Below are 53,340 nucleotides of genomic sequence, written 5' to 3' on the forward strand. Positions count from 1 at the left end.
GCTAAATATAAACCTGGAGGGAATTATCTAATTATTTGGATGGTCCCTTATCACAGACAATCCAGGGTTGATTGCCTTTCACTTTTTCCATATAAGAGAACAAAATGGTTAATGAATACCACGAGTAACAATTTTTTCTTTTGAAGAGTAATAATTTTAAATAGTAACTTAAACCCTCTTTTCTTCCCCAAATCTCATCATGTATATTATAGTATCTGATTTTCACAACTGCGTGCATTCTTTTTGGGGACCGTCCAGTCTCATTTTGACTTGTAGGTCAGAGAGCATTGAACTGGGAAGACCAGGACTTGCTTATGGAGTCACTGTGCAAATTTGGTCAACTTTCTCAGTCACTTTGTTCCTTCCACTCTGCTGAGCTAGAGTTGGAAGGGACGACTCTGCTCCTTTTCAGTCTCAATTTAATTTACAGGCTAGCAGCTGCTTTTTTTTAGGTTGGACCAACACCAAGTAAGGACTTGGAAATGTGAAGAAAGACAAATGTGGTGTCACTTGAGGCACAGTAGCCATTAAGTTCACGGATATATTGCAAATCGCATGCAAATATTATGAAAACTTGGCATTAATTTGTAGAAACTTACTTTGGAGCTTGCAAGCAGCGTTGAGATCCTATGAGGATTCAAAACTAATGTTTTTAGGTTAAACCAAAAGTAAGGCTTTTTGAAGTTATTGGTTTCTCCATACTTGCCAGGACTCAACTGCTGAAAGTTTGACACTCCTCCCTGCCCCCCATAATGATTTCACTACGGCTTGATTCCATTTTACACCCGGTCCCGCCCCCGCTTAGCCTGACGTCACGTGATATTGTATTTGCATACTACCTGGGACTGGGTGTAACGCTCCCCTTTTCTGCGTCTTCTCATTGGCGGCGCCGGAAAACCAGCCCTCTTCCGGACGGACCAATCAGCGGACCCTCGGACGTGGGACAGCAGGCAGGGGTGGGGTGGAGGTGGGGTCTTAGGTTGGATCGCTAGGCATATCGACCAATCGTCCTCTGGTGTGGGAAGATCAAGCCGAGGATTGGTTGGGAGGAGGGGTCTGGGGATCCGTAGGCCAATGAGGGCTCTGGGCTGAGGGGGGCCGGTCTCCACCTCCTAGGGCAGATAAGCAGCAGCAGCGGGGGTTGGGGGGCTGTGTGGGGCTCACTGTGGGGCCGAGGCAGGCCGGCAGTCAGGCGGGCGGGCGATGGCGGGGGCCGCAGTGGGCGGCAGAGGCGGAGGTGCCTGGGGGCCGGGGCGCGGAGGGGCAGGGGGGCTCCGGCGGGGCTGCTCTCCCCCAGCCCCCGCCGGCTCCCCCCGGGCTGGGCTGCAGCCGCTCAGGGCCACCGTCCCCTTCCAGCTGCAGCAGCCGCACCAGCGCCGGGACGGGGGTGGCCGCGCAGGTGAGTCGGGCCTGGAGTGGGTGCGGGGGGGTGAGGGGAGCCGTTGGGGGAGGGGGGGCGCGTGACTGGGGGGAGGGGTATGGGGAGAAGTGTGAGGGGGAAGTGGATGGGGCGAAGGAAGAGCAAGGGGGTCGCGCAAAGTCTGCGAGGACGGAAGGAGCAAAAGCAAGGAGTCGTGAACGCGGAGTGCACCGCCGGGACAGAGTGTGCAAGGAGTCGGGGCCGAGAGGTGAGGGAAGGAACCTGGCAGATGGAGGCTGGCTTTGGGGGCGTAACCGAAAAGTGGGCAGAGGTGTCGTGTGGGGGTGAGTGGAAGATGCAGGGGTGGCAGCGAGGTGTGAGGAAGGAGTGAGTTGCGCGTGATGGGGGCGCCCTGTGTAGGGTTTGAGCTGGAGCGAGGAGCCGGTGGGCGCTGGATGTCTGCACGGGAAGGGGGAGGGGCATGGAGGAGAGCCCCGTGGAGCTATGTGTTAGTTCTCCAACTTGAGTTTGGCACCAGCATCCCGTTCTGCAGCTCTAGAGTTCCTTTTCCCACCACTTCACGTGGGCTTCCCTTTCTGCCACCTCCTGGAGCTGATTTCTTCTGAGCCGTTGGAATAACTTAGTTTAACGGCTTTTACTACCGTACAAACGCTCCGCTCCTATTCCCTACATTCCTTTTGGTTGGCCCAGAAGTTGTATGTTCCCAGATCACTGACCTGCTTAATATGGCTTCCAACCATTGCGTGTGTGTGTGTGTGTGTGTGTGTGTGTGTGTGTGTGTGTGTGTGTGTGTGTGTGTGTGTGTGTGTGTGTGTAGAACCTGAGTAGTTTGCCCCCTGCCTTTCCCTCCTCCCCCCATCAAGGCTGTTTTGTCCTGGGCATGTCAGTCAACGTGGCAGTGGGGTGAGGGCTACATTCAAGTACATTGTGGCAAATACCCACACTTTCTGAACAGCACCAGAAAGATGTCTTGATAGCAGCTTAATAATGTGGTCGATATGGGGAAACTAGGGGAGAGCAAGCTTAATCTTGCTTTCACACTCAAAGTTGTAATGGATCCCCTGCAAATGCAGGCAGTTAGGAATGGGAAAAGGAACCTACTTGCATGAGGAGGTTGGCAAGAAGTTGAAAGTGAGACTTGCATTTGATTCACACCAAATGTGAAAAGATCACTGCACACTTCCAAAGCCTCAGGGTCTACCAAACGCACAAAAGTCATGGTCCCTGCCATCTGATGGTTAATGACATTCTCTAAAGCAGAGTTTCTTGAGCTTTTTGTGATTACTAAACTTAGTTTCAGCACACCCCCTCCTGAAAGTATAGCTGCTACGGTGCCTTCCTAGGTAGGAATGGGATTAAGAGGGTCTCTGAAGTAGAAAATCCAAGTCTGTCTGGACTTCATTGTAAATGTTAGCATTGCATCTTGGAACGCAGAAACTTGGTCAAATCTGGTAGCAAGATGGTAACCAACTAGTAAAAGTATACCTAGAATCTGTAGAGCAGGGCAATGCCCAGATAAACTCATGCCTTTCATGAACTGCTGTAAAGCAAACCAGAAGACTACAAACCTGTTGGTTTTGTTTGAGCTTCCTTGGAGTCCAGGGAAGTTAGTAGAACAGCAAGCACCTGAACCTTAGTTGCTTTTAGTAGAAATCAACAGAAAGCCTGCCTGTGTATTAGTTGGAAATCTATTAGCGGTCATATTTTAACAGCAGTTATTTTGTGTCTACTATAGAACTAATATTTAAAGGACAAACACTGGTGGACACTGTGGAAAGAAGAGTGTAGCTTTGGATGACTGGGTTCTTCACATGGCCTGTTCCTTTTTTAGGGCCAGGGAACCCAAGATACTGGTAAAAACATAGGAAGCTAGAGCTCTGCACAATTTGTTGGGTGATTTAAGGCAGATTGGGTGATCTCTTGCTTATGGATTGGGCTGATGGATTGTTTCTCCACTTATTAGTATCCCAGAGACCCTAATAAGGCACTTACCTGGTCTGTAGTGGGATTATCTATAGTTCTCAGTGAGGCAGGAGAGAGGAAAGACAGGAGGAGGAAAGAGTGGCCTGAGCCTGTGGAGTTCTTTGTGGCCAGACATTAAGGAGATGTTCCTGGCCTTTGGTTTGGGAGCACATCAGGTCTTCTGAATGTTAACTTTTACCTTTATGTGTGTTCAGATTGTTTCCATTCCTCGGCCTTGAGAAGTGGCAGAAGTGGTTTCCTTTGGGCCCATAGGATATATGTGATAGAAGTAAAAGCCTTGCAGTCATAAACCCTTAAGAGAATGGCTTTGCGTGCCAGTTACCTGGGTGTCGAATCCTTTTCCTAGCTGTGTGGCTTGGAGGAAGTTAAGTAACTTCTGTGCCTCAGTATTCTCATCTGTAAAGTGTGAATAATAATATCTACATCATAAGAATCAAATGAGTCAGTAACTATAAAGTGCTTAGAACAGTGCCTGGCAAGTAGAAGGTACTCTGAAGTGTTTGCTACTGCTTATATTGTTGTTATTCTCTCCACCCAGCCAAGGTGAGAGCACTGTTGGCCAGAGCCCATTGCCTTTTCAGGCTTCAAAGAGCAAACCCATATTGGTCTGAAACCAGTACTGCAGGTTTCAGAATTTCAGGGCCTCCCCTTGCACTTTTATTTGCTCATCTTTTAAAATGAGCTTTCTAAACAGGGCTGTGAAACCCAACTGTTTAAAAAAGCATGTGAGCTGAGACGGAGTTTTAGGAACAATTAAGTGTCGTCACTTTCTGTTTCCCATCTCAAAGTGACGTAGTGCTCAGGGCTGTGCAGTTATCTCTCCACCACACACCCTGTTGTGTTCTTGACTAGATATATTAGATGTTGTTTTAAAAAAAAAGAGTTATGATGTAAAGAGCAGGATTTACCTTCTGTGGCCATTTATCTGTAAGGGATGTCTTCATAAAGTGAGGAATGGCTTCATTTTTACAAGCCTGGGCGAGGGGTGTGGAAGGTAGAAGAGAGTGGAGAGAAAAATGAAGGTCAACTCTAAGATGCTAAGAGCTACTAGTGGGTAACAGAAATCCAGGATAAATTTCTTACTTCAATTTCCCCTTTAATTAAATTCTCGTTTATGTCTTTAGTCACTTGGAGGCTGCTGACTTTTATATTCTTCCAGGACCACTGATGATGGACAAAACGGGGCTAGGAGGTGAATTGTTCTGGGTTTCAGTCTTACCTATTCTGTTCAGTGTCTCCATATCCATGTCCAGAAGCTAATGTTCAATACAGCTTTGCAAGTTCTTCTCTAGTGGACCAGCCCCGCTGGCCAGCTGGGTGCTGGGGGAGTCCAGTGCCTCCTCTGCCCACCAGACTCTTCTTAAACCGGGGTTTGGCACTATGGCCTGCAGACCAAATCCAAGCCTCTGCCTGTTTTCGTAAATAAAGGTTTATTGGAACGCATGGAGCCCTGCTCCTTCATTTAGGTATTGACTGTGGCTGCTTTTGCACACTGACAGAATTTGAGTAGTTGCGCACAATGACAGAGTTGAGTAGTTGTGATAGAGACGGAATAGCCCACAAAACCTAAAATACTTACTACATGACACTTTTCAGAAAAAAATTGGCCTACTCGTTGTCTTCAACGATGTTCCTGACCAATACTCCTATTAAAAAGATGAGTTTCAAATGTGTGTAGTTACACCTCTGCAGAAAATCCTAAGGGGGTAAAGAAAACTAAGAAGCCTGTATCCCCACTCATATTTTAGGGAAAAAGAAAGGGGGATCATCAGCTTCCAGTCAGTTCTCAATCTTTATAGAAGATCAGCACATGTGAATCCATGCTGCCCACCCCCACCCTTGTCAGGTGACATGTGTTCGGTAGATATAAACTAGTTTAGATTTACATAAAAGCTTAACTGTTAGGCAAATTTGCATCTCCTCCCCTCTTACCCTCCTTCCAAATCTAACAACCCACAACTGCAGTGAACATATTTCAAAATCAGTTGGAAATTACTTTAGGCTTATCTCCTGTTTTGGATTTTTCTCCTTACCTTTTATTTTTCTGAACAGATCATTGAGAGCTGGTGGTAGTCATGGCTGCCCTCAAGTACTGACTTCCTCACAGGGACATAGGAAGGGTTTATTTCAAATGTCCATTAGGTTCTCCAGGATGGTTGTCTCAATGAATGTAAGGCAGCATTGTTATTAAATGCTATTCGTAATTATTAAACTCCTTTCCTTGCAGTGCTCTTGTAAACTTAGTCCTTAGGGGATGGGTGTTTAGAGAGGTATGGAACCACATAAAGGAGGTTGCTTATTCGAAGCTCTGAGACGAAGCCCTCATCAAACCATGGTCCTTGGTTTGAAACAGCCTGGAGATTAGAATAGAGTGTAATTTTTCTATGCCACGGAGCCATCTTGCTATAATGAAGCTTGGGCTGCAGTTAAAATCCTTTAAGAGCTACAATTGTGCTTTGAAAACCTGTGATTGAGGCAGCTTCTGTTTGGGAGGCATCAAACACCAGGCACTTCCCAGCCTGACACTGCTAGCTTGCTTTTGACAGCTTTGCTAGCACTAGGCACATGGTCAGCAAAATGCCCTGCTGAAATATCTGACTCTTAAATGTTATCACCAATGATGGCATCTTGAAACTGGGGGCTAAGGTGCCTAACTACTTTATCTTTTTGGTACCCAAAGGAGAGTGCGTCCATGTGTTCTTCAGTATTTTGGACAGTAAGGGATTATACATACGGAAGCTCTCCACAGGTCACATAGAGCGAGGATTTTTTAAACCATTTGAGGTCAAATGGAGAAGGGCTGAGAACAACAGTGGGGTGTGGCTGTAAGAGGGCATTGTTCTCTCTGGTTCTAGATATAGATTGTCCTCTAGAAAATTTGAGGCGGGATTGATTGCAAAATTTTCATAGTTGTGGTGGCAATATGAGCGTTGCCAAAGTGGTTGGTGGGCTTTAATAGCCAGAGAACACTTTACCTTCATTTTCTGCTAGTTTATAATGAATGACGTGATGGGCACCAAGGCCACACTATTCCTTGGCTCTTTTTTTTTTTTTAATCTATTTATTTTATTTGTTTTAGTTTTGGCTGTGTTGGGTCTTCGTTGCTGCGCACAGGCTTTTCTCTAGTTGTGGCGAGCTACTCTTGGTTGCAGTGCGTGGGCTTTTCATTGCGGTGGCTTCTCGTTGTGGAGCATGGGCTCTAAGCATACGGGCTTCAGTAGTTGTGGCACACGGGCTCAGTAGTTGTGGCTCATGAGCTCTAGAGCACAGGCTCAGTAGTTGTGGCACACGGGCTTAGTTGCTCCGTGGCATGTGGATCTTCCCGGGCCAGGGCTCGAACCCGTGTCCCCTGCATTGGCAGGTGGATTCTTAACCACTGCGCCACCAGGGAATCTTAATGGAGCATCATCCTCTGGATTCTTACCGCTCTCACATAGAGCCTTGGTGCCAAAGGATTCAGACTTTAGGGTGTGACATATTCTGGGGGCAGGCCTGGTTTTTGAGTTCTTATTGACACTATCATATATATCAAATGCTATATGACAGTAGGTCAAATGCTTTACTAGACTTACCTGGGCTTACTCTTATTCCACAGGCAGCTTGGAGCCCTTTGAAAAGGCTGGAAGGGAAAACCTTGTGTTTCCTTCCCGTTTCAGAGTGAAGGTGGGTGACCACCAGCAAGTTAGTTTAGTGAGACTGGACTGTCTCTTCATGAGTTAGTAAGTTTTATCCCCCTCTGAGATGGATAGAAGAGGGAGCAGGGAAGTGTGGAAGCAAAGCAAAGTTGAGTGGGGAATCTGGTCAACTTTCCACCTCTGCCTGAGTTGAGTCTTCACAGAGGGCTCCATTATTTGGTTTGCTGGTTTATGAATTAACCAAACATTAGCCAAATCTAGTCACATTGTTGGGTCCAAAACAAATCCTGATCTCAGAGAGAAAAGCGTTTTGGAATATATTTGAAGCTGTAAATTATCTGTTTCCAGTTCCTCTCCAGTTGTGTGGAGCTTGTGAAGGGGCTCTTGTTCTTGGGAACAGCTGTCTGGTGGGAAGCTCTGCACAGCTGGCTGCTCTCACCCAGGATTCAAGCTCATGGTCCTCAGTGAACCTCCTGGTTTTGAAAACTCTTCCTGGCACTTTGTTTTCTCCTCCACACTTTTCCTCAGGGTCGCTACAAAGCTGAATGCCCAGCTTGGAGTCATTTAAATGTTTATTCTTAGGCCCTGAGTACGCCTCAATCGAATTTTACTGTGTGGGAGCACCACAGCCAATCAAGGGTGGCTTCAACGAACTTAAAAGAATGCTATCAAAGTATTTCATAATAGAAAAACTTACAACTCCAGCCCCTGGGGAACCTGGAACTGAAGTCTGGACTGTGTGCAGACACTTAACCTGCCCTGCTCTTGAGCCCCAGACAGCTGACACCAGGGGTGGCGAGTGCCTTGGGCTCAGCTCTGCCTGCACATTCTAAAAGGGGGGAGGTTGGGGGAGGCCTGGGAAGACTCCTCCGGGGGCTTTGGTCGACCTGAAGCGGCAGGCTTCAGGGGTGAGGGAGTTTTCTCTCAGAGCCTGCCTGAATGTGGCTTCTTAGAGTTGGGCAGTATTTGGCAGGCAGAGTGATAAGTTTGGGGTGCCTCTTCTCTGACCCTGTACTCCCTATCTTGCAAATGGTGGGTGGCTTTTCCGGGGGGAGCTTTGTTAATGAGCGTAGGTCTAGATTACCACCTGCTCTGCCGCTTGCATCCCTCATCATCTGATCCTAAATGAAAACATGCAGGAGAGCATGGAGGTCTAACCTCCTCAAGAGGCAAAGGTAGGATTAAACATACAACTCTAAAAGCAAATTACTAACATGTGCACCAGTGAATAAAAGATAAATTCAAGCTGGAGGAGGTATAGAGTGAAGGAATATTCAGTGTTAGTTAGGGTTAATTAGACAATTACTGAGATGTCTCTAGTAGGCTTTTTTTTTTAATTGGCCAGTATATTATTCTCCCTACCATTAAATTAAATTTTTACTCTCTCCCTTCCCTTTTGAAAGTGGCACTGGTGTGTCCTTGTTTAGTCAGCTGTGTACTTTAACTTTCTCAGATCTCTTTAGTCCCTTCTGCCCCATGCTGGAAATTGTGTGCCTGCCTTTTTAAAAGGTAGGCACCTCATGTTTCAAGTTCAAGTGCAATGGAACTCACCCTGCAGCTTGAACAGATTTGAGTGTTTTTGCAGAGGGAGGGCCAGGGCAGATGGGGATTGTTGTGCTCAATAAATGCTTGTTGGATGGAGTTGCTGGAAAGGCAGCAGGGGTGGGGAGAGTGAACCACACTTCCCCAGGCTCATTTGAAATGGTTTTTTCCACTTCTGGCCCCCACACTCTGTGCCCCCTTTATAATACCCCTCTTTAGCTACTTACAAGGCCCCCCCACCCTGCCCGAAGTGTTACTGTTCTCTCTTCAAATCACTGGTCTCCCATTCATCCTGGTCATTGGGCTCGAAGCCCAGCTGGTGGCGAAGACGTGGCATTTCCATGGATGTCTTCGCTAGGCCTGTAGGTTCTGTTCGCCGCACACTTAAAGCCAGAGGGTGAGCTTGGGCCGTTAGTTACCAGGTTGATCCATGGAAACAGCCAATGTTTAGGATTTTGTTGTGATTTTGTAAAAGAGCCAGAAGACCTGGCTTTAGGCTTATATGTGGATATGGGTGAGAGGCCAAGGAGACAGATGAATGCGGGATGTTCTTTCACTCCAGGTAGATTTGCACCAAATTCCTAGTAGTGCTATAATGTATAGCAAAGGAAAGCAGGAAAACAAAATCTGAATTAGCAGCTTTTCTAGACCAGGGTGCAGAATTGCCTATTGGCTTTAGGGTGGTTTTAGAGGTATGATCAGGCAGGAAGCCCCCCTTCCCAAGGCAGGCACCATCCTTTATATGAAGCACTGCTGATTCCTCTTCTCTTTTCCCCACCAAATGGGGGAAATGCTGGCAAGAGATGCTCACTGTCATTCCCCAGGCCCTGATACCTACACTGTCATCCATGGAGCCTGTGTTCCCCTGCCAACCACGGGCCTGGTGGCTTAGTCAAAATGGTTTTATAAACCTGCTCAGTTGTGGGTAACTTTGAACAGAATGAAAATGTGATTGCAAGGAAAGAAAGACAGCTTCTCTTCCCTCCTCCCCCCTTCTCTCCCCAACCTGCCACACTGCCTTCCCTTTAAGAGTTTTCTGTGCTCTATGCGTGTTTGATCGCCCACACGGCTTTGAGAGAGCTGCGGCTGATAACACATGCGCTCCCTGCCCTACACCTGCAAGCTGGCTGAGAACCTGACGCCCAGCCCCTATTTGGGGATTGTCTTTGTAACTCATGCCCATCAGATATGACACACAAATTGGAGTTGAGGGTGGAGTGGATAGCATTTGGCATGACAGAGGGGATGCAACCAGAGAGCTTTCACAATATCATGTCGTCTGGATTTCGAAGTTGGGGAGAGGAGGCCCACGTGAGGCCATCCATGTGGTATGTGCACATCTTAATGCTGAAGGCAGCCCCTGGGCTCTTTCTCATTAGAACCGTAATCCTGGGGGGTTTTGTGTTCACAGGAGAAGTCTAAAGCAGCTGCTTCTGTGGAAAGGAAGAGTCTGTGGATCCCAACCCTGGAAGGCCCCAAAATTCATCTGCATTTTTCAGGGAAGCTGAGAGTGTGGATAGTGTTAGTTTTGACAACGCGTTCTGCGTGTTTAGCTCTTTGTTGCTCGCAGTCGGTACCCTGGAACGTTTCTCATTCAACCTTGCCACAGTCCTGCAGGTGCAGGTGGCATTTGCTTGTTTTTGCAGATAAGGAAACTGAGGCCCCGAGAGGAAGTGACTTGCCCAAGACCATGTGACTAATAACGCCCTTTTGCTCCTGATCCAGGGCTCTTCCCACATATGTGTGCAGAGTCTGTGGGGAATTTCTCCTCAGGCTGGCATCCTCTGCTGCCTGCCCAGCACACACCCGGCCTATTTCCCTTCTGCTTATATACCTGTATTCCAGGAGCAAAACTTCATTTGTTTAACTGACCAGAAGAGAATTGGAGAGGAAAATGGGCTGCAGAGAAGTCTGTTTGTTCCTTCAGCACCCCATAAGTAACTATCCACTTGGTTCAGCTGATTGGAGGGTGATGGTTATTACATTAGATGTGTGATGTGGTGACAGCTTTTGAGTGTTTCCAACTGGTTGTAGATATGCAATTTCCACGTGGAATGAGAAGCTAACCAGGGACAGCTAGGGCCCAGGAGGCAGGGTTTTCCTGCCTCGGTGGGGTCATGGTCATGGTTACTGAGCTTGGGGCCATGTCAGGGAGATACTCTTAAGATGGAGCTTACAGGAAAGGGTGTTTTTCTTCTGTGTGACTATGTGGAACCCCCCAAAAGCACTCAGGAGTAAATGTGGGTGGTGCATTTCTGTGGTGGGGGGGGCTAGGTGCAGGTGGCATTGTGTCATAGGTGACACTTTAGTCCTCCATGTAGCGGACGGCTGGTCCAGACCTCCCCCACCCCTGCCATACTCTGCCTGGGCGTGTCTCCCTCTCCTAGCTTTAGGTTAACTGGGAGTAGAGTCGTTGTGATACGTGATAGTGCCTTTATGAGACAAGTGTGTGCCCACTAAGGGGACCAGAAGGGACTTGAACTCAGGAGAAAGTTCCAACTAGGGACGTGGTGTCATGGAGAAGTGCCTGACCTGCTTCATAGAGAGGGTCATGGGCAGCTTTTACCTCCTTATTTCTCTTACAAAACCAGATTTCGTGTAGAATTCTTGAATATTCTAATAACCATATGCTTATGTGGAACCTTCCTTTCCCAGTTATTTCCCAACTGCATGAGGTAAAGCCCCATTATAACAAATATTATAAAAATGATTCTACATAATAAAGCTATTTCCATGCTTCATCTAAATGCTTTTATTGTTGTTTTTTGTGGTTTTTCTCGTTCAGAGGAAAAGAGTGACCAACTACCTTATGTAACAAGTACTTTTCCTGGTCCCTGTCCGTGTACTCGTTCATCTCTAAATCAGAACACTCGAGGGCTTGCTGTTTGCATTGGAGGCAGGGAGCAGGGAGCAGGGCTGTGGACCATCACCAAGTAGCGCGGCCCCCTTACTTTCTTTTCGCCTCGAACCTCCCACCCTCCTGTCCCTCCTGATCGTTTACAGACAGACCACCACACAAACCCCAACAAAGGACAGTGTGTGTATGTATCTGGATGTGAGCGTCTGTGTGTGTGTCTTGAGTGTGAATGTGTGGGTGCTGGGTGTGAATGTAGGGGAGAGCATGTGTATGAGTGTGTATGTGAGGAAAAGTGCATGTGAAAGAAAGCAAATGATAAAGCAAACGGGTCAAATGTTTAAGAATAGGCAAATCTGGGTAGAGGGCATATGGGTGTTCTGGGTACTGGTCTTATTCTTACATCTATATGTTTGAAATTATTTCCAAATAAAAAGTTTTAAAAAATGAATATATGCTAGACTAATTTGACTGTACCAGGAGTTCTTTAAAGTTTCTTCTATCATCCTTATAACATCTCTTATTCTCCCCATTTAACAGAAAGAACAACCGAAGCCCAGAGAAGTTAAGTGACTCGTCTTGAGTTCATGTAGCACACTGAGGCGGAGGCAGGATTTGGGCCCAGGTATTGACTGTTATAGTAGGAGACTGCAGCTTGTCCCTGCTGCTCGAGCTGGACAAGGTTGGCATCAGGTTCTGAGAACCATTGGGCACCTGTGGCCGTGTGTCTGAGCCCAGTCCGTGCCCCACATTGACCCAGCAGCGGGGTTAGCAGGGTTGCAGCAGGCTGCTGATCCACACTGAGCATGTTCAGGATGTCCAGGTACCTTCTAGGGAAACCTGCTTCCTCATTCTGAGAAAAACTCTCACTCTGCTCTTCACTCAACTCTCTTCATTTTCTTAAAATACATGAAATCGGAAGACTCTCATGTGCCAGAGCCATAGAGTAATACTACTTCGCATTTTTATGGTAGAGATCCAAGGGGAAAAGGAGTCGAGTTTTGTCTAGAAAGCAATGTCAGGTTATGGGCCAGGCCAGACAGCTTTTTTGCCTATGTACCAGTCGGTCTGTTGTGCCCACCGCCTTGTGAATGTACAGGAGCCTGCGGAGTTACAACTTCATACACAAAGGGAGGGCTTCACTCTTTGTCAATGAAAACTTTCCACTAACCGCAGGGCCCCAGAAGGGGTGGATCTGGTAATCACCGCTAAGCAGAGTTAGAGGTTCAGACACTACTGTTTGTTCCCAGCCCCTATTCTCTCCCTCCAAACCGCATGCTCTGCATCTATCTGTGCTCCTTGAAGGCACTAGAATTATTCGTGACATTTTTGCTTACTGACATTTCCCACCAGCTTCCAGGATTGGGGTAAGTGAATGAGTCTGACTCTACTCCTTAACATAGAAAAAACAGTTTTTGGAGAATCTTTACTCTGTGTCCTTTATCTAAAGTGCCTCCCTGCAGCCGCCCTAGAATGTGAGACTGTGGTTAAGTTAGCATCAAAGGATTTTTTCATGGATTCCAGCCAGTTCTGTGAAATAGACCCATGAGCATTTACTATATTATTACACCAGTTTATACAGTTAGATTGTTTGTCCTTAAGCAGTTATCAAGCTATATAGGCTGTCTCCAGTATGCTCTTGGCTCTGTCCCACTCCAAAATCAGCGCCCGGTGGATGGCATCCGGAATCCGGACAGGTTGCAGGAGGATGAGAAAAGGCTGCCCCCAAGTCTTACTGGGTTGTCTGCAGTGTAGAGGTCTGTGTTAGAGCTGCCGTGCAAATGGCCAGAGCTGTCTGTTTGGAGGGGACTGGGACCACTGCGCTTTCCCTTCCAGTTCTTAGAGGCATGGATGGGGTGTCTTGGTAATTAACACCCCAGACTGTTTCCCTGGATCATATTCTCCTCTTGCTTCAGGAGGATAAGCCTTTTCTTTACCTGACTTATAAAAGAAGGTGTCATTACTATTAAGCAGCTTTTGATTTAAGAGCAGATACAAAGCCCATTGTAAAAGGGGAAGATGGTGTAACTCACCATCCAGTGGTATGTGTTGCCATGTCCTCCTTTGTGCCTGGAAGTACATGTGGAGAGGTGACCTGACAAGCATCCTTCTGTTATGAAGTTATCATTGGTCTCAGGCAGACATTGAGGGTAGGAAAAATCTTCCCAAGGTCATACCTTTCAAGGCTCTTTCTAGAGGAACCATCTAATTTATGTTTCAGACAAGGTTTACCCTGGAGGCACTATATAGCCTTTGAGCCTCCCTTAGGAGATCTGAGCAACCAGCAAGACCAGGGCTTTAGAGCAGGGGCTGCCCTGGAATGTTGCCCAGCACACACTGGGGTTTTTCCACCAGGCCCAGCCTGGGAATTTGCCTGGGATTTGGGGTCAGGGTGGATCAGTTCCAGAATGCCAGGGGCCAGGTAGGGAATCACTAAGTGGGATGTAGTGGTCTCTCAGGTATTTCCTTTTTGAAACTGGGGACGCAGTAGAAGTTAAGAGATGGACATAACCAGAGAAGATTTTGCAAGTGGGACAAAATGATCCACGCAGGTTTTCAAAGCTTTGAGGGTTGTGCAGAGTTAACCCTAATAAGATTTTAGACCCTGAAGGCAAGGCAAGTTCTGTGACTATACGTTCATGGCTCTGAGGGACATAACTGTGTAACTGCTCCTTTAAGCCCCCCTCCCCACCCCCCAGCCCAGAGCAAAATGAACCAGAGCAGAGGTCCTGACAGACCTACTGAGGTGTAGCAAGTGAGCAAACCTGCCCTCTGAGCTCTGATGTCTACTCGGCAGTTACCACGTGACCAGCCCTTCTGCCTGTGGCGAGCCACAGGTAAATTGAGCACTATTTATACTCTCCTGCTTGGGTGAGGAAGTTTGAGAGATGGTCTGGGAGCGCACAACACAGCTGTCTGATCAGCCTAGGTAAGGCATATCTCCTTTTGACTTGGTGCCTTTTTTTCCCCCTTAACTAATTTTGCCCCGGGTAACAGCATGGGCTCTGGGGCTTTCAATTTAGCTGAATCGGTCAGTAGCCATCTCTTATTTACCTTTAATAGTTGGAGAATTCTAGAACTAGAGGAGGCTCAAACTCTCTAGGTACAACCTTCTGCCTTCTGGTGGGTGAATATTGAGACCTCTGGGGGCATGTAATGATCTCTCCCTGGAGCTGTTCAGGGGCAGACTCTACAATCTCCCTCATTCATTCTGATGAGCAGGAAGTTCTTCCTTTTATCTAGCTGGAATCTCTCCTATTCTAATTAAGTCTCTTCTGCCCTTCCTTTTTACACTCATGCAGAAGAAGACATAAATTCTAATTCACTTCATCTTCCTCTTGGGATCTAGCTACCTTCGCTTTAGCTATTTTTACCCATCTTCCCTGGGATCTCACTGGTTTCTACGTTCCTGTAATGAATGAGCAAATGGATGCCCAGGGTAACTTGGTGGGGCATATCTGAGGTTATATCCAACTCCAACTGTGTTTCTGGATCATAGGAACTCTTTAATTCTGTGCACAATCTGGGTCTTTCTCCTGGGATGACATACCACTTTTTTTTTTTCTTTTAATATTTTTGGCTGCATTGGGTCTTAGTTGCCGCGTGCAGCCTTTCTCTAGTTGTGCCGAGTGGGGGCTACTCTTCATTGCAGTGCGCGGGCATCTCATTGCAATGACCTATGTTGCTGCAGAGCCTGGGCTCTAGGTACGCAGGCTTCAGTAGTTGTGGCACGTGGGCTCAGTAGTTGTGGCTCACGGGCTCTAGAGCACAGGCTCAGTAGTTGTGGCGCACGGGCTTAGTTGCTCCGCGGCTTGTGGGATCTTTCTGGACCAGGGCTCGAACCCGTGACCCCTGCATTGGCAGGCAGATTCTTAACCACTGTGCCACCAGGGAAGCCCGACATGCCACTTCTTTTTCTTTTTTTTTTTTTTTTTGCCACTTCTTAATTTAAAGTCTCTTTCCCTTAGTATCTTTATTCTACCTTGTACTGATTTACATCCTTCAATTCCTTGCCTCCTAGTAAGCCTCATTGACTGTTTCATTTCTTCTTGCCCACCTTCTCTTTCCCCAAATTAGAAGACCAGAACAGTGAACCAATTGAATTTGACTAAAACCTGCCAAGATTGAACTGCTAAACAGCTTAGATCCTTGCTAAGGAGTAAAGTTAATTCTGTCTTCCCAAATTCCAAATTAAGCCAGTTCTTTTTTTTTTCCCTCACAGCTTTATCTTGGAAAGTTTTAAACCTGCAGAAAAGTTGTAAGCCCAGTACACATCCATTTATCTTTCACCTTAGACTCATTGATAACTTTTGGCCACAATTGTCTAATCTCTCTTCCCTTCTTGTGTGTATTATGTATATGTGTGTCTCGACATACACATATGTGCATCCATAGGCACTTTTTCTGGTGAACTGTTTGAAAACAAGTTGTGAATATCTTGACACTTTGCCCGTTACTTCAAGGGCATCTCCTGAGAATAAGACCATTCTTCTACATAATGATAATATCATTATTACACATAAGGAAACTATAATTCCATATTATCTAATATCCAGTTCATTTTCAGATTTCCTCTTTGTGGCTTTTTTGTTTTTATTTTTGATCCAGGGTCCAGTCAACGTTCTCATTTGGTTATGTCTTTAAAAAAATCTGTTTAAAATTCCCCTCCCATCCCTGTCTTTTTGTTTTCAGGTTTTTTGATTACTGACTTATTGAAAGTGTGGACAGCCTTCTAGCTGTCCCACATTCTGGAGTTTTGTGACTGTTCCCTTTCAATGGCACTTGACTTGTTCCTCCATCTCCTGTATTTCCTGCAAGTGGGAAGTTAAGTCTGGGGCCCAATTCGATTCAGGTAAAACATCTTGGGCATGAACATTTCGTGGGTGAAGCTGTGTACTTCATAATACATTGCTTCAGGAGGTACACAGTGTCAGAATGTCCATCACTAGTAATGCTAAGTTTGATCATTTGAGGTGGTGACAACCAGATTTCCCTTTGTAAAAGTACATTATTCTCTTATATGTGGTACATTATGTAAGTGTTCTGTTCCCCACAGTGTTTCTCCCAGTTGTTTTGGCATCCATTGCTGACTCCTCCTGACTGAGCTGTTACTTTGGGAGCTGCATAAAGCCAGTTCTAAACTAACACTGAAGGACATGAGTATTGATGTGAGTTCTAAAGAGGAGTAAAAAAATTTTCTTTGGGCTTTTAGAATCATTGGCGGGAAGGCAACAAAATGAGGCCATCAAATTCTGTCAAACTCTAGGTATTCACACATATGTTGCTGTCTGGCAGTTTACGTGAGGTCAGGGAGAAGGCAGGCTGGGTGAAGCTAAAAATAAGTCATGGTTTGTTCACAAAGCAGAAATTATTTTGACTATTTGAACATGATCTATAATTCTATTCTTATTTCCTTTTTTTCTTTCACTCGATTTCCACTGTCCTCACTAGAAAAGGGATCCCTCCTTTTTAATTGTCTTCCTCCACTTGCCCTACATGCCCAGTGGGTAAAACAGTGTCCCCGAGACCCAGGTCTGATTGTGCTGGTTCCCAGTAGGGAAAATAATAGAACTCTTCCAGTCCGTGGGGAAGTTCCTGAACCAAGGCAGCCAGACAGTCATGACAGTTGAGTCTGACAATGAAACACAAGGGGGGAAATGCACTTTGAAAGTCTTCTGTGGGGGAAGAAAGGCCTGTGTCTCAAGTTGCTCTGTGGCGTTGGAGAAATCAGTTCACCTGTCTACACGAGGGTGTTCCTGGGCTCCCACCCAGAGAATCCCTGAGAGTGTGTGGGGCGCACACATTCAGAACAAAAATCAGAGTAGGGTTTCAATCATAGTTGTCCTCTCACAGGATTTACTGTAGATGAACCTCCCCAATCTCTGGTTCTTCCTTCACCTCTTTTATCTTTAAAGAGCTAAGTGGACATCATGATTTCTCCTCTACTTGATAAGAATCAGATTGTCGTCTAAAGTGAAGATACTGAAGGGTTTATGCCTGTCCTCTGAGTTTATAGCCACCCAGAAATTCATCCCTCCCAGGTAGCCAGGCAGTGAGGATTGCTGTTAGATGGAGAAGGCTAGGCTATGGCTACTTATGCTGTTCTTAACAAAGGCCAAATAGATCCCAAAGGAAAGCATGCTCCAATCAGTGACTGCTAGTATCTTGTCCTGTTTTAAGAATGTTGAAATCCTTCAGAACTCCTCTTCATAGAATTCAGATAAAAGGTGAAAAGTTCACACCACTTCCTTTCTTTCGAACTGCAGCTTCTTGAGAATTGAACAAATGTCTAAGTAACTGCTGTCTACTCTTCATACGCGCGCACGCACACACACACACACACGTACGCTTTGGGATCACCCTTTCCCTCCTTGCTGATAAGAAGAGTTAGGGTGTTCCTCATTTTTTCCCCATAGTGACCCCTCCAAATGGGTTTCTCCTGACCCTTCTCTCCAGCTGCCCATGGATGTGGTCTGCATCCTGGGGAGTCAGACACACAGCAAGAAAAGGTTTCACCTGAGCTACACACTTAAATATGGAGACAGTATTAAATACAGAGTTAATATTAAATATGGAGTTAGTATTAAATATGGAGTTAGTATTAAATATGGAGTTAGTATTAAATATGGAGTTAGTATTAAATATGGAGTTAGTATTAAATATGGAGTTAGTATTAAGGTCCTGGCTGAGAAGTTTTTCATGTGTATACAAATATCACTTTTTTTTTTCTCTTTAGGTAAGCCTTCTTGGTAAGGGAAATGTGCTGTTACTCCTTTTTTCTTCCTTCTTTTTAATCTCACTTCTTTAGTTTCTTCTCCCTGTTATGATTGAAATGAGCTATTGCTTGGGTTTGAAAGAAGTGTTTAAAGCCCCAGGTTTAATTTTCCCAGCTGGGATGGATGGGGTCTCCTTGGGCTTTCCAAGGAGGGCTTCTAACTCTTGTACAGTCATATTGAGGATTTCGGTTTGACCACAGCTTCCCTCCAAAACCCACATGTCCCTGAGTTAAGCAGTTAAGCGGCGCAGGACCGCAAGCAGCTCAGAAGACTGCCTGCACTGTTTAATCCCAGCACACATACTGAAATGGAAAAGTAATCCCTGTGAAGCTGTGAGGAGGAACTTCCCCTACTTACTGCAAATCTGGTATTGGGGAATATTTAGAAATTCTGCATCCCTGTTTTACTTTGCTCCCCTCCAGGTTATCATTCCCCCCCGCCTCCCCCACCCCCAACAAAAGTGCTGCATCACAGCTAGGAGACGGGACAGGACAGGGCCTGCTCCCTCAGTGTCTAACCGTCTGCCCTGCCTCAGCCTCCTGGGTGGCCCTTTCCCTGCCTACTTCTCCTGAAGTGAAGATCAGTGGCTGAAAAAAGCATATTGTTAGAAAAACGTGTAATAAGATCTCATTTTATTAAAAATACATATGCACACATAGGTGCACAGGGAGAGATCAGGAAGGATGTGCAGAATGGTGATTTCTGAGTGGTGGCATGCATCGTTTTTATTTTTCAGTTTTTGCTAATCTGCATTTTTAAATTTTCCTTTAACTTCCTCCTGTCTATGTACAGCTTCTGTTATAATGAGAGTTATTTTAAAGAGGGAAGGCAAGAAGATTAGTGCTAATAATGGCTCAAAGCCCAGTGACATGAGAAAGTGACTGGTAACTTGTTTGCTGAGCCTGCCAGTTGCTGAGTTTTTGCCACCTGTGAAATCTCATTGGCTGTCTCTCTTCTTCCTTCTGTAGTCCTTCTTGGGTATTTTGTGGTCACTCAGCCTCAAGCTAATGGAGGATGGGTGGAGAGTAGCCTTGTCTGGTTTCCCAGGTTTCTCTCTACTGCATTGCCCCAAAGATAGTAAAGTAAGTGAAGTAGCCCCCCTAGATTCCCAGCCAGGACCCTCTGGTCAGCGGCTGGTCTCTCCTTGTAAGCTGCTAAGCCTCCACCCCACAGTCTATCTCTGGCCAAGTTGAGAAGGGCAGCCACAGATGCCTCACTTCCTGTGTCGTCTGCTGCCTTCCTCCTTTCCCTGACCCCTCCTAAGAGCTGTCGCCCTCCTCCTTCCCGGGTTCCCTCAGTGGGGGTTTGCTGGTGTGGTCAGGCCTGAGCTGATTTCCAGCCAGGAATATGAGGGAACAGCAGAGACCAAATGGTGGTCCTTCTGAAGAGTCAGTGGCTGGAGGAATCCCCTGGAGGTTGAGCTGGCAGCCTGGCCCTTGGGGCTCGTATCGGCCTGCCCCACTTCAGCTTGGTCAGCAGCTTCTTGTCCTGCTCCTCCTGTGTCTGCAGTGCCTATCACAGGGCTGGTTTGTGGTGGGCACCCAGAACCTGCTACTGAAGGAATCAGTCAGTCTACTGTGGTGTGCCAGGCCCCTCGTCAGCTGTTTGTGTGTTTCTGCCCTATTCACTGTCCCCCAAGGTGCAGCAGACACTTGACCGCTGGTCCACTCCACTCAGAGCCTGCTCTCCCCAAAGCCATACAAATGTAGCAATTGGGAGACAGGGCCAAGTGGCTCCGGAAGATAGCACCTAAGGCTTCTTATCTCTGGTGTGTGCTGTTTTGTTTTGTGTTTTCCATTTGCCGTTGCCCAAGAACCGAAGCATCCTCCACTGCTCAGCTGTATGGTGAAATGGCCTGGCCCTGTGCCAGGGAGCTTCGCCAGGTGGTTGGGCTGTGGAGGCTGCTGCATGCGATGGGCCGATAATACCCCACAGCGCTGTAAACAGGACACCCCACCCTCCCGCAGCCACCCAGCCAGGGCCCCGCAACTTGCTGCTTTGTCTTGGCCTGTCATGATAGGAGCGTCTCTTCTCAGACAGGGCAGCCAATTGTCCTGTTTCCCAAATCTGAGAGGGGTACTTTCCAGAAATGAAACCAGTTCATCTTCCGACCACAAGCAACCGTTGTGACTTCTCAACACTTCTCCTTTAACCATAATCACACAATTGCAGGGCAGAACCCCATCCCCAGATCTTTCCGGTGGGTGCACCCATGAGGGAGGGATAAGCGCAGGAGCCCCTATTTCAACTGCACTCACTTGTGGGATTTCTTAGAGGATGTTCCCGACTGAGGGAGGTCACGGTGCTGACAGCGCTGCTGATGCCCACGCCTCCCAGCGGCTCTCTTTCGCCTGCATCATTCACTCTGGGTGCTCTCCTGGCTGGGTTAGACCAACACTAGGAAAGGAAAGGGCTCTGACTGAAGCTGTGGGCCTTCCCAGGGGACAGTGGTGGCTGGAACTCACCCTGCATGTCTCCTCTTCCTTCCCCACCCACACCTTCAGTCCTAAAAGATTGTGGTGTGGGGAGGGGCTGACTGATTGGTAATTGGTAATTGGTTTGACATGATCTATCTAATGAAGACTTTAAAGCCTTTTTGCATCTCATCTTTCGTTGTTTACAGCGTCCCTGAGAGGTAACTGAGGCTGGGACTGTGCTCCTGCCTGCCCGATGGGAGAGCAGGCCTGGTGAGGGGGGAGGGCATGAGGTGTGGGCTGCAGTCACGCCACAGTGAGGGTAGAGCTGCAGTCAGAACCAGATCCCTCACACCTGAGCCCCTCCCAGATATTCGGGGGCCACACTGCTCCAGCCTGTGGCCCCTTCGAGAATGGCACAGAACATGTCAATGTCTGGCTTTGGCTTCAGTTTGTGTTGCGTTTGGAGGGAACCTTGGTTTCGCCCTTAATCAGTTCTGGTGCCCAAATTAGCAGGTCATCACCAAACCATTTGGGGTGGGGGTTTTTTTTTTTTTTTTTTTTTTTTGTGGTACGCGGGCCTCTCACTGTTGTGGCCTCTCCCGTTGTGGAGCACAGGCTCCGGACGCGCAGGCTCAGCGGCCATGGCTCATGGGCCCAGCCGCTCCGCAGCATGTGGGATCTTCCCGGACTGGGGCACGAACCTGTGTCCCCTGCATCAGCAGGCGGACTCTCAACCACTGCGCCACCAGGGAAGCCCAAAATCTCATCTTTTTGAAGTGCCCCCTCCCTTAGTTTCTGGGCGTGAAGGAAACATGCACTTTCATCACCTCAAAGGGTCTAAGAACGTGGGGGTTTGGGAGGGGAGCTGGGGCTTTGCTGAGCGCTTTGAGACAGAAGGGAATTCCGTCACCTTGCGGCTGGTCAGGAGCTGGGCTGGCACCCTGTGCTAGGATGTAGTCACTGTAGAAATAAGTCTGAGGCCCAGCGGTCTCATTTAAGGAAAAGAAACTGAGGCGAGTCCTCCAGTTTGTCTTAGATGCAGCAACATCCTTGCAGGCCTAGCAGAGAGGAGGGGGCTGGGTCAGAGGCAGCTGGTTCTCTATTGGGGTACTTGGTTTCTCCCCATTCGCCCTTCCTTCCCCTTTTTCTTTCTTTTTGTATTCGTGTTTTTGTTTTGTTTTGTTTTTGTATACGGAGGAGCAAGTCAGAACCGACAAAGCGCTCAGAGTCTTTATGAATAACTTAGGTCAGATTTGGATGTAGAGTTGATCAAAATGGGTGGTTGGATTCTTTTTTTTTTTTTTTTTTTTTTTTTTTGCGGTATGTGGGCCTCTCACTGTTGTGGCCTCTCCCATTGCGGAGCACAGGCTCCGGACGCGCAGGCTCAGCGGCCACGGCTCACTGGCCCAGCCGCTCCGCGGCATGTGGGATCTTCCCGGACCGGGGCACGAACCCGTGTCCCCTGCATCGGCAGGCAAACTCTCAACCACTGCGCCACCAGGGAAGCCCCGGTGGTTGGATTCTTATACCAAATTCCAGGATCCTGGGTCCTCCCCAACCCCGGGGGTGCTGGGGAGTAAAATGTCATCTCTGATTACTGCCCTTGAAATTGGACTCCTCCTGTAACTCGCGAATGAGGTGGGCTGTGAAGGGTATCGATGGGAAGATGTAAAATGGGCATATGGTTTACTAGAATCCTTCCCACTAGGCTTCAAAGGCTTCTCCAAAACACCAACCAACCAACACCCCAAACAAAAAATTGCTATGTGGTCTCCTTCCTTACTCCCTTCCCTGAAGGAGCTGCCAGGCATTTCTTCCTTCAGGTATGTAGGCAGGTGTCCTGCACCCTTGGAGGTGTTCCTGATGCAAAAGGGCCAAGAGCCCTGTGGACTGATGTAGGAAGAAGGAGGCTTGGATTTGGATGTAGGACTGCCTCCTGACTTTCTGGGCGACCAAGTCCAATCTGAGACTGGACTTCTCTGTGCCTTGGTCTCCTTATCAGTCTTTCTCGAGCCCCTTTAGGAGAACAAAAGACTGTACACACACAAGTACTTTGTGAGGAGGGGGCAAAACTTGAAAGTATTATACATACTTAGGGTGCAAGGCACACAAACTTAGAAGAGCATACGTAGGGCCTCAGGATGGAAACATTTCTAAAGGAGGTTTTTGCAGCAATTTCTGCTGAGGGGCTGAGAGAGGTGGCCCCAAGAAATCTTTCTCCCCAGTGCTTTCTTCTCAGCCCTGGAGTCCCAGCCCTCTTTCTTCCGACAGCAGTGAAGGAGCTGTTAGAATCATGGTGTTCTGGCCTCTCTGCCAGTCTCTGGCTCATCTGCTTCCCACCTGCCTCATTGCTTCTCTGTCATGTAATCTTGTAAACTTGCCTTCAAGGGCCCCTGCCTCAACAGCGGGCTCTTAGAGACAGTTTGGGAGAACCACAGGACAGCATTTTGGTGTCTGGCCAGGCTGCCGGCATGGGTCAGGATCTCCCCGAAGTATCCATATTGCCACCTTTTGATCTTAAGCCCACGATAGAAAAACGAGTGGTTGAAATGCCGGTGTAGGGGATGCAGTTGGGGCTTGAACCCAGCGTGCCTGTCACTAACTTTCTGGGTGACAGGTGCAGGGAGGGGAGGAAAGAGGTTGGGCCTCCCTGAGCCTCAGAGAGAGGAAAGGGGGCAAGCAGCTCAGGGGTATTTACTCACAGGGAGCAGGGTGAGCATGGATGTACAAGGCACACAAACTTAGAAACCAGGTGTAATTAGAGCAGGCTCTCCCTGATAGTAACAGGTTTTTGATTTTATGAGAATACTTAGGCATCTGCCAATCTCCAACCCTATGCTCTAGATGCTGTGTGGGGTTCAAAGATAAATTAGACAGGCCTTGGCCACAGGCTGTTTATTAGCTGGGATTTACAAATACTTGTAATCCAATAGAGACTGGGAAGTACTAGAAGAGTACAAAGTACTGGGGAAAATCAGAAAATCCTGAGACATTCCTTCCAGGGGACTCAGGAAGCTCCGTGGAGGTGGAGATGTTTAGGCTGGCCCTGATGGATGGATCACATTTCAGCCCTGAGCACATGTGCAAAACCTCAGAGGAGGGCAGGCCCAAGACATGGGTGGGAAATGGTGCATAGTGTAGTTTGTCCAGGACATAGAGATCTTGAAGAGGAGTGACGTGTAAAGGAAAGGTAAGTGGGACCAGAACACAAGGCCTATGAGTACTGTCTTTGAAAGAAAGCCTTTGAAGAGTTTAAAGAGTGTTAAGGTCATTTAAAAGGGTGTGTTGTAGGTCAGTATATATTGATTTGGAAAGGTGTTTATGATATAAGGTAAAAACTCATTGCAAAATAATATGTACAGTATAATCCCATTTTTCATTTTAAAGCATACACACACACGCACACACATACATGCACGTACATAGAAGGCAAGGCCCCCGAGGATATATATCTCATAGTATTATCCGTGATTATCTCTGGGTGTTGAGATTTGCAGTTTTTTCTGTTTGTTTGCATATTTCTTGAATTTTCCACAATTCACAGTACTTTTTTTTTGGCCACGACACATGGCTTGCAGGATCTTAGTTCCCTGACCAGGGATCAAAACTGGGCCCACAATAGTGAAAGTGAGGAGTCCTAACCACTGGACTGCCAGGGAATTCCCCACACTACTTTTTTTTTTTTTTTGCGCGGTACCCGTGTACCCATCTCACTGTTGTGGCCTCTCCCGTTGCGGAGCACAGGCTCCGGACGCGCAGGCTCAGCGGCCATGTCTCACGGACCCAGCCGCTCCGTGGCATGTGGGATCCTCCTGGACTGGGGCATGAACCTGCATACCCTGCATCGGCAGGCGGACTCTCAACCACTGCGCCACCAGGGAAGCCCCCCCCACTACTTTTATAAGTCATTTTTAATTTGTTTTTTTTTTATTTATTTATTTTTTAAAATTTATTTATTTTTTTAAATAAATTTATTTTTATTTATTTATTGACTGTGTTGGGTCTTCATTGTGCATGGGCTTTGTTGTGGCGAGCAGGGGCCACTCTTCATTGCAGTGCACAGGCTTCTCATTGCTGTGGCTTCTCGTTGCAGAGCACAGGCTCTAGGCGCGTGGGCTTCAGTAGTTGTGGTGCACGGGCTTAGTTGCTCTGCGGCATGTGGGATCTTCCCGGACCAGGGATCGAACCCGTGTCCCCTGCGTTGGCAGGAGGATTCTTAACCACTGCACCACCAGGGAAGTCCCTTTAGTTTGTTTTAAATGAGCACATACTATATGATGGCTGAGGAAAATGACCTAGAAATATGTAAGGAATTAGATAAAACCTGAGACTAAAAGTTATCCATGCAATAACATTTATGATATTCAAATTGGGGTGGGGGAAACCTCTCAAACCTCCAATAATATGGGAGGGGCTAAGCAAACTACTGTGTATCAACTTGGTGGAATATTATGTAGTCTTTAAAAATGACAGATATGTAGATTGTTGATACTTGGAAATGGGTAGAACAAAGCAGAATATCATGTAATACATTTCGTATTGATTATACTATGTCAAAATGTGTGTAAATATTTAAATGGATTTGGAGAAGATAGTATTATTAGTGTTTCTCTCCTTTTTTTTTATTGTGGTAAAACACACATAACATAAAATTTACCATTTAACCGTTATAAGTTTATGATTCTGTGACATTAAGTACACTTACAATGTTGTGTAACCATCACCACTGTCCATTTCCAGAATATTTTCATCACCCCAAGCAGAAACTCTGTGCCCATTAAATAATAATGCCCCATTCCCTTCTCCCCCTAAGCCCCTGGTAACCTCTGTTCTACTTTCTGTCCCTATGAATTTGCCTATTCTAGGTACCTCATATAAGTGGAATCATACAATATTTGTCCTTTTGTGTTGGTTTTATTTCATGTAGCATAATGTTTTGAAGTTTCATCCATGGTATAACATGTTTCAGAACTTCATCCCTTTTTGAGACTCCATTGTATGTATAGAACACATTTTGTTGATCCATTCATCTGTCAGTGAACACTTGGGTTGTTTCTACCTCTTGGCTATTGTGAATAGTGCTGCTATGAACATGGGTATACAGATATCTCTTTGAGACCCTCTTTTCAATTCTTTTGTATATATACCTAGAAGCGGAATTGCTGGATGGTATGGTAATTCTATATTTAACTTTTTGAGGAACCTGCCAACCTGTTAGTGTCTTTTTAATATAAAGCTCTTCAAGTTTATTTATATCTACAGTCCCCAGTTCTTTTGCTGTGCTTAATGCACACATGAATTATCAAGAGATTAGTACAGATGTGAAAGCATTTTGCTCTGCTTAAAGGAAAGAGCCTTACAGACCTTAAGATAGTAGTGTGTTTTGAATGTGGCTGCGGAAAACACGGTCAACCCAGATGACTGAAACTTACAGATGATTCCAGAATGCTTAGACTTTAGCAACAGTTTCAACTTTTACCTTCCCCCAGAAAGCTTTAATCAAGGTAAAAAGAAAAATAAGTGGATTTGTAACTGGTTTATTTTTGTTCTATTTAGCCAGAAGTCAGAGACAGAGGAGAGAACCAAAAGACTTGGATATTCTCCTGGATCCTGGATAGTTGAAAGTAGTTATGTCGTTCTCTTTGTCTCAGTCACCTAGGTTCCCTGGAGCTAATGGTCTTGAAGGAAATAGGAAGAGTCCTTCAGTTAACTGGGTTGAATTTGTACATAGGAGCCTTGCAATCAGTGCTGGAAGAAGGCAGGAGATAAAAGGAAATAAAAGGCAGGATAAAAGATGGAGGAAAACTTGGTTTTTGTCCACTTCCAGTTACTTCTTTAATGATGGGAAACAGTCCTGCTCTCAGGAAACTCAGTGCGGAGACCTGGGAGTTCACAGTCTGTAGTCCATTAGGAACAGGAGAAAGAAGACATGTGTAAAGTAACCCCTCGTCCAGTGTGAAATGGTGTAAATTGTTTCCAGTGACAAAGACCAGCTGGATAAGTCAGGAGAGCTTTCATCACGCTGTATGTGCTTTTATGGGCTGCTTCAAATTCTGTAGGAGGGAGGTAAATATAAGTGAAGATGCAGCAGTCTGGTGAGGCTTCCTAAAAGAGGGAAGGTTGGTTACTGTGTCTGCTGCCTCCATGCTGACGTCCAGGTGTGCGGGCTGTGCTCTCTTCCAGCCAGCATCCCGTGTTCCGTGGCCCCAGAAAAGCCAGTGTGTAGGCCTCAGCCACCCCAGGTCCGGCGTACGTTCTCCCTGGACACCATCCTCAGCTCCTACCTTCTGGGCCAGTGGCCACGAGATGCTGATGGGGCCTTCACCTGCTGTACCAATGACAAGGCCACCCAGGTAATGAAGCTCTCTGCTAATGGGATAAGGGATAAAGGTGGGGTGGTGGGCTGGCCGAGGAGGCCTTGGGTCGACTTACCAATACTCAGTCATTGATGTGACTTGTCCTGGGTTTTGGCTGTACATACGCACCATGTAGCTTTTCATCATCTCATGTTAACCAACTTGGTTCTCTTCGTAAATTTACCTGAAAATGAGTTTGCATTCCACCTGACTGGTGGGAGAGAGAAGGCAATCTGGGTTTATCAGTTTGGCTTTGAGTATTCATGTGTGGGTATACAAGAGTTGATTTTGGAATTTATCCTAGGTTTTAATAAATGAGATTTACGTTGCTAAAACAGACCAACATTCAACTGAGTATGCATTCCCCAGACAACTGGAAGAGGTGGCCCGAAAGTGTGTTGAGCCAGGATAGATCCCACTAGAGTAACAGGAGTGGAAAGTTCTCAGATAATGGAGAGTTGATCCCTAATCAGCAGCCCTCCTGGGATTTCGGTAGACCCATTTGAGTCTGATGGAGCCCAGGTCCCCTCTTCAGGGTTTTTCTCTTCATTAAGAATCCTAAACTTAGAAGGGATCTCTGTAATCATCCAGTCCATTGGTCAGCTTTTGAGTAAGGTAGTGTTAGCCTGAGCAAGAAGTCATCTCATGTGTGAAATTTTACAAAGATACCTCTTCATCTGACTTAGGACTTCAACATTTTCAGCAGTTAAGTTTTTAAGAGTCAGATCTTCTCCCTTTTGATGCAGTTTAAGCCCATTCCTGTTCAACTTCAGAACAAATGAGTTGTTCTCAGGGAAGAGGAAACAGGGTGGGGAGAACACAGGCTCAGAGGAGAGGCAGCCCATGTCCTGGGGGGTGCTGGGCCAGTCACTCTTCCTTTGCATGTCGCTGGAGTGTGCCCGCCCCACCTGATTGGAGGTGGGGTGCCGGCCAAATGGGAAAGGGTTTTGTGCGCTCGCTTCCCTTGTCCTCCTCTGCCGAGCACATCTCCCAGTCCCTTTTATTTATTTTTTAAATGAGATCCATTTTCAAATGTTATTAGTGAATGTTTGAATGCCCAGTACTGTTCTTGGCATGTCAGAGTGGAGAACAAGGAAATGAGAACAAGATTTGACCTTGGTGTGTCTGGATGCCAGTTCCATGAAGGCCAGTGAACAGGGAGCCAAAGGATGAGATGGGGCCAAATGTTTGGCACAGTTTACAGGAGGGGAATTCTCATAGGAATATGCCACCTTGGACCAACAAGAGTTGCTGCAGTTAAAATTAATGGCACTCTTTTTTTTAATTAATTAATTTACTTATTTATTTATTTATTTTTGGCTGCGTTGGGTCTTCTTTGCTCCGTGTGTGCTTTCTCTAGTTGCGGCGAGCGGGGGCTACTCTTCATTGCAGTGCATGGGCTTCTCATTGCGGTGGCTTCTCTTGTTGTGGAGCACAGGCTGTAGGTGTGTGGGTTTCAGTAGTTGTGGCACGTGGGCTCAGTAGTTGTGGCTCACAGGCTCTAGAGCACAGGCTCAGTAGTTGTGGCACACAGGTTTAGCTGCTCTGCGGCATGTGGGATCTTCCCTGACCAGGGCTCGAACCCGTGTCCCCTGCATTGGCAGGTGGATTCTTAACCACTGCGCCACCAGGGAAGTCCAATGGCATTCTTTAGATCTAGGAACAGACTGTGAAGGGAGAGTACGCTCCGGGTAGCACACCGACTTCCCAGAAGCCCCAGACACTGTTGTTCCCTGTGTCCCCTGAAAAGGGCAAGTAGGATAGGTTATACTTCCCCTTCATGTGCCTGAAGCACCACCCCTTTCTCTTTTGAGAGCGTGTTTAGTCCAAATAATGCGTCTAGTCATGGAGGGCTTCCTGGAGGAGCAGGACTTGAGGTTGCTTTGGTTGTGTAAGTTCATGATTACATCCCCCTTCGTCAGATGGCAGGCTTCCATGCAGCCCACCTACCTATCCCCATATCCCCGTCACTGTCATTTCCTGCTACCAGCCTTCTAGGAAGCCTCCATCCCACTCCTCAGATGGCGTTCTCTTTGTCAACTCAAGGCAGGGTTGGCCTCAGATGTTCCCTGGCCGGATTTAGAGGCATGGGCTCTAGGCTGTGTGTTTTGCTCAGGCTCCAGCTGCAGGCCAGATCTTTTATATAACAAGTCCGGGCTTCTTGCCACAGCAAGACAGAGGCCAGCGATGCGCCTCCGCGGGTCTGGCAAGGCCGAGCTGTGCAGCTTTCCTCTTTCCCTGGGCTGGGCTCCAGCCCTCGAGGAACCCTTAGCAACCTGTCAATATTGTGGCTGCAGTCAGGAGGTGGGAGAATTCTGATCAACGTGGGCATCCAAACCCCAGTATGTGCTCTGCCCATCTTTCATTCCTGGCCTTCTGGGAATTTTCTGCTTCTAGGTTTTGGGCTCCATTCAAATTCTTGCTTGAGCACCCTGGTCTGGCACAAGCTGCCTTCTTCAACATCTCCCAAAGAAATTGGTGCTCCTTCCCTACTGAGCATGGCTACGTCACCCAGAAGGGACTGGAGATGAGGGAGAGGTTTTATGGGGGAGACACAAGGGGGTGCAGAGAAGAGTGGAGGGAAGGTAGGAGGCAGGATCTACCAAAGTCCTTGAAAGCTGTTAAGTCACTAAAAATAGATGATGCCAGCACATTTCCTTAATTCCTTTGAGCTCGAGGGGGGCTGTTCCCACCCCTACCCCCACCTTCTGCGCTTTCTCTTCTAGCCACACCAGTGAAGTACCTCCACTGCACCTGGCAGGCCCTCACTTCTGCTCTCTTATCTGTGCCCCCGACCCAACCCCACACACACCCCAGCCAGCCGCCAGAGTGTGTGTTTGGAGACCTCATCAGCCTGGCACTCCCAGGGGCAGGACTTGCAGTAAGGACAGCAGCCATAGTCATGGTGTAGGCCGAGCAGCTCGGCTCCCCTCTCTGAACCCCCTAGAGCAGGCAAGAGCCCTGCACGTTTCATATCAGAACACCTGCCATTTAGATAGCCCAGCACACTGCGTCCTCAAGGCTTCTCCCAAGGCAGAAGATGGGTTAAAAGCTCTCGGTTCTCGAATTGCAGCAGGCTGCCAACAGTCCCAGTATTCCCTCCCTGGGCTTAGCTGTGTTTTAAGCCCTTAGGCAGGCGCAAAGGATAGCACGGGTGGTTCCCAAGCAACTTGCAGTCTGACATGGAGAGCGGGCTTACCCAAATATTTGGGGCAAGTGAGGAAGAGAGGTGGATGGATCTTATTTGGGAAATTGGTTCTCCTAAGGAGGTGTGAATGTGGTCATCGGGGAAGGAGGGCTTTGGAGCAGCTACATGTTCTGAGCCAGGATGGGTGATGGGAGCGGGATGACCAGGTCTCCCAGAGGTCAGCTTGGTGGGTGTAAGGAACAGCTTGGGTACAGTGGGTGCTGGGTGCAGAGGGGCCAGTCAGCGAGGACTAGGAAGGCTCTTGTGTGGTGTCACCATCATCTGGAGGTTTCTTTGTGTCTCGGAGGACTTTGTCAGGATCGTCCAGGTAAATCTGAACCTGTTTTCCCCTCTCCTGACTGCCCTCCCCCAGGTCAGCTGGTCACTCAGAGCTGGCCATCAAGTGCTGTGGGCTGGCCACTCCTGGCACTGGGCCCGGAGCCAGGACGGGAGACGGCAGCACATGCTGGTGGTTGCAGTTACCCCCTCCCTTCTTGCTGGGAGTCTTCTCGCACTCTTCTGGAGGGAGGAAGTGGTCTCACCACAGCTGGAATGACTGTTGGAGCCAAGTTCCCCCGCTGGTGTTCTCATCCTGGAGACAGATGGGACCCTGGGTGCCTGCTCCGCCTGGCCCCCCGTTCTGCTCATCCCCAGCCCCATTTCCTCTGCAGGCTCCAGGTGAGGTAGGGATGCCCTTATGAGAGACCTTTTTGTTTTAGGCCTGAGTTACCCTTTGGGGAAAAAAATTAGCTTAAGTCCTTGACAAACTTCATGGAGTGTCCTGAGGGGCAGAGGCAGAGGTGGCATGCTTTGTTTGGGAAGACTTCCCTTTCTGTGACTTTCCCTACCTGTGTGCTGTCCTCCTCTTTTTCCCAATCCAGTGCCTCAGCATTTGGTGGTGACACACGATTCAGTCTGCTTATGATGGGCCTTTCTTTGAGGGTGTGAGGGCCTGGGCACAGTGCCTATTTCCCAAACCGGTGAGCAGGACCAGTTGTTCAGTATATGGTTTGACATCAGCATAGAATATTTGAAAATGGGTCCATGATGGAAAGTCTGAGGGTTGCACAGTCACCGTAGGGCCACAGATGGTGGCCTTGGCCACCTGCTGCTAGAGTTCTCAGCACTGGCCGGCAGACCACCCTCAGAGCCTTTCCTGCCTCTTTTTCTGGCCAGAGTCCCAAGAGGCTGATTCCCTGCTGAATTTCAGTTCAGCAAGTAGTTACTGAGCATATATGTTAGGCCAGGCACCACGCTGCTCTACACATCCGCATAGGTACACTGGGTTATGTTCCCAGGGCCCAGCCAAGGTCACTGGAGACAGCAAGGACCAGGACTCTCCTGTCTCAGAATCTGGGTAGAGGCTTAGTTGAGTGGGGGGCAGAGAAAGGGGTTCCACTTTGGAGGGTTTGGGCTCCATCTCACTCCTGCCTTCTTGTTATAAAGCTGTCCTCGCCCTCACGCAGTTATCCCACATGTTGCTCTGGGACTTCAGAATCCCAGGCAAAGCTTCCATGGTCTAACCCACATCCAGTTTTGCATAATCCGAGCATCATCTGCATAGTTGGCTGACGCCACTATGGCCAGTAAGTAGCCCTGCTTCTCCCTTAGCTGCTCCCCCTGGGCCAGGGTGTTAAAAGAAATCTGTTCCAGTGTGTGAGTCCCTTTGACCAACATGACGGGCCTGCTGAGCTCAAGCTTTATCCTGCTTCCAGAGGACTGTCTGGAACAACTACATACGGTGCTGTCACAGCCTGGCTTGACCCCCATTGTGCCATGAAGGGTCACTCTTTGAAGGGTAACCTTCCTTAGCTGTGACTCTTCTGTGCTCCAAGGAGACCTTGGCCCAGATGTCTGTGGTGAGACCCAGGAGGGAAGGGCCTGTCCACCCAGGGGCACTGGAAATAAGGGGTGGGCATGGTCCCTTTCTTGATGCTCCTAGGTCACCTTGGAGGGGCCAAAGCCCATACCTGTGCATGTGCCTGCCTGAAGAATACTCAAGGCCAGCATGTAAACAGCTTCAAACACAGGATAACCTACTGTATTAGGTTCCTGAGGCTGATGTAACAAATTACCTCAAACTTAGTGGCTTAAAACAATGGAAAGTTATTCTCTCATAATTCTGGAGGCCAGAAGTCTGAATTCATTCCGCTCGCTAGGCCAAGATCAAGGTGTTGGCAGGGCTATACTCTCTCTGGAGGCTCTCTGAGAGACCCATTCCTTGCATCTTCCAGCTTCTGGTGGTTGCCAGCATTCCTTGGCTTGTGGCCACGTCACTCCAGTCTCTGCCTCCATGGTCACATTGCCTTACCTTCTTCTGTGAGTGTCTAATCTCCCTCTGTCTCTCTCTCATAAGGACACTTTTAATGGCATTAGGGCCCACCAGGATAATCTTTGCATCTCAAGATCCTTCACTTAATCACATCTGCAAAAACTTTACCATGTGAGGTAACGTTTACAGGTTCCAGAGACTAGGACCTGATTTCTTTGGGGGGCCATTTTCAACCTGTCACACCTACAGACCTCGTCTCCTCATCTCCTCACCCACTCTGCCCCAGCCACGCTGGCCTCCTTATCATTCCCAAAGCCACCAGACTGGCTCCTGCTTGGGGGCCTTGGCACTTCCTATGTCCTCCATCTGGGTCACTCTCACCTCTGATATCTGCATGTCTCACTCCTCATCTCCTTTATGTTTTCAGCAGATGTTCCCTTTTCACTGAGGACTTCCCTGACATTTAAAATCATGTTCCCCAGCCCAGCATTCCTATTCCCTTTCTTTGCTGTATTTCTCTCTTAGTACTTATCACTGTTTAAACTGTGCCTCCAGCTAGAACGTAAACTCAAAGCGGACAAGGATTTTTGTCATTTTGTGCCTTGTTATGTCCCCGGCAGCTGAAACAGCGCCTGACACACAGTTTGCATTCAGTAACTCTTTGTTGAGTACATGAGTGATGTGTACCCTGAACCCATCTGATCAGAGAAGCTGCAGAGTGAGGCAGCAGGCCTCATGAGGTGGACGGCTAGGAAGGGCTCAGGGAACGCTGGGAAGAGCTGGTACGGCGGGCCATCTTAGGTGGTTAGACCAGGCTTAGAGGTCAAGGGATAAGGAAAAAAAAGGAGGTGGAGCTACATTTGCCTGTGGGACAGAGAGCCCACGGATGGAGGGCAAGATGGTGATGTCTATGGCCAGGGTGGGTGTTGAGGCAAAGCGAAGGCCTTAGTAGCGCAGTTTACAGAGTAGGCAATAGTTGCTGGGAGATGCTGCCGAGCAGATTGAGGTGAGATGGACTGAGAGAGGAGACGATCCCAGCTGCCATGAGCTTTCACATGCATTCCAGCCTCCAGCGATAGCCTACACTTCTCCTTCCACCCCCTCACGTATCTCAGAAGAAAGAGGCAGTTGAAGAGTTTGCAAGAGATATTAGTAGAACCGGTGGCGACCTGAATGTGGCTGCTTTTACCTCCTTCTCACCACCCACCTGTGAGTTCAGTATCTTCCCGGAGGAAGAGAAACAGGCATCAACACCTTAGCCTTTGTCACCCTTCCTCTGTAGTCTCTGCCACCTTTCCAGGGACAACAAGCTTGTGTGGAACTCAGCTTTGATGAGCAGACCTAGTTATCTATAGGTTTGGCTTGGAGCCCTGGGAGGGGAGGAGTGTTCGTGCATCTGCTCCGTTCAGGGGGCTGTGGGCTTCTCCTCTCTTTTCAGTATCTGCAGCAGCCTTTTCTGAGGCTCTGTCTGCCAACACCCTGATAGGCATTTGGAAGTAGACCAGCTGCTTGGTTTCTACTGTCAGAGCCAGCTCCACCTTGAGGCTTTGGGGTATAGGCCTGAGGATATGCTCTCTGCCCTTTTTCTAAAGAAGAAATAGTGGGGCCGCATCTCTGGAGGGTCTCCCTTGCGGTGCTGGCCTCAGGGAAGGGAGTCCAGCAGTTGTCTCACCCTGACTGTGTCGCACGGCTGGGTAAAGGCCCTGATTGGTGGGCAGCTGGGAGAAGGAAGAGGCAGGAAGCCTCGGCACCCCCGTGGACCCTCTCCTCTGCAGCTGTTGTGCAGGGCAGCCTACTCCCACAGCCCCGCTCAGACTGCCATCACCGAGCTCTTCTTAACAGCTGTTGGGTGGTGAGTTGTTGGGCTTTTTCCCTCTTATCCTCCCCCTTTTCTGTTTGTAACAACCTCTCGGGGGAGGTCAGCGGATCTGTTGGAGGAGACAGTTCCCAGGCCCTCATGGTTTTGGCAGCTTGTGCAAAGAAGTTAGAGAGGAACTGGTTCCACCAGAGCCTTTCCCCTTGGGCCCCTCCCTTGGAATGGAAGTAGGGATGCTGGTGGGGGGGGGGACTGTGTCCTTCTCTGCCTCGTGCTTAGAGCCAACCACTTCCTCCCTCTGTTAGGGGCTCAGGAAGTGGGTCTACAACTCCCCCTGCCTCCATCATGGGTCCTCTGTCTTCTGTGCAGTGGGGGAGGGAGGATGGCGGACTGAGAGTCAAGTTCTCACAGGGGCAGAGCAGGGCCCAGGAGAAGGAGCTGTGATAAAGCCAAGAGGAGTCAGGAGTCAGGGCTGAGTTCAGAATTCTGGCTCCCTCCTTTGCGAAAATCTCCCCTCCCTATGTATTCAGGAGGACTTTGGGGACCCTAACCTTCTGTGGACCGGGAAAAATCACAGAACAAGCTTGAGGTACTGCACTGCACAGAAATCTTCTGCTTCGGTTCAGGATAGAACATGGGGCATCTCTGTTGAGCTTTTTCCTGTCTTACCAATTAATGATTCCTTAATGGAGTCCCGTCTGGTAACTTGTCTTCGTCAGGCTCCCAGGAACCTGGGCCCGTGCTGGGCACATAGATGGGGAGGGAATCGAGGATGCCAGTGCTGCCCTGAGCCTCCAAAATGTGCTCTTGGGAACTGGTTGGGAGAGGGAGGGGCCACTCTGGCCCTCACTGCTGGCGAGAAGCGCTTGGAGTAGCTGGGGCTATAATCCATGTGTAAAAGTCAGGAGAGAGTAAAGAGCAGGTTGGCCTTATTGGCTCATCAGGGAAGGTTTCCTGGAGGATGTGGACTGGGAAAGAGGCAGTGCAGGTGGAGAAGCCTGAAAGAATAAAAGGGGCTGGCAGGGTCCAGGAGGTTGATGAGCAGATGAGAGAAGACTTCAAAGAGCCAGCACCTCTGTCTGGGAAATGGTGTGTCTGTCTCCCCAGAGCCAGCCTGAGAAGCTGCTCTGTCTCGCTGGGTTTCTCTCCCTGCAGACCCCCCTGTCCTGGCAAGAGCTTGAAGGTGAGCGGGCCAGCTCGTGTACACACAAGCGCTCAGCGTCCTGGGGCAGCACAGACCACCGAAAAGAGGTAACTGCCCCCTTTGGCTCCCTGGCCCGGGAAGCTGCCTCTCGTCTACCCCCCAGCACCATGGACACATCCGCTTCAAAGTGGACCCACATTTCCAGTCTCATCTGCCTCGACGTAGCCTTTTCCTAATGAGATGGCGCCTTCATAGCTGCCTCCCAGCCTCCTGGTGGCCTGGCTTCATGAGCCCAGACCCTCCTGCAGGCAGGGGCTTGGCCCTCCAGCAGCCTAGCTCAGGGTGGGGGTGGCCATTGTTCTCACTTCACTTTGAGGTTGGATCCAGATAAGCGTTTCAGAGACTGGAGAAAGAGAGCGAGTTTCTGGGAGTTGGAAGCCCCCAACCTCATTTACTACTTAACTACTCATCCAGCCTTATTTTTAAAAGAAGAGATAAATAATGATGTGTCCTCAAACACTTCTTCCTGGCCCTCCCTCCCTCTCATGAGGGCCACAGGGGTTGAGGGTGAGAAGAGAAAGCCATAGACTGGATTCCAGGGCTCCCAACCCAGTTCCGCCTGGCATGCTGTGGGGAGCCCCCAGGAGGGCCAACTCACCAGGGGTCACCCTTTACAGGGCAGTAGCTTCTGCCCTCTCGGTTGTAAGAACAGAGAGAGAATATGAAGTATTTAAGGCTAGTGGGAAATACAAAGTATTTACAATTTGTAATTATCAGAGTATTTACACTAAGGACCAGTAGGTCCAGAATTACAAATGCGACTGGGACAATATTTAAAATTGTTGATGATACTCCATAATTGTTACAGGATGTGAAGTTGGGACAGAAGCTGATATTCCTTCTGGAGAGGCTGCTCCTTGCTCGGTGCAGTCTACTTTAAAATGGGGGGAAATCCTTCCATCCTTCTTGGTCCCAGGGCCTTTGAGATAGCTGTGAATGTATTTTGAGGAGTGAATTCAAAAACATCATTTTCCATTTCTATTAATAGAGTAGTATTCCATGCCTTTGGAATCTGTGAAAGACAAAAATGGTTTCAGTGTTGTATATTTTTAATTTTTCGGAACGTGAGCCATCTGTGGAATACATGGCAATTCAAAAAATTCGATAATCTGGTTACTATGGTGTCCAGCTTGCCTGATGAGCCTATCATCACAGTTTTGAACACCACTGAGGTATTTTGAGATGGAATACGTAAAAGGAAGATTAACTTCCATCTTCCTTTGACTTATTTTCACGGGCTGCTGGCAAGAGCCACGCCTGGGAGGGAGGACCCAGTGCACTTTTGCTTTGCTTCACCTGCCTGTCCTCTCCCCCTCTCCCTGCCGCCAGATTACCAAGTTGAAGCAACAGCTGCAGAGGACAAAGCTTAGCCGCAGTGGGAAAGAGAAGGAGCGGGGCTCCCCCCTCCAAGGGGACCATGCTGTGCGGGGAACACTGAGGGTACGTCTCTTCCCCAGCCTTCACCCCTCTGTCATCCTCTGTGGTGGGCCCCGTGGGGTGGGCGGGTCCTGTGAGCCCTCCTGCACTGCAGGGCCTAGCCTGTGGCCACGTGGGTGCCGGGTGAAGTTTTGGTGCAACTTTGGAAAGGGTTTCTTTCTGTGCTGCATGTCTCTGTCCTCCATCCCCACCCCCCGCACAATTGAGGCCATGATGCAGACTCTAAAAGCACACTCTGGACCCCTCAAAGCTCTGCCTTCTGGAGAAAACCCCACTGAATGGACCTATTGCAATTGGTAACTGTCCCTGAATTCTCCTCTACTCACTTGGTTCTGCTGTGTAGGCATGACTGTTACCCCCTGGTCAGAACTGATAACTGCACGGGGCTTGGTGGGGTTCAGTGATGGCTTCATTTACCTCCTCCTCAGGCGTCCCCTCCCAGCTTCCCCTCAGGGTCCGCTGTCCTGCGACTGAGCCCCTGCCTGCACCGGAGCCTGGAAGGGCTCAACCAAGAGCTGGAGGAGGTGTTTGTGAAAGAGCAGGGTGAGGAGGAGCTGCTGCGGGTGAGTGGGGGCCGCACCCGGATGCACACATAGGCAGCGTCTTGCTGACTCTGGACACAGGGAGTTGGGACTCGTGCTGTCTGGGGGCTCACAGGCTGTGCACATGTCAACAGAGAAACATGCCCAAACCACCCCATGGGAGGAACACAAATTGAGTTTATTAGACTCAGATGGACTTGACCACAAGAACAGCAGAGCCGGGTGGGTGAAGTTGGGGAAGACATTGGGGCATTGAATGGAAAGAGAAGGGGCCAGGGGTCAGTAGGGAGGAAGGCACCTGGCTGGGAGGAAAGGACTAGGCATCACTCTTCAGCCAAAGCACCAGCTCAGTGTTCCTGGCATACTCATCACTGTCACTGTCAGCGTCACCCAGCTGTGCCTCAGTTCAAGTGGCCCCAGTACTAGAGTTATGCTTCCCTTCCCTCCATCTCTACCTGGTGACATGCGTTCATCCTTCATGCCCAGTTGCCTTTGTGCAGCCTTCTCCCCCGCTCCACTCCCAGGCAGAATTATTTGCTCCCTTTTCTGCAGTCTCAGGCACATTTTTATACTGACACAGGACAATTGCGGAATGCCAGTTGGGCAACATTAATATAATTCTAATGGGCACACTCCTCAGTTTATGATTTACTTGCTGGTTGATTTTTAATGTGCATATATGTAGGATTTTACACGTGCACACAGACTGGTGATCTGTGGACACAAGTACCATTGAATGTTAAAACAAACGAGGGGGGTGTATTTAATACATGGAAGTAATCTGCACATTTGTCCTGCAACGGCCTATAGCTGTTACAGTGTCCTGGTGGTTTGCCCCCTCTTGTGCCCCCATGTGTTATTCACCTTTGTGTTCCCAGAGCCTGACACACAGGAGGCCCCTGCCCTCGTGAGGCTTACAGCCTTGTGGGGCAACACCTTGATGAAACCATAAAATAAATATGTAGTCATAAAGTTCTATCTATGAGGGGAAGGAATGAAGCACTCTGGGAGAAGCAGGAGGAGGTGTCCCTTAGATTGGGGGCTGTTGGGAAAGTCAGTGACATGAGGAAATGGTGTCCTGCTGTCACTGTGTGTTGTGAGTCGAGGACAAGGACAATGGCAAGGGGATGACCCTAAGGGTTACCGCAGCCCTGCCAGCCTGCAGAGACAGGCCTGACCCCCACTCTTCCTTGGCAGATCCTTGAAATCCCTGACGGGCACCGTGCCCCAGCTCCCCCCCAGAGTGGCAGCTGTGATCATCCCCTCCTCCTCCTGGAGCCTGGAAACCTTGCCAGCTCTCCCTCCATGCCCCTGGCATCCCCCCAGCCTTCTGGCCAGACTAGCCGTGAGGAACACCAGGGTGCAGCTGAGGAGCTGACGTCCATCCCCAGTGACAAAGGTGAGCTGGGGAGGCCCAGGCTGCGGGGCCCACATGGGGTATGGGGTCATCTCCATGCCCTTTTCCAACTCTCATCAATTTCTGGCCACGCATTTTTTACTTACTAACCAACTAGAATATCTTTGGGAGTCATCTATATTCCATACGTTATAGTGGTCCTTAATATAGATTCTAATTTATAATTTATATGAAGGTTCTGCACTTACAGTTTTGTTTAATCCTCACTGTAATCCAAAGAAGCAATCCCTCCCACCCCCATGTTTGGCTGAGGTTCAGCATGCCGTTGTGGAGAGCCCATGAGCCCGTTCAGGTGTCCACTGGACCCGTCACCAGCAATACACCTCAAGGCGGGTGTGAACGCTGTAAATAAAAGAATGTGGTCTTTTGCCCAGGGTCACACAGTTTGACCCAGATCGAAACCCAAGCTTTCTGACTCCAAATCTCCACTTTCTATTCTGCCGTGGCTGCGTCACTGAGAGGACAAGATAAGAGTCCCTCCTCCCTGTCATAATGATCCTGACATTCTAAAGCACTGTTGCCTGCATCACCTAACTTGATCCTCACAGCAACCCCATGAGGTAGGCTGGTCAAAGGCATGATCTAACAATACCGAGGTAAACAGAGCATAGAAAATAAAGAATAAATGTGAGATAGATAAAGTCAATATTTGCAACCTCGGCAAAGTACATTTGCTGTGTGGAAAGTGAGAGGAATCTTATCCCACAAGTTGGGTTGAGTAAAGATTGCTTGTCTGAGTCAGTACAAGAGCTCTTCCTGGAAGAAGGGATAGATATTCAAGACATGGAAGGGAAGAAGCTGTGGTATGTTGGCAGGCAGGGCGGTGCAGTCTTGGAAGAAGGCAGAGATAGAGATGTTAGGATTCTTTCAAGTCTGAGACTTGGAGTTCCAGTTGCAGTCTACCTCCGGGGAATATGGAATTGGTATTAGACCCAACTTTTCCCTCAGTTCAACTGTGATTTTTTATCCTGTATAACAAGGTCTGTATTTTTTTTCCCCCTTACAATTCTGGTTTTATTTTCTTTTTTTTTTTAATTTTATTTATCATCATTATTTTATTGGGCCTCTTTTTATGGTATTTAATTTTTTTTAATTGGAGTATAATTGCTTTACAATGTTGTGTTAGTTTCTGCTGTACAGCAAAGTGAATCAGCCACACATATACAAGGTTTGTATTCTTGTAAGGCTGCCTCAAAGATGTTTTAAGGTAGAGTGTAGGCAAACAACCTGGATTAACATAACCACTGCCACCCACCGTACCATATCTCCCAGTCCTGCCCCTTTACACCAAGGTCTGAGTCCGGGAAAGCGGAGACCTTCCTTTAGCACCATGGGACTCAGCCTTACTCTGTTTGCAGCTTCCCCTCCAGGCCACCCAGCCTTCCTTGAAGAGGGCAGCCCATCTCCAGTCCTTGCCTTTGCCTCCTCCCCTCGGCCCAATCACAGCTACGTCTTCAAACGGGAACCCCCGGAAGGCTGTGAGAGAGTGCGGGTGTTTGAAGAGGCCACGTGAGTACCTCAGCCGGTCGTGAGTTCCTCAGCCAGTCGGTGGGGGTCAGGATGTGCGAGGGAGGGACAGGGATGCGGGCTGAGCCCTGTGGCATCCCACCTGATAGGCCTCTCTTTAGTCTGACTCCCTATTGTCCTGGAGACATTGTCAGCTGTAGATGATCAGTATTGCAGTCTTTCCATGACCAAACTTGTTGACGTTACCTCCTCTGAGCACCTAAGTCTTTGCTTATCATGATCTCCATAGAAACCTGCTCTCTGCCCACATGCCAGCCACAAGCGCAGCAGGAGCTGGAAAGGAAAGAGATCTGAAACCTAAATCCTTTGCTTCTTCTATTTTTTTCCATCCCCGGGGAAGGTGTGAGAATTTGCTAGACCATAATCAGAGAGAGAACATACTAGTAATTCTCTTCAGGCAGAGCTTAGAAGCGCCTCATGCCCACCGGTGTGGCAGGGGGAGCCTAAAAAGCTTTCTGATTGCTTCTAAGTCAAATCTTCACCCTGCAGCTGCAGTGGTTCAAGTGTCATGAACTCCCAGACAGAAATTTCCAGTCCTTGCAAGTAAGGACTATGGAATATTCCCAAACCAGACTGGACAATTCAGAAGTCATTCTTAAGTTGATTTCTTTAGTACAGTTCCCTCCCGTTAGCAGAGAGAATCAAGAGCCAGAACTTTCCAAATGTCCCACGGTCCCCCTTAGCAGGAGCTAAGAAGAGAGTTCACCATATTCCCACCGCCGCTGTAATATTCATCGGGGCCGATTCACATTGGAAGCTGTGGATTCGATGGCAGTGAGGAAGTTTAGTTATGGTGTGTGAGTGGAGATTTAGCTCGGACAGGGTGTGGGGCCTTGATGGCTCCGTCTGTATCTCAGATAAGGGAGAGGACAGCCCATGGTAGCAGCAGGAGGCACTTATATAACCCAGAGGGGGAATTATGGAGAAAACCAGGGGCACTGAGGGTTTGCTCCCATCATCACTGTTGCCTGGCATCCCTCCAAGAACCCTCGATCCTCTGGGGTCGTGTGTGGGGAAGAGGCCAGATCTCGTAGCTCAAGCAGCCTCTGGGCTCGTGTACCCTTCCCCAGTCCACAGTATAGCTGAGTAATTACAACCTGGAATTGCTTGTGGCCATTAGGCTGCTGCTTGTCTTTATTCTTTTGTAGGCTCATAAGGACAGAAGAGGTTTAACGTCATCTCATCCAGCTTCCTGCCCCTATGTTAACCCTTTGAGAGAGGTGGCGATCCATCAGTTACTTTCTTAGATATCCGGGGATAGAAATTCGCAGCTCATTGGTGTCTCTTTATCGTATGAACTTTCCTACTGGGAAGTTCTTATGTTTAGTGGTTCCTCTGCCACATTTTCCTCTTCCTGGCTGCCCATCGTGTGAGATTCCCAGGGAGGGAATCAAGCCATTCAGGGTCACGCTGGTTGCCCTCACGTCCTTCGAGTGTTACTTGGTCTCCCCTGGGTCACCCTCCTCGTGCATGCATGCACACACTGAGAGCATTCCCTCTCCTGCCCATCCCCCACCTCTTCCTAAAGTGGGATTCTTTTAAGCCCTTCTCAGTCAGGGGGCACCTTGCTGCTGCGGAGTCCTCTGGGACCCCAGGCTTCCAAACACACCCTGCACACAGGCCTTAGCTTCCCTCTACCTCTCCTCCCATCACTCACGCTGGGCCAACATCCGCCCTCCTCTGCGTGCCTCGCTCTTCTTCCTGGGTTTGGAATGATTAGAATTCTACAATTAAAATAGTAATCAATTTGTCAAGCTGTACACTAAGTGCATTCTTCTGTATGTATACATTACACTTCAAGGAAAAGTTAGGCGATGGGAAGCATTGGTGCAGAGCTTGACTGTCTTCCCACAATTTTGTCTCCTTGCCCGGAATCCTCATAACCAGCAGCTTCTCAGGGCTCTTCACCCTTGAAGCATGGCCAGACGTTCTTCTTCCTTTTTTATCATAAGGATTCCTTACTCTAGAACTGTCTGACCTGACCTCTTTTAATCCTTTCATTTCCCCTACATGAGCAGAAGGATAGGGATTCTTGCCATGTTAGAGGTGAGGCAGGTTAGGCCAGGAGCACATGGTGAATTAGAACCTAGATCTCCTGAGAAGGTCTAGCTGCTGTCCTTTCCTCCCAGCAAGGGTTTTGAACATCACACCTTTCAAATCTGCTCAAGAATTAGATTCTTGAGGTCAGTAGATTTCAATGGGGGATACTTTTCCCCCCAGGGGACATCTGGCAATGGTTGTCACAATTTGGAGTGGGGTGCTACTGGCGTATGGTGGGTAGGGGCCAGGGATGCTGTTAAACATCCTATGATGCACACGATAGCCCCCACAACCAAGCATTATCCAGGCCCAAATGCCAGTAGTGCTGAGGATGAGAAACCCTGCTTTAGGCTATAAAAAGTCTAAGTCACTCTGCTTGGATCTCTGCTTTCAGGCAAGTGGTCTGCCCCTAAACCACTGTTCAGTGATGAAATCTCTCAAATTAAAAGATCTCTCGGTCTCCTCTTCTAGAATCACACTGTCAGGAAGTTCTCCTTCCCGTCTAGCTTTAATCCCTCCTGTTTTTAGCTCAAGTAGATTTCCTGTTGCTTAGCCATATTTCTAGAACATGGGGAGCTGAGGGGCCTGCTGAGCGCTGGCGGTTGCTCAGCAGCCTGTCGTTTTGGTCAAGTCACCACCATGTTTGAACAGAGCCCTAGCTCCCTTGCTCCCCTGACGCTGGGACACCTCTCGCCCCTTCTCACCAGCTGTTCGTGTGCACGCACACATGTATGTCTGTGTTTCTCTCTCCATCCTCCAGGTCCCCAGGTCCTGACCTGGCCTTCCTGACTTCCTGTCCTGACAAGAACAAAGTCCATTTCAACCCAACCGGCTCGGCTTTCTGCCCCGTCAGCTTGATGAAGCCCCTCTTCCCCAGCATGGGCTTCATCTTCCGTAACTGCCCCTCAAGCCCAGGGTCCCCCCTTCCCCCGGCCAGCCCCAGGCCACCGCCTCGGAAGGATCCAGAGGCCCCCAAGGCCTCCTCGCTGCCATTCGAGCCTTGGCAGCGCCCCCCGCCGTCAGAAGAGCCCGTGCTTTTCCAGAGCTCCCTGGTGGTCTGAGGGCCCCACCCCCACTTCACCATGGAGACCAGTGCCTTGGTGGCAGGCCCCTCCCGAGCTCCCTGAGACGGGGGATGAAGGAGCCCTTTCCTCCTGGCCTTTGAGCACTTTCATGTATTGTGTCAAAGCCCTGGGTCCTCTTCCCGATGGACCCCTGCCCCTTCGAATGTGAGGGGACCTGCCTCCTCCACTAGCAGCTGGGCAGCTCACGAGTCACACCCGTGTTCTTGTCACCTCTCTCACTTGGTGGAAAACTCACCCAGAAGGTCTTGGGTCCCCCACCCCTGGGTGTGAGTCCGGAGGACTGTGTATGGGGCCCTTGTCTTTATCATGGAGCAAGCTGGCCATGATTAAAGGAGAGCGGACACCACAGATTTCCTTACCTCTCCTCCCCAGACACAGACGAGGAGACCCGAATAGATTCCCGATCCTCTCAGTCCCATCCCCCTACCTCCCTCTCATTGGAGGAGCTGACCAAAGCAGCCCGAAAGGGCCATAACACTTGACCAATCCAGCTGCTGGCAGAGGGGGAACCAAGCGTTTTCCTAAGTGGCATTTTCATCTCGCTTTCACCCTAAGATTGTCTTAAGCAGCAGCCCAGCCTGCCCAGCCCCAGGTGGGTAGTAGGGGAGAGGGAGAGCTGGCATTCCTCCGGGTGGCAAGTGGTGACTCTCCACCCTCCACCTGCCCCAGGACTGGGTTGGATTAGAAAAATGCCTATTTTTCTTGTATCGATGTAGAAACTCTATTTTCTCCCAAAGACACTATTTTTGCAGCTGTTTGAAGTTTGTATATTTTCCATACTGCAGAGCTTACACAAAATCGAAGAAGAATGTTAATGTTCAAGTTTTATTATCCTGTGTTTAGAAGTTGTGTTTTTTGGTTTGTTTTTTGCAGATCTTGGTGTTAATAGACCAAATAAATAAGTATTCCCAGCAGCTTGAGGTTCTGTTAAATATTTTTGGGGGGAGGGAGCGGGATGGAGATTGAGGGTATCATATTAATCACTTCATCCTCGTCTTTAAGAGGAGCCTTTACTTAATACATAATGTTGGGGGGATGGATCCAGAGTCTGTGTCCTCAGGACAGCAGGCTTGCATTCTCTACTTGGACATAGAAACAGTAGGGCCAGGGAGAGTCTGTCCAGAATGAAGAGTGTGGTGGAGGTGGGGTGAAGGAGTCAGTGGGGAAGTCATCCTTTCTTGGGTGAGTCTGGAAAAACACCCTAAGGGAGAGTGGATTTTAGCAGGGACATAAGGGTGACCAAGGGGAGACAGTTTGACATTGTGGGTGCTCCTTGCATCAGCAAGGAAAACAAGATGAGGGAATGGCATTCAGATCGAATCTCTGGGCACAGTTTTAGGGAAGCTTTAGCTCCTTGTGAGTATTCTTTGCACATCAGTGAGTGCCCACAACACAGAGGGCGGAAGAAACTGTTCCTCAGCTTTATAGTGCCCCCCCGTAAGAGCTCTTAGGCTTTTGGGGAGAATGAGAATAACCATCCGAACATTCTGATAGTGCTTTGCAATTTACAAAGCATTTTCACAAAAGACACATTATCCCCACTGTATGGGTAAAAAGTTGACTACCCCAAGGGCAGTCGTAATAACTACAATTATATCTATCTATCTCATAAAACCTCAAAACAAACTCTTAAGCCAGGCTATCCCAACTACCATGTATTGGCTAGGTAAGCATCAGATACACTGTAAAATGCTTTACATAAAATGTCATTGAAATATCACAAACCATCTGATGTGATAAATCCCACTGTACTAATGAGGGAAAGCCAAAAAAAAAAAATTGATAAACCTTGCCCCCAAAACACAGGTACAAAGCGTGGAAGCTAGGACTGGGAACCAGATCTTTTGAATCCAATGCCTGTGCTTCTAACCACAGTACTCTACCGCTTGTTACATTTCCATTAATTTCTGATGAGGAAACTTGACTCAGAGGTCAAGTGAATTGTTTGAAGTCCCAGCTGGTAAAGAGGCAGAGCTGGGACTGGAACCCCAGCTCCGTGCCCTGGAATCGTCGGCTAATACAGTAAAGTAAACCACTGGGCAAGAGAACAAACGTGTGGGGGTCCCCCTCCCCACCTTATATAAAGGATACAGGGGGTTGCAGACAGACCCTATCTTCTACTTCTTACCCCTCCCCTGAAAGATGTTTGGCCTACCCCCAACGTCTTAGTGAGTCAGGCCCGGAGGGATGGGTGTGGTGCTGCCCCGAGTTTCCTTCCTTTGCGTGAGGCTGTGCCAAAGGAGCAGGCTGCTAGAAGGGGAGAAGAAGTCTCTACCCAAAGAGCAACCCAGAGTCCAGTGATTACGGGGGGGCTTGAGCCCGGTAGTGGCAAGCCTTGGGGTCAGTCCGGCCCTAGTTCTTGGTGTCAGCACGTGGAGGTCCAACACTGGGATGAGGGAGGGGCTCCAACAAGGAGCTCATCAATGCAGGAGGGTTTGCTCCCTTGTCGGTGAGTTGTAAGACCCTGAAGAAAATCCACTTCGGCAAGCTTCCATTTCCACCTTGAGGATGTGAGGAAATAAGATTAGAGTTGAGAAAGAGTAATGACTAATAAATACCTTAAACTTGCACAGCACGCTTTACAGTTTATAAAACCGTTTCACAGCCTCAGCTCATTTGATCCTCAGAACAGTCAAGAGGCGACAAGGTGGCTATTATTAGCAATAATATAGACTAGGAAAACTGTAGCTCGGAATTTAGGTGACATGCGTAGGTTACCCTGCCTTTAAGTGACAGAGCTGAAACAAAAGCTCTGCCGCCCTTGGGAGCCTAGTGATGTGCCCTAGGAGGAGGACGGCTCCCCAAAAGCCAGGCCTTGAGCAACGCTCCTCTTGTAGAGGGGTTAGAGTCAGGGACGCTGGGCAGCAGCTAGAGGGCGCTAAGGCTGCATTGCGATTTCCGGGCGTTAGGACCCAGCAGAAGCCTGACAGCCGACCGGGAAAAAGACTCTTGGATTTGCCGGGCCGGCGCACTCCTCCTTCCCGCCCACCTGTCTGCCTTTGCACAGCGCAGCCAATTGGTCACCTCCACATCCTTACACGTCATCATTCCACGTCCACCTATCTCCTAGGCCATCCCGTCGAACTCCGGGTCTCAGTTGTCCTCGGAGTTGCCTGGTCGGAAAGTCTCGAGGGTAAGGCGTCACCCTCGGGACAGCGGGCTCCCCTGGCCACCAGGGACGAGATCAAGGCCCCAGGGTGGGTGTCCTTTCCTTGGAAGCGGGTTCAGGGTTCTGAAGAGTTTCCCCTCGGCGGTCCTGAGCTGGCAGTTCTGGCGGTGGCTGCTGAGGCCCTGCCCAACGGCGGTCACATGCAGCTCCTATGAGGCCCCTGTCGCCGGTCGGCGATGTCCGGCTGGACTTGTCGCCGCCGCCGCTGCCGGCTGTGAGCGGGTCTCCGGTCGGGTCGTCCGGGCGTCTCATGGCCGCTAGCAGCTCCCTGGTGCCCGACCGGCTGCGCCTGCCGCTCTGCTTCCTCGGCGTCTTTGTCTGCTATTTCTACTATGGGATCCTGCAGGAAAAGATGTGAGCGGATCCCCCGGGTCGGAACGCAGACCTCCGCCCCGCTAACCAGTCCGCCTTGTCTCCCCAGCCTGTGGTCAGGTTCACGGTCCTCCCGCCCCTGGCCCCACTGTTCCCTTTTGCACCCCCACGCCGCCCCGCCCTCCCGGCATCCTGACCGCCTTTGCCGCTGAAACCTCCCCAGGTTTCCAAAACGTGAAAGTTGGTCTCTGGATTCTCGGGAGCTGGTTATTTTTCTTCCCTTGGTTGCTCTTTTCTCCTGTTGGTTCTAAGGAGCTAGGTTTCACAGGCTTAGGTTTCCATGACCTGTGCCGGCCCCTTTTGGGAACTCCCAGATGCTTGCAGGTAGCGGATTCCTTTGCCCTCGGCCCTGCTGCTATAGCCCAAATCCCTTCTTCTGCCCGGGATACCTCGTTTCACCAACTAATTTTTCACGTTTCCTCTTGCTCCATCCTGTACGGATATTTTTTTCCTTCGGCTACGGGATCAGCAGCCTGGAATGTCTAGTTTTTAGATGCCATAAAATCAGCTTCTGATGTCAATGAGCCCGGTGATCCTTACCAAACTCTCCCTACGTCTAGAGAGGCTAGAAAATTTCAAAGTGTTCAGTGGCTCTGGATTAGTAGGTAGATGGCACTGAGGGAAGTATACTAATTCCTCCCCTCTTTCTCATGCATTTCATTCTTAGAACAAGAGGAAAGTATGGGGAGGGAGCCAAGCAGGAGACGTTCACTTTTGCCTTAACTTTGGTCTTCATCCAATGCGTGATCAATGCCGTGTTTGCCAAGATCTGTGAGTACTTAGATAGTAATCTGTTGTGTGTCCCCTCCCCTTTGTATCCTAGGCATTAGGTCTAAGTCTCAGCACCCTCAGCCCCTTTAGTGCTTGCAACAGCCTCTCTGTTCGATTGAGAAAACTAGTGGCTTTGGAAAAGGGTGAAACCCCATTTCCTTAGATTAAATCAACTTGTCAGTCAGAAATGTGCAGGAAATGGGTCTTCTGTGTTCCAGATCCCCATGAGAATACTTAAAGCTTTTTCCTTTGTCCTTTTGATTTTCCTTTATGTGTCAGCTTCAAGCATGTTTTGAGCATTCTCTCTTTGTTCCCTGGGGGCTAGCAGCAGGGATAACTAGTCCCTTGAACTGAAGGGACACCCTACCCCCACCCCTGCCCTCCATGAGGTCTTGTGTTAGGGTTAGGTGGGATTGGAGAGTTGGAGAATCTTCAGAGATTTCCCAGTCTAAGAGGACAGAAATAGTTTGTGCTTCTCATCTTATTTGACAGGCAAATTCCTTTCATGTGGCTTCAACTTTTGCTCAGTGGTCCATCCTGGGCCCACCAGCTTTCTCTTGTATGTTTCTTTTGTCTTCTCCCAGTGATCCAGTTTTTTGACACTGCCAGGGTGGATCGTACTCGGAGCTGGCTCTATGCTGCCTGTTCTGTCTCCTATCTGGGTGCCATGGTCTCCAGCAACTCAGCACTACAGTTTGTCAACTACCCAACTCAGGTGAAACCTTAGGGTGGAATGAGGGTTGGCTCAGAAGTTGCTTGAAAAGGATGAAAGATGCTTCCCTCTGGCCTGTGACTTAAATAAAAAGAGAGTGTGTTTGGGAAGTTAAGAGTGTGAAGAACCATAGATCTGAGGTTTAGTGGTGGTGGGCTGGCCGTGGTAGGGCTGCTTTCCGAGGCTGCAGTCTCTGGTGCAGGCCTCACACTTAACTCATCTTATCGTAGCACCTAGTACAGTACCTGGCACATCAAAGACGCTCAGAAATTATTTTTGCTGAATTTAATTTCAGGTCCTTGGTAAATCGTGCAAGCCCATCCCAGGTAAGCAGAAGAAGATGGTCGCCATCTTCCTTCCTCACTCTTCCTGCAGTGAGCTTGATCCTCCTCTGCTAGAGCTCTATGCCTCTGGGCTTTGTCATCTCACCATAGCTATCTCTCGGGTTCCCTCCATCCCTTCCCCCTGCCCATCCTTTATCACTTCCTGTGGTGTTGGGTGTTCATTAGCTGGTAATCCTCACTGAGAGCCAGAGGCTGACCTAACCTGCTTCACATAGTCAATCATTTTGGTGTCCCATGTGTTCACGTTGTCATTAGACACCCTAAATCCCATTTGATCATCAGTTTCCTTTTCCTCAACCTGTCACTCTTCCCTACTGCCCCTCCCCTGCCCTGTTCCTTCCTGGAACTTTCACCTTTGTTCTCTACCTCTTCCCTTCCTTATACTCTTTGCTCAACCTTGTTGCTCAGTCGTCTCTGTCTAGGTGCCAGCGTTGCACCCTCCTTTTGTCCTCTGTCGGCTTTCCTTCTCAGACATTCTTTTTTTCCCGTGAGTCTTTGGCTCCTAGAAGGAGAGTGTTGGGCTCATCAATGCCTATGGGTGCCTGAATTTTCCACTCTGTTTCTTCCCTGTAGTCATGCTCCTTGGAGTGACCCTTTTGAAGAAGAAGTATCCAATGGCCAAGTACCTGTGTGTGTTGCTAATTGTGGCTGGAGTGGCCCTTTTCATGTACAAACCCAAGAAAGTAGTCGGGATAGAAGAACACACAGTTGGCTATGGAGAGCTGCTCCTGGTATGCAATTCTGTTGGGAAAGGAAGCCTTTTCCAGTAATCTTAACAGAGGAGTATCCCCACCTGTGCAGGCAGAAGGCCAGTTATATGTTTTGAGGGAGGTTGTGATGTTTCTTGCCCCACATTTCTGGTCTTTGTCTCTGGCTGCAAAGCCCTTGGCTCTGCTAAGGCCATAGTGGGGAGCCTAAAATATTTCACTGTGGGTCAGCTCTCCTTCTGGGGAAGGGATGACTCTGAGGCCTGTGTCTAAATGCTGGTGTGAGGTTCCAGAGACCTGAGAGCAAAGAGGAAAGGAGTAGTGTGTCTCTCACTGTGGCTTTCCAAGGAACATGGAAGCCAGGGTTAAAAATAATACTATAGGGCTTCCCTGGTGGCGCAGTGGTTGAGAATCCGCCTGCCAATGCAGGAGACACGGGTTCGAGCCCTGGTCTGGGAAGATCCCACATACTGCGGAGCAACTAAGCCCGTGCACAAACTACCGAGGCTGCGCTCTAGAGTCCGTGAGCCACAACTACTGAAGCCCGCGCGCCTAGAGCCCGTGCTCCACAACAAGAGAAACCACCACAATGAGAAGCCCGCACACTGCAACGAAGAGTAGTCCCTGCTCACCGCAACTAGAGAAAGCCCGTGCGCAGCAACGAAGACCCAATGCAGCCATAAATTAATTAATTAATTAATTAATTAATTAATTAAAAAATACTATAGTAGCTATTACTTACTAGGTGTTAGGCACTTTTCCAAGTGTTCTACGTGTAAACTAGTTAATTTTTACAACAATAACCTCATAACTTAGATAGCATTATCTCCATTTTACAGGTGAAGAAACTGAGGCAAAGAAAAGTTAAATCACTTGCCCATGGTCACATGGCTGTTAATTGGCAGAGTTAGTGGCTTACATTGCCCCGGATTCTAATCCAGGCAGTGTGACCACAGAATCCAGTCTCTGGAGCCCTATACTCCAAGCCAGGAGGCTAACATGCTGGGACTAGATTTCCTCTCTCCAGCTTTAGTGGAAGAATGAGTGTGGCTCACCATGAGCCGTTCTAGGCCCCTGCACGCCAGACTTCACGGCATTGTGTTGGGAAGCGGTAGGCTTCCTGCCCTGCTCCGATCACATTACATCCATGTGGCTCAGATCGCCTGTCGTTCTGAGTGCCTGAGGGGAGGAGGGAGCTCACGTGGTCTCTCCCATCCTCCACCTGTGGACAAATGGCAGCATTTTGTTCTGAGGACTCTGTCTTAAGGCAGCGGCTTTTCTGAGGGGTCTCAGAAAGGTGAGAGTTCTGTGTCCTGCGTTAGGGAGGGTCCCGGTGGCCTTCTCACTGCAGGCTGTACTCTTTCTTTCCCAGCTCTTGTCTCTCACCCTGGATGGGCTGACCGGCGTTTCCCAGGACCACATGCGGGCTCACTACCAAACAGGCTCCAACCACATGATGCTGAACATCAACCTTTGGTCGACATTGCTGCTGGGAGCCGGTAAGGAGCAGTTCTGCTATTCTTTCTACGTATCAGCAGAGGGCAGACTGCCCTCATCCACATAATCTCTAGCTCTGGTGCCAGTTGCTAACTTTGCCCATCAGTTCTCAGATGCCTTTATGTCCAGGCCCCTGAGAAGCCTTGGAGAAACCTTCACCAGTTGGCTCTACTTGCTACTTGTTAGTGGCACAATCGGGTAGACCTGTGCCAGGTATCATGGGAGGACACACAGTAGTAAAATGCTGGGGTGCCCTGGGAACTCGCCCTCTTCTGAGGGAGATGAGACACTGGTATGTGGTGAATACTGAATATTGTTCAAACATGGATGTATTTGCTTTTAAATCAGTGCTTCCTAACTTTTTTCAAATCTGGGCGCACACAGGGAGTATTTTTCATACAACACACTAGGGTTAACAGAGGAGGCTTCTGATGGCTGGAATCGAGCAGTGCTTGGGGCTGCCTTGAGCTCGGGATGTGTGGATCAGTATCTTCACAGCATCTGAGGTTTGCTGCGTTCAATCACTTTGGCAGAAGTAACTCATTAACTTCCAAGTATTTCCCAGAAGAGTCTTTAGTTAGTTTCTCTTATCAGAAAAATAGGAGATGCCTGATGGGACAATACAAACTCACTCCATATGTTTTTCCATGGCCTCCTTCAGAGTGCTTTAGCAGGCCTCTGCAGGGGTGTGAATACGGGCACACAAGATGCACCGTTCATCTTTTGACGTTTCTTCCTAGGAATCCTGTTCACTGGGGAGCTCTGGGAGTTCTTGAGCTTTGCCGAAAGATACCCTGCCATCATCTATAACATCCTGCTCTTTGGCCTGACTAGTGCCCTGGGCCAGGTGAGTGCCTTGATGGAGGATGGCTTGGCTTCCCCAAAAGAGACTGGCCTGGCTGCGAGAAGAGGGGTGGCAAGATTAGCCGTGATGTCCTGTTACAGACTTTAGACCTCTTGGCAGATAGATAGCCAAGAACCAGCCTGACCTAGTCTTTCCCTGTCTTTCTCTAGAGCTTCATCTTCATGACAGTGGTGTATTTTGGTCCCCTGACCTGCTCCATCATCACCACAACTCGAAAGTTCTTCACCATTTTGGCCTCTGTGATCCTCTTCGCCAACCCCATCAGCCCCATGCAGTGGGTGGGCACTGTGCTTGTGTTCTTGGGTAAGTTCCGTCCAGAGCGGGCAGCTCTGGACCACACAAAGGGACAGTGACAGAGCGTTATTCTTTTTCCTTAATATTTACTTGTATATTTGTGAAATTCATTAGGTTACTTTAGAGAAAATTTTTTAAAAGAGAAAAGGAAGCATTACCTCTACTCTAGCTTTCCTAAGGAACATTTCATTTGAGTGATTTCTTTCCAGTGATTCTGCTTTCCCCAGATACTGAGCAGGGTAAAATTATTATACTTATTCCCTACTCATTTATGCTGCTGTGGGTAAGCTGAGAGACCTAGCTTAGAAGTTTGATTCTTAAATTTCTTTCAGTCTTGCTGTATTATTATTTTTTTTTTGGCCGCACCACACGCAGCATGCGGGATCTTAGTTCCCCAAGCCGGGATCGAACCTGTGCCCCCTGCGGTGGAAGCGTGGAGTCTTAACCTCTGGACTGCCAGGGAAGTCCCTGCTGTATTTCAAATATACATGTAATTACCAGTATCTTGGTGATTTTGTTTTCATTTGATACCAATCTCTTTTCTCTGAGGAGCTTTTATAAAACCAATGTTTGAAAACTAGTTTTATTTAAAGCTCCAATTTTGGAGAACCAAGGCTCCCCCCCACCCCCCCCCCACCCCCAAATCATTTGTAGGCTTCATTTCTCCCCATAAAGTTAAGCCCGTGTTCTCTCTCTCTATAGGTCTTGGTCTCGATGCCAAGTTTGGGAAAGGAGCCAAGAAGACATCCCACTAAGAAGAGAGAGAGACTACCTCCACTCCAAGAACATTTTAAGTTATTTTCTCGAACAGTGACATCTTTTGGGAAAATGGACACAATAGAGATAAAGGACTAGGTCTCAGTCGGCTATTTTGTTATTTTTTTCTTAAGGAAGCAAAATCACGTACTCTAAAAACAGCATTTGGATTTTAACAAGACAGAGTGCCTGTTTCTGTTTTTGATGGCCAGGAGCACAGCCTCGCACAAGTAAAGAAAGAAAGAGGGGGAAGAGGCAGAGCTTGGTGCTCATGGCCCAGGCTGCTCCCTCGTGGGTGTGGTTAACCTGGCTGGGTGGCCAGTTCCCCCAAGAGCTGCTGTGCTTGTGGCTTCTGTTCCCACAGGCCAAGGTCTAAATATCA

The 53,340-nt window shown here is 48.7% G+C and overlaps 2 protein-coding genes and 1 long non-coding RNA gene across 12 annotated transcripts; 2 read left to right on the forward strand and 1 right to left on the reverse strand.

Moving 5' to 3' along the window:
* The first annotated feature begins 1,143 nt into the window (after positions 1-1,143).
* On the forward strand, positions 1,144-44,385 carry FAM117A (family with sequence similarity 117 member A). Of its 6 annotated transcripts, none has more exons than XM_033848035.2 (9): positions 1,145-1,399; positions 11,936-11,959; positions 26,772-26,941; positions 35,375-35,470; positions 36,753-36,863; positions 37,289-37,423; positions 38,600-38,801; positions 40,178-40,328; positions 43,147-44,385. In XM_033848035.2, the coding sequence occupies exons 1-9, from the start codon at positions 1,204-1,206 to the stop codon at positions 43,445-43,447; spliced, it is 1,386 nt and encodes a 461-aa protein (XP_033703926.1). In that variant the 5' UTR covers positions 1,145-1,203; the 3' UTR covers positions 43,448-44,385. The 6 variants fall into 6 exon arrangements, with proteins under 6 accessions (XP_033703928.1, XP_033703926.1, XP_033703927.1 ...); XM_073797210.1 differs by lacking the exon at positions 1,145-1,399 and adding an exon at positions 1,492-1,628; XM_033848037.2 differs by lacking the exon at positions 35,375-35,470 and having other exon boundaries at positions 1,144-1,399.
* Positions 44,386-45,106: 721 nt separating this feature from the next.
* Positions 45,107-46,709, reverse strand: LOC109548246 (uncharacterized). Of its 2 annotated transcripts, none has more exons than XR_002174279.3 (2): positions 46,510-46,709; positions 45,107-45,972 (listed from the first exon to the last, which is right to left on the reverse strand). It is a non-coding gene; the product is annotated as an uncharacterized lncRNA (long non-coding RNA). The 2 variants fall into 2 exon arrangements; XR_012328411.1 differs by having other exon boundaries at positions 46,496-46,709.
* Positions 46,467-53,069, forward strand: SLC35B1 (solute carrier family 35 member B1). 4 transcript variants are annotated; one of them, XM_019924914.3, is made up of 9 exons: positions 46,467-46,604; positions 47,680-47,783; positions 48,393-48,498; positions 48,791-48,821; positions 49,413-49,570; positions 50,919-51,045; positions 51,784-51,890; positions 52,058-52,211; positions 52,905-53,069. In XM_019924914.3, exons 2-9 carry the CDS (start codon positions 47,752-47,754, stop codon positions 52,955-52,957), a joined length of 768 nt encoding a protein of 255 aa, XP_019780473.1. In that variant the 5' UTR covers positions 46,467-46,604; positions 47,680-47,751; the 3' UTR covers positions 52,958-53,069. The 4 variants fall into 4 exon arrangements, with proteins under 4 accessions (XP_019780473.1, XP_019780475.1, XP_073653313.1 ...); XM_019924916.3 differs by having other exon boundaries at positions 46,560-46,668; XM_004320874.4 differs by lacking the exon at positions 46,467-46,604 and adding an exon at positions 46,680-46,994 and having other exon boundaries at positions 48,368-48,498.
* The last annotated feature ends 271 nt before the right edge of the window (positions 53,070-53,340 follow it).

This window comes from Tursiops truncatus, chromosome 20 (assembly GCF_011762595.2).
Source record: "Tursiops truncatus isolate mTurTru1 chromosome 20, mTurTru1.mat.Y, whole genome shotgun sequence".
NCBI classification, from domain to species: domain Eukaryota; kingdom Metazoa; phylum Chordata; class Mammalia; order Artiodactyla; family Delphinidae; genus Tursiops; species Tursiops truncatus.

Coding starts and splice junctions, on each gene's coding strand:
- SLC35B1 (XM_004320874.4), top strand. CDS start 46,792: ATGAGGCCCCTGTCGCCGGTCGGCGATGTCCGGCTGGACTTGTCGCCG. Junction 48,499..48,790: donor TTGTCAACTACCCAACTCAG/GTGAAACCTTAG, acceptor ATTTAATTTCAG/GTCCTTGGTAAATCGTGCAA. Junction 51,891..52,057: donor TGACTAGTGCCCTGGGCCAG/GTGAGTGCCTTG, acceptor GTCTTTCTCTAG/AGCTTCATCTTCATGACAGT.
- FAM117A (XM_033848035.2), top strand. CDS start 1,204: ATGGCGGGGGCCGCAGTGGGCGGCAGAGGCGGAGGTGCCTGGGGGCCG. Junction 1,400..11,935: donor GGACGGGGGTGGCCGCGCAG/GTGAGTCGGGCC, acceptor CCCATTTAACAG/AAAGAACAACCGAAGCCCAG. Junction 37,424..38,599: donor GTGAGGAGGAGCTGCTGCGG/GTGAGTGGGGGC, acceptor CTTCCTTGGCAG/ATCCTTGAAATCCCTGACGG.